Source organism: Besnoitia besnoiti, chromosome II (assembly GCF_002563875.1).
Source record: "Besnoitia besnoiti strain Bb-Ger1 chromosome II, whole genome shotgun sequence".
Taxonomy (NCBI): Eukaryota; Apicomplexa; class Conoidasida; order Eucoccidiorida; family Sarcocystidae; genus Besnoitia; species Besnoitia besnoiti.
Window position 1 is genome coordinate 403,375 of NC_042357.1, and position 66,611 is coordinate 469,985.

Consider the following 66,611-nt stretch of genomic DNA (forward strand, 5'->3'; position numbering starts at 1 on the left):
AAGTGTAACGCCACAGAGTCTGCGACTCTTGAGCCAACAGAAGGTAGCGTTTATACGCACACCGACTGCACTTACAGCAGCTAGACCTTGACCGAGGCCTGCGCCGCGAGCAATCTGAAAAGGCAGGGCAGCTCGGCAAAGAAACATACACGTTCAGCCTCTCGTCAGACAGCTGTAAAAGTAGGGCGTGACGATATGGTTGCAGATTTAACAAGGGCTCTGTCGGAGACACTGTACCAGTTTCTCGAGGCAGTCCCAAAAAGACTGCGTGGTGAACATCAATGTTGAGGATGCCCAGGAGCCTCCACCGCCACCTATGGATCCAGATACCGTTATGGGAGGAGAAGAACACGAAGGTGACAAAAGAGACGAGAGACCCCGGCGTCCGGAAAGCCAGCATGATCACGATGTGACAAACCATCAACATACGCAACAACGACAACACACCAAGACGACGGGTAGGATGCCCCACCTCGTCCTGCGGCTGTGAAGCCGCCGAGCGTTCTAGTGTGTTCGTTCGGAGGACGCGAGTGCTTCATCAGAGTGCTCTCTCACCGTCAAGTGCGGCGACGACATAGTGCTTCGGCATGAGAGGGAGTCAGAAGTTTTCAGCGACGGCGGCGGAATGCCGGGGCCCGCCATTCCCCTGGCTGGTCTTCTCAAGGCCGAGTTGACCTGGGCGTGAGGCGCACACCGCCGGGAGTGAGTACACGCTTATGGTGACGGAGAGTCCCGTTCAAGGTGTTGTATTTGCCAACAAATGTGTCGAGACAGAGGCAGACAAGCCTTCCAGCATGCATCCTTCATCAGAGGATCCGATCTCGAGAATAAAGAATGCGTGCTCAAGGTCATCGTGAAGCGGACTTCCGATCCTCCAGTATCATCCAGCATGGCAGCGTCGGTGCCTTCTCATCTTACGGCCGTCGCCACTCTTTTCTTGGTTCTCTACTGCTGGGTGTAATTCTCAACAGCGCATCGGAGGACTGTCTGCGGCCCATCAACAATATCGTCGTAGCTCGTCCTGAGTCTTTATTCTGTGTACAAGAATTCCCGACGTGCTCTCCATCTGATGACGTCATCGGCATGTCCGTTCCAGAGGAACCTACTTTTTGGCTCTTCCGCTGGCGACATCCTTCCCCGAGAGTGTGCCAGCTTCCCGCTATAACGCGCTCTGTCCAGCGCCTCTGTGAGATGGATTCGATCGGTCCTTCAAGACCACAGCCACGAAACAGATGTGTGGTGGGGAGGGGGAGTCCCGAGCGTCAAAAGAGAAGGATACGGTCTACTCACTGAGAGGCAGCTCGCCCGAGAGCAAAATGTGTTCCTCCTGCGATGTGAAGGAACTGGCTGACTTACGCAGCGGATTGGAAATCGCCAAAGTCACCAGCGGAGAGGAGGTCTGGATTCTCGTCCAACAGCCAAGGCGAGATTTTTATGATAATCGATAGTCTGTCGCTCAAAGCGTGTTCTTGAGTGGGCTGCAGTTCCCAAAACCCTGCAAAATTCCATGGCGAGCAAAATTTCCATGTTGGGATGGCCTAAGGTTTTATAGTGTGCTACATTATTGGCATCGTTATAGGCCTCAGGAATAGTATCGAGACTGTCCGTTCGGCATCTTCCCTGTTTTCGGACCTTTGCGGGATTGTCCTGCAGCACCAGGCCAACTGCAAACCGACGTATAGAATCGATACACAATGCAGTTACGAATAAACAGAGACATTATAGTTCCTAGAATACTGAAGATGACTCCGGTTATGAGGTACAGACAACCAAGTTCGTTATGATTGCAGTTCACCACCACCCCACTGGACTGCTCAAGACACCTAAAGTACCTGTTAAACCAACTAGTAGGAGCATGCTACCACATGGACGGTCAGGACGCAGTCACACATGTAGCTATGTCGCTTGTTAACCGTGAACACGCGTATTCGGTGAGTAGCTCGGCCGAGGGAGGAATGATGCAAAAAGACCCGGTTAAGCTAAATCCGCCGGCAGTCTCTGTTGTTACGCACACGGTAGCTACTATCTCAAAGACCACTCTTACTTCTAGATGCCTTGGAAGTATACGTCCTAACTACCGGGTCTTTTGCGCCTTGGATACAGGGGCGTGGTAAGGGTACTAGAAACTACCGTCTACACAGCCGCAGAGGGCACACTCAGGAGCTGAACTAACACAGGGAAATGGTGTTTCCCAACTGAACGGAATAGCAAGCACATTCGGATATTTGCTTGACGCAGTTTCTGATGCAGGGAAAATTATATAGCCGGACATGAAACGCTCGGGGTGAAAAAGAAATGTCTGTGAGACGGGATGTTCTGTTCCTCCAGTCTTCAGTTAGCATTTTTCGGAATACCCGTGTGATTGCTACGGCGCTCGCAGCGGCGTGTAGCTAAGCATGTCTTTACAAATCCTGCAGTTGCTAGCAGAAATTTGAAGACGGAGAAAGGTCGCTGGGCGGAAAAGACACTTTCGGAGTCCGACGCTCGGGGGCGCCATGTTTTTGTTCACTCTCAGACGGAAATGCATCTGAATCTGCGCCAGTGGTTCCGCCAATTCCTATGAACCGGAACAGTACGCGGCTCGCGCTCCCGTTTGAGCATCCCGCCAGTGACCTGCTCCCTTTGCAATGGGGACAGCGTAACACAGTCCGTCGATTTTTGAGTCAAGCAAACACTACCGGCTGTGACTCTCTGATCATTGGCAGCGATGTCTTTTTTGTGCGCATGGCCTCGGTGTGAATGCATTGTACCGAAATCCAACTATTCGCTGTTTCTTTCAAGCGTGGGAGTCACTGTTCGAACCCACCACCTTAATGCTGTCGACATCATAAAATGATGTCCCTGCCTCCGTCACTGCGTCGGGTTGCCCCGCGCCGTACAATTTTGGTTTCCGTCTTCCTCCTTTGTCTGACATCCGTTTCCGGCGATGCCGATTCCCCCGAGACCTCAACAGATACAAACATCCAATACAAGTGCGAGCCGTCAGAAGGAGGAGGAGAGCCAACAAGCGTACCTGTGAACCCTAACACGACAAAGGTCGTCTTTAGCTGTGGTGGCCATGCGGACGCAGTGCTGGCGCCTCAGAACACCAATGCCAATCACTTCTACGAAGATAATAACTCTACCGTCAAGCTCAAATCTCTTGCCAGTGTTTGTCAGGGCGCGAAAATAACTGAGTCCAAGACCGACAGCAAACCAACAGTCTATACACTGGAGTTACCTCTCGGAAAGCGCAACGGGACGTCAATCCATTATAAGTGCACTCGCAAGCAAACACATCCTGTGGAAAAGACGATATCCGGGGGCTCTCTACCACAGGATTCTGCCAAAATCCTAACGTGCGCGCTGAAGTTTGACGTTAAGGAGTCTCAGGCTTCGCCAGAGACACACGATACAACGGAAGGCAAGGATGAAGCGGACTCGACAGACGGTGAGTCACACACAACGCCGCCAGCAGGTGCTTATAAGACATGTGATCCTGACGGTACGGACGCAAGAGAACTGCTGCTAGCGATCAAGCCTGGTCAGCCCAGTGTGAGGTTCAGCTGTGGAAAGAATGATACCACTCTTAAGCCCAACGCTGGCGAACAGCGGTACTGCTTGGATGGAAAGTGTGAGAAGGAAGCAGAGCTGTCATCAGTATGTGAGGGTACAAGGCTAGAAAAAACTCAGGTTGGGGAAGAGACAGTGTTTACACTCTCGACAAGTTCATGGCCAACCAGCAATAAGGATCTCTACTTCATCTGTGCATCAAGAACAGAGCAGCCTCAGACAATCCAGAGGTTGGCAGAAGATCCCGAAAATGTTAAAAACTGCACTGTCAGAATTACTGTTGAGGCCGAGGTGAATCACGAGGCGTCTGGCGCACAGGGGGTACGTCATGCAGCTCTGTGGGGATTATTGCCAGTACTCGTCCGCTTCTTGTTTTAAACAGTGTGGCATCCATCAGCTCCTTGTGAGTCACACACGGTTCTTACAGACACACTGCCAATTCTTGGGAATTTCACTCAGTAAGTATCTATGTGGGAAATGTCGCTGCAGTGGTCGTTGCAATGCTCCATTTTTCTTTTCACGGCCCTCCTTCAATCATTGGAGCGTTGACTTCTTGTGCATCGCCGCGGGAAATGCGAACATTTGGGACGTGTTAATATCAGCATCCGCTGCTAGACGACATGCAGGACGAATTCCACTGTAGTGGCTGCTCTAGAAGCCTGTTTATGGATCTCCAGCAATTTGAAAGTGCAGACACAGGGAGGGGACACCGCAGGTGTGGTCGCTCGAGCTATGCGTCACAGCGACCTCGTGTTGCTATACACAGAGAGAGTGGCGTTGTCAGTGTTTGAGTTTAGCATAGATTGCGGTCGATGAAACGGTTTAGATGGCTTGCAGGCGTCGCAACCGTATGGTGAAGGTGGAGAGATGTCACCGTACAGACGAGCAAGGTACACCTGAAGCATATCTTTACACTCCGCATCGAGTAAATTCTGTAAATTGTAGTCTGCACCCACAGGCGGTCCAGTAGGTATAAAGCATACGGCGTAGAAGTGGGTGGTACTCTTTGCCTTTTGAATACTGCAAATCTCCTGGAAGCAGAGTTTGCTTGCATGTGGACTGCGCAACGGGGACTCTAATTCAGCGTGATGAGCGAGGCATCCCTGCACGACTCCCCTGACACAGAATCTGGTGCTAGTCGAACTCATCGAGCGCCGTTGCCGCAACAAAATTTGTAGCCCCTCCTTTTCTGCTCACTCTAGAGTTTAGGGTCTGAAGACGCTGCCAGACAGTAACGCGTACCTCCGGCCGTTCCGCTTACTCAGTGCCCCTATATGCATCTCCGTAGGTGATGATAGTTCTTCTCAGCAGGCTCGGCAGGAGTGTGTACACCAGTGCCCCCAGCGATTGGTGTACTCTGTGACGCCCACATATGGTGCGAATGACTGCCTTCCATAAATCTCAGAGGAGGACACCGCATACACCTCCTCCATCTGGGACGTCGACCTGCGCTACAGATTCAAACATACGATAGGAGCAACCATCTAATCAGCATCGCAGTGAGCTATGTTTCAGTGTCGTCTTCTAATGCATCCACAAGTATCCAGCAAAGGGACATCCTTCTGGGAACGCCGTTGGTGTTTCCAAGCACGGACTGCACTTGCGGGCGCGCGAGAGACGATGTACTACATGCCGTGTTCATTTATTGCTTGAAGATCTGGTCGTACGGAAATGCAGCGCTGGTGCATAATCCTGTGGGAATACGTAAAGTATCTTCTGCGCAGCGTCGTGAGAGCTGTAGGCTGCATAGGGTAGCATTTACCCATCTGCGTCTTAGTCTGCGCTCTCCAGGTGACCGCGCGCCGCCGCACCCTGACTGGGCAGAAGAGCGCAGCTGCGCAACGAAAAAAAAAAACGCTGTCTGTCTCCATCTGCCTCGCTGACATAATAATTCCCTGGGAACGTACGCGTCCCCGACGAAACACTTCCTCCACTTGAGAAAACCTGATCGGCCTGCATGTGCAAATTTCACTTTCTTTGCTGGATGTCCGTGTTGACTTTAGTTCCGTAGGCGTTACCGGCTCGCGGCATAGGAACTCGTTCAACTCGTTGCCGGCTGAGACTATACTCACACGATTAAGGCCGCATGCTGTGTCGTGCCAGATTGACTCCTTCCCGCCCTTGTATCAGAAAAATGGACGTGCACAAACGCGTTGCAAAAGCGTTTCGAGTCACTGTCGCCATACTTGTCGCGCTCGGCATACTTGGACGGTGCCCATGCTTTGCCCATAACGAGGGACACCCGGAAGCCGAGGGCTCCCAGGTAGTTCACGACTGCGACCCGGAGGTCTCCCCCCAGGAACAGCCGAAGGTGGTGACTCTGCCACCTAGCGTTGAGAGCCTGAAATTCAAGTGTGGGAAAAAACAAGAAGCGAAGCTGACGCCAAGCGAACCCAACACGTTCTTTCTGACAAAGCAGTGCCACTCCCCCCCAGTTTCCCTCAACGAAGTCTGCGGCGGCGCCACTCTATCTCCCTCCGAAGGCCAGAAGCCCACGATTTACACTCTCAACGTAAATTCGCAAGGACGCACGAAGAGGTCTCTGTTCTTCAAATGCTTGGCCGCCGCATCAGAAGACGAGCTGGCGGCGGTTGCGCAGGATCCTAGTCTCAGTGAGCCCATACCAAGCAAGCAGCCGCAAAGCTGCATTTTGCAAGTTGATGTTGAGACAGAAGACGCTCCTCAACCCGAGACGGAGCATGGTCCAAACGACACCACAACGGGCGACCATTCTGAGCAGGGCGGCGGCTCCGCGGAGAAGCCGGACTCAAGCGCCATCCAGACCTGCAACCCGAATGACAACGATGGATCACAAATAGAACTCACGCTGCCTCCGCAAGAGCCCAGTGTCATGTTCAGCTGTGGAAAGGAACACGGTGGGGCCTTGCAGCCGGAGGTCCTGGCTCAGTCTTTCTGTGTTGATGCAGCATGCGACACGCAACAAGCCCTGTCTGTGATGTCCGAGGGCGTGAAGTTGCATGAGGATGTAGTTGGGCAAGAGAGCATATACACGCTTACTGTTGGCCCCAAACCGACCGTCGACCACGACATTTTCTTCCTCTGCACCCTTCCGAAGACTTCAGAGAAACCGGCAAGTCTGAGAGATCCGGGCGTGACGGGGAATGTCAAGAAGTGCACTGTGAAGATAACTGTTCAGGGAGCAGAGACGTCCACGGCTGCGATCGTACTACGGGCTGTCGATGTGCTTCTGATAATAGGAGCGGGAGTCGCCTCTCGGATATAGTTATTTCCGGAACCGGGTTGAGAACCAAAGTCGAGTTTGTCGGTGGAGTGTGCTCTCGCTTCTCATCCATGCCCGTTTGTGGCGTCGTACCGGGCTTGCGGTACAAACCGATTTCGAAGAACTCTAGTTGTTGTTTCATGACCGCCGTTCACCCACTATGTCAATGCACTCCAAAGCATATGGATGCATATTGTTTGTGGATTTCTGTCGTCTGCCTGGGGTTTGCAAACGCATGTCGGCGTTTGTGCTACGGAGCGAGCCAACCGGTTTAGTGCAGCATAGCTGATCTGCCACTGGTGGTCAAGGCCCGGAAATCCAACAAATGGCGCTAGAATTTCCCTCAGGCTAGAAGGTCTAAACTTTGAGGCTTTTCCGCAGGCAGAAACATCAGTGCCCAAGTCAGGATGCCACAGACAATGACGGGTCCATGCACGCTCGACGGTCACCTGCGGTGTGCAGCCGTGTAAGCATCCGGGTAGCCAGCACTGCAAGAACCCAACAGCAAGGCCGACAGACGAGGCTGCATCCTACACGAGATACTTGACCAACTCTTTTAGTCGGGCTTCCCAGTCAGGGGAGCACAAGGTGATATACAGGTATTTGCAGACGGAATGCGCTTTCAAAGCGGGACAAAATGAGAGAAAAACGTACACCGTCTGTGTAGTGCGATGCCCACTTTCTTTCAAAGTGGGAAGCTGCTGCAGTAGCATCGATTCAATGCCACTTAGGATCTGAAACGGCGGGATAGCATCTCTTGAGTCACCCGCGTAGCACGCTGATGATGATAAAAAGCACCAGGCGGGGCTTCGACACAAGGGGATGTGCCATACTGAGGTGAGATTGCCGGAGAGAGACCTCTTGCCCAAAGAAGGAACACGTCAATCGCTGTCAGACTACGTACTTGATTTCAGCGTTTGTTCTCTCCTAACGCACTGAATACAACTTGATAGCGTTCAGGGCACAGGAGCGTTGCTGCAACGAGGAAGATACATTGATACTGTATCTACCACATCTTTTGTCGTGAAATAAAACAAACTCTACCAGCATTCTGCTGCTAGTCCCGACACTGTAGACTCTCAATCTCGTACTAGCCGGCAACATCCGTATAGTTTGCCCTGCTGTCCTCCGTGGCACGCAGGGACGTATCGCTCCCCCAATTGGGTTGCTGTTCCTCCGATGTGAGCGCTCCCGTTGCTCACTGGAGTGGGTCGCCCAGTGCATGGCGGCATAGGTTCTTCATGCAAAGCAATACACACAGCCGCCTGGTAAGCAGATTTTGCAGTCGCGGAGTTTTTTTCAATTTTTCTCAATGAATGCTCCGAGCAATAGCATTGGTGCTTGAATGGCCTGCTATTGACTCGGACTTGCATTCCGTCCCTGAGGTGGCAGTTTAACAACATGACAGCTTTTCCTCGCGCAATGCGGTATCTTGCACTTGCAAGTGCGGCTTGGGCGGCCTCATTCCTGATCTATGCGAGTTTATATTTATTGCTACCGCCTCTATAGGAGCTTCTGTGGCCTCAACGATCGACAAAGTCGTGCGTTCCGTGTGAGCCGGGAAAGCAGGAAACTGTTGTGGTCGACTCCACGATGTCCGCAGTAATATTCCCTTGTGGAGAGGACAGCAAAGCCGAGTTTTCCCCACATAACGAGGACTTCACAAAGTTCTACAGCACCCCCGCCTGCGACGATCACAAGGCCTGTCTTGAATTCGTTTACCACGGCGCGACACTGGAGGCGGCTGGCGGCAACGACAAGCCAAAAGTAACACTTTGAAGTTTCCTCCAGGCCTCAGACGGCTATAGCGCTATACTGCAAATGCACTCTCACCTCGCAAAGCCGTCCCCAACGCCTTGAAGCTGTGGGGTTTCCAGGGGACTCACCCCCGAAAACAACGACTTGCATCTTACGATTGATGTGAAGAAATCCTCGCAGCCAGGCTCAGGTGGCTCCGCGGACGGAGATTCAAACAGAAGCCTAACCACCAAACCTTACCAAAGATGTGCTCCTGAGGAAAACAATGGAGAGGAGGTGAACGTCACCAAATCAGTCCAGCGTGCAGTTCAGCTGCGGAAAAGCCAGGGGGGTTACTCTTCAGCCAAAGCCGGATGAAAAACTCTGCTGCGCGCACTGTCCGTGCGTGCTAGAAGAGAGAGACCCTTGCATCTGTATGCGACAGTGCAACGCCTAACGAGGACGCAGTTGATTCTTAGAAGGCATTTACCCTTGCTGTAAATCTGGTCAGCATATTTACTAAAGATGCATCGTCCCGGAAGCAATTCAACAGGCGGAGCCAAAGAGAAAACGCGACCAGTCAGCAGACATCAAGACACGCACAGTCAGAATAACAAGCAAGGCTGAGAACAGCCAGGCAGCATCTGCAGTGTTAGTCGCGGCAACTCCCCACTTTTTCGGAAGCTTTTTCTTGAGTCTAATGTTTCTAGTGTACAACGTCTGAGCATCGCTTCCTCAGCAGCTCACATAGATAAGGAGATAGGGATGTGTGACAGTATCGAGTGGACAGCACGCCACAGTCCGCGTCGGCGTCACCTGCAGCGCAGTGGCTACCGTAGGCGTATTCCCCGCCAAGGGGCTTGCCCTCCACGCAGAGTTTCATTCCCACCAGTGAATTGTGCTCTGACACACAAGCTTCTTCGACACCATAATGCCTTGTTTCTTGATTCATCATGGTCTGCTGATCCAGTTGGCCGCAGGTGGTTCCTTGCGCGTTCACCCTTGCGTGTGGAGCCATCGCCGGGCAAAATACACCTCTTACGTGACACCCTCTTTTGGATAATGGTGTCTGCCGAGCGAAACGTCTGCTTGGACCAAGTACGGAAAGTCTGACAGACTGCTTGCACTAATCTTGAAGTTATCGGTCGATATTGCCCGCGGACGGGATTGGTCCATGTCGTGTCAGGGTAATGTGACCACACCAGCAGAATGACAGCATGTTTTTTCAAATACACCTCGGCACTGATGAAATTCGGACTGTTCTCTACGTCTGTCGCGCGAACGAACCGTCGTTCCAGCGTCACTAGAGTAGCGGAGACGAGCAACATTCCAATCGGTGCGTTTCCCTCGTTGCATGTTTATCTTGTACTGTACGCCCTTCCGAATGCGCAAGCACAGGGAAGGAAAAACAAGCCAGAGATGGACTGGAATGTCTGAGTGGTACGAGATGCATTAGATGCAATGTGAATATCCCATGCCTGCCACAACAATGCTCATTTGAGGACGATGGTGAGGCTTCGGGGGGCGGGGGGGGTGAGGACGGGGGGGGAGGACGGGCAGCCGCTTCCGCGGCCTGTCTTTTCTGATAAGGGATTGATAAAGTTAACTCTACGAGAAGGAACCATCAATATGCTTTAGGAAATAGCAGGATCTCATCTCAAGGTCTTGCTTCTTGCCGCATTGCTTCGGAATTAGTAAAGATCGATAGACGGCGCCGCACCGGCTCTTGCGGGCTCCCCGGGGAGACGGTACGATTTCCAAACAACAGCCTTCCATGTTGTTGTACTGTTCATCTCCATTTTGAGGCAATGCCTGGCACAAAAGCAGCGCAGGCGCTAGTGTTTCTTGAGCTGTTTGACAGGGCGGAGAGTGCGCATCGGGAACTGGAATCGTGGCCCTCCTGGAATGGGCAGAGTCATCAGGGCGGCTCTTCGCCATGGGGCTAGCCGCGCCCGACACGTGACCTTGTGCCCCATGCACCGTCCCGTTTCAACGGATTACATCGAATATAGTGCCGTGGAATGCGGGTGGGTTTGTTAGTGAATCTCTCTCTCGCTTATCGTTGAGTTATGCCTGTGCCGATCATATGCGACTCTGTGAAGATTCCGTGTGCGATGCCTCGCTGCCCCCACTGCCTCAACCGGACATGCGGCGACCATGCTTGCATATATACTGGGTCGTTACGCAGTCCCAAATATTGCTGACTGTTCTTTGTATTCCTCCGAAAATTGGCTTGACACGACATTTGACTGTAGGTGCCTTTGCCGTTAGAGGCAGCCTGTATGGTGACTTCCACGATGACTGTTCCGAGGGAGAGGTCGCGTCGCCGTCTCCCTGCGTTCCCCGGGTGGTTGCATCATTGATACCGCAAATATAGTACACCACAGCTTTCTTCCGCCACGCCTTGGGACCTCCAGAGTGTACGTTTGCGGGCTGCCTGAACTGGATGACCTTCATAAATACGCGTGGGGCCACGGATCTCTGAGAGGCTTGTCTGACTGGAAGCAGGCGTCTACATAGCACCAGCCGATGGTGCCATCTGTGCGTTATTGCTTTCGTCGCATATAAATGATACGCTTGCACCTGAACGACCGATCGTGAGGGACAGTTGTATTCTCAGTTCAGTTCCAGCATCACCATCCTTTTCACACGTGGGTACACTCGGTACCAACGATTGGTCCCCAGACACTTTAGTAGGAAGTGAGTTGCAGATGGATCTGAGAGCACGGATGTGCCAAACGTAGCGGAAAGGACAAGCAAAGTGCTCCAAACATAGAGGGTGGTCCCACGCATAGTGCTAAATGTACTGACGAAATTTCACAATGTCACAATATCGACATTTCGCCTTCAGTAGATTTGTGGGGTGACAAAAAGCACCACTTGCTTCGTTTGGGGGACGCAAAACGTTTACGTCCATGACTTGGATGAATGTGACACAAGCACCGGCCTCAGGAGCCTCGCTGATGCCGAGTTGAAGGTAATCCGAATCAAGCGTAGGAAAGAGATGTTGGGCCACCGGACTGTCCCTGAGTATTCATTCACTGTGAATACAGCACTTCTCCACGATGTGGAGGTGTGTTACAAATGCGCCCCCTATCCTCTTGGGCCTGAGACACGCTTTCCGCCTTCCACATCTAGCACCATGGGGCAATGTTCTGAAAATCACGGTCCGGGGGTCGGTTCCTCCAGTATCTACTGCTTCGCGCGCGACAGTCCCTCCATTTTTCGGCTGCACCTTCGTTATGGGAATGCTTTTCTTTCAGCGGTAGAGCCATGCAGAAACGAATTGTTTGGTTTTTACCGACGGATAGGTGCCTAACAAATGTACACGGCCCTGTTCAAGGTCTCCGTTCTCGCAGGGCGATTCGTCTCTTGTTGACAAATGCGCACTTGGGGAACCCAAGATGGTGGCATGGGGTCGCTAGCGCTGTGAAATAATGGGAGGTCGGACCGGGACTCTCTGCGAACAGTGTGCGGGTGGAGGGAAATTGACTGCTTTCTGTCGCTGGTCTTCCAAAGGCTGACAACCAGCGGACACGGCTTTCCAAGCCCTATGGCCCGGCTTCGAACATAGACTTGGGCTGGGTGTTATCTTCGTCTATGCTTCCGCAGATGGTGCTGCTGCTTCACAAGCTGCTATGCAGTATGTCTGAATAACGTCGGAGATCGCCTGAACTTAGGTGAGAGCGATTCGCGTATGGCGCGTCCATCAAGAGTGGCCGCCGTCGTCGCGTGCTATCGTCGATACGCAGGCAAATTAAACTTGCGAAACCTGCCAGGGCAGGAGAGTACACCAACGAGTGTTACCTATGTAACGGTTCCAGGACTTTTCCGGGTGCGAATGACATGCTGTTGGCCTAGTGGGCCTAGCGAGCCAATGAATTCGGCAAGGTCGTCCACACAATACAGGCTCGAGAAAGGTGGTGGCGAAGCAGCGAAGGAAACCAGCGGTAAGTAAAACAGAAGATGGGAAGGTTCCACACAAAGAGAGCGCTTGAATCATTCGTGCGAAAGCATTGGTTTGATTGGCGTCTCTTGAGGCCGGAGTACTCCAGTGATTGCAGGGCGATCAGAAGCAGTCACAAGGAGCGGATGCAATATGCCGAGAAAAAAATTGAGTGGAAATGAGTGAACCAGAGTCTGTTCCGCCCCTGGGCGAAGCAGTCCCGTTGATTGTGCCCGCTGTGTGCCAATTAACTTCCATGACCGCAATCTCTTATGACAGTTGTGTGTGATATGTTGGGATGCGGATAGTTTCGCGTAGCATCGGGCTGTTACCGTGCTCATCGGATTCATTTATAGAACTATTCAAGAAGGATTCTCGAGGATGGGATCATCCTGACGGCATCTTACAAAAACAATACGTCGACGGTCACGGCTGACAGTCTACTTCAACTGTGACCTTTCTGCTGCCTGAAGGCTTGGGACAGCGTTACGACTTCTGCAGCCATCACGAAATGTGTTAATAGTGCAATATTAGGAAGCCCTCAGATGACGCGAGCGAGGTGCCTAACACCGATCTACAACATCCAGGGTCGCAGGACGCCCACGGCGGCGAGCCAGGGACCCCGGTTGTCCTGGTACACTCAGACGACCACTGCATCCACTGCTGTTTCTACGCCATTGGGCTTTCCAGTATGCTCCTGCAGCCAGCTCACCAAGAAAACGTTTATGGCGACGCCGTCGGCCGTTGTGGCACGACCGAAAATGTAGTGAGCCTCTGGGTCGCAAAACGGAAGGCGGCGCCTCTCTTCACACCTTAAGGACAGCTACTGCCTGCCTCTAATCTTTTGCTGTTAATACACTCACCTGCGGACAAGTCGGAGATTATACAGGCCTAGCCCCTTGGCACCCGAGTGTGTATCAGCTTGATATATTACACCTCTGCGATGAGAACAGGTGATAGTGAACGGCGGGCATGCATATCGAAGGCTGCTGTAGATGGGCCGTCAGGAACTGTGTCGTCCCCCAAGAGTCGACGTGTGCTTCATGCCTCGAGGACAGTTCCTGTCAGCTTGATATTCACATAGGCATACTTCTCGGCCTTTGCTGGCTGATAGTGGCCGCATATACTGTCTTCGCCGCGAGCCGACCACTACCGCAACACCTCGGGTGGAGTGAGGGAGCCGCGCGTAAACGAATTCACTCACATTTTGCTGAAAATGTGCCAGGCTCCTGGAGCCTAGGGTTAACCACAGCAGTCTTAGACTGTGTGCAAAACCCAGCAGGTCAAGGGAGGGTCCAAACCAGGTTTCCGCCGGTGTTGCGCAAGGATTAAGGTGCTATTTCGTTATTCACTGTGGCATGGTTACCATCAGCGCGTGGTTGCCATCTATTCGCCTAAAACAGGGCGTCGAAGTCACCTGCTGAGTCTGTTTTAAAACACGCGCGTCCGCGTCCGATGAGAAGGGGAATGAGCGAGTCAGAATGGATCCGCTCCACCCTTGGGGTACTGGCGCCGTCCGCGCAATCACCTTTCGGTAGTCCGCGTCTTGCTGCATAGGAACCCCTGCACATGGATTGAATAACCAAGAAGCAAGGATCTCGCTCCCGCCGCTCTAGACAACGTACTCAGGACAACGGGGGCACCTGGACCGCATGGTACTGCGGCCACAGACGCCTGCGGTTTTATCTCCGAGACACCACCAGCAGAGAGCAGCGCGGAGTTGAAACGGTGCGACTGCCGGCAGAAAGAGAGAGAGTTAGTGGCACAGCGATGAGGGGCAGCCCGCAATACTCAAGAGGAATGATGACGATCGGCGCAGGCTTACACCTGACAATCAGAGTAGCGGCCACATACCGCAGCGAAGGGGAGTAACCGGGTCACATGGCAACGCTGTGCAAAAGCAAAAATAGTAGTAAGAAAGGCAGGGGTCCTCCACATAGTAAGAAAGGCAGGGGTCCTCCACAGATGTTCGAGCCGATTTGGACAGCGGAACAGGTGCGAGGGCGTCTGTGAGGCAATCTATAACACTATAGCCAAAACTAAACCCTAAAACCGACCCGTGAGTCCATGACACCGGCCATTTCCTACTGCTATTGTAATTCAATAAACACAGATTGGCAGCTGGCATCGAAAGATGGAGACGGTGGGGGAGAAGGACAGCACTCCACTTGTCTTTGTCGTCCAGTCCCGCATGTAGGCCGTCCAGGCAGTCACGCTCGTCGTTCCCCTGTTCAGTAAGGTAGGCTTTTGCACACACAGGATTCGCGAGCGAATACGGAACGAAAAAGCCGCATGTAGATCCGTTTGTGATATGGCAGTAAGTTTATGCATCAGAAGCTCCCAGAGTGTTGCTCGGATAGATATCTAGTCCTTTTGTTGTGCGGTGGAAGATTGCCGTTTGGGATACGTGGCGCGCACCACGCCGACAAAGGGCGAGTTCTATTTGTAGTTCACGAGGGAGGTACTTCTAAGAGAAGTTATGATCTTTAGATCCGGCATCAGAGATGCTATTCAAAAACTGCAAACATATTCAGTGGCAGAAGGGGCCAACAGAGGTGTTGCAATTGCAATAAGAAGAAGAGGGTCGGCGGTCGTGCCGGGCTGAGAGGGGGATCGAGATCGACCCGTCCCCGCGGGTGTTCCCAGGCAGGTCGCGACCCAGCGAGAGACTCAACCCCCAGCCCCCCCCCCCCCCCCCCTTTTTTTCTTGTCTTCTTGCGCCCTCTTCGCCTTCCTACCCCCTCTTTGATGAAGTGCAACGGAATACCCGCCGGTGATACGGGGGGTACGCGTGCAGTCACCCACCTCCGTGCACACCTGCACGGATGCCGCGGATCGAGTTTCGATCGTTGCAGTCCTGGACTTCTCCCATCCCTGGAAGTTCGGGGGGACTTCATCCATATGTCGCCTCGGTTTCTTGCCGGTCACGCTTGCGTGCCCGGTCAACCCCGCTCTCTACGATTTGGTAATTACGCGGCGTCGGGCGTGATCGCTAATATTAGTTTATCTCGTGCACTCAGTGTGCGACTGTTTCCGTGCCAGTGATCTCGAAACCGCTTCCGTGACGCCCACGGTCCCCGTTTCTTTTAAGTGCGGGAAACGAATGGAGCTGCAACCGGCAGGAACAGAAAACGTGTTTGTGAGCGACCTGAGCTTCGAGACATGAGGGTAAGCCCGAAGCAGGTTTTCAATGCTGATCTGAAGGTGACGAATGCGACGACGTCCAAGCCACAAGAGCCATAGGAGTACGCGTTCACGCTCAATCATGCTCCACCCTACGGCACCGGACTTTGCTTCAAGCTGCTTCAGTTCCTTGCACAGCGCTGACGCGACGGCTCCGCCCACTACGCCTTCGCCAAGAAAGTGCTTATTATAACTTCGCATCGCGGTGACACTGGGGCCGGTGCCATCGGGCACTCCTTCACTGCTAGCCGGCCGTTGCGTTCTTACGTTTTTTTTTTCGCGGTCGGACTGCTGTCGGCGATGCAGTAGGATGGCTAACAGCCAGGGGCGGCGGGCGGTCAAGGACGTTAACCCACCTGTTTTATTACGAGAGGGTGTTCCAGGAGATTGCCACTGCTGTCGCGCCAGCATTGACGCGTTGTTTGTGCGTCGTCTTCGGCTCCAGTACAGACTGTCACAAGCGGTCTGCGCAAACGCCAATTTTCGTTCAAATCCGAGACCCACGGGCCTGGCATGCATAGAAGACAGGACGTCGTCTTGAGGGAGTTTAGGTGTTCCACGCGTGAAGGCATGCTGCAAAGCGGCTGGTGACTGTCCTGCGCGGCCGCGCCTGCTGGGACATATTGAAACTACCCACGGTAGCTTTTTTTCGCTATCTAAAAAATTCGTTCAGAGTGTCAGTTCACCCGGCGGTTCGAGAAACACCGGGGAGATGTACCATACAGCGTGTGATTGCGTTTACTGGCGTGGTCTGCAGTCTGATTCCTGGCAAGCTAGTTTCCGTTCAGTTCCAGCAGTTCTGCGAAAGTCATGCTTTTCTAAAGCGGGACTGCATCTTGCGCAGATCCAACGGACTAAGACAGCCGCAGATTAAGGAGTCACGAGCGGATGCCTCTTATTTTACATTGTTCACGAGGGTGTGATAGAACAAGCCAAAGAGGACAGGTTTCCCGTCTTCCCGCCGGCGCCCCGAGAGTTTGCTTCTGGCGTGATTTGCTGAGTTGCCATGCCTGTCCTATTCACCTCTGCCTCTGTCTCGCTGCGGAATGCCAGTGCCGGTATCCGCCGAATCCCTTCTCCCTTGTTTCGGTTGCGATCTACCACCGGGCCCAGAAGGCACCGTTGTAATCATGTATTTGCGAAGCTAATTATGGAAGTCCAGAGGCACGCTTACAGTAATGCTGCGCATTAACACTACGACTACGTCTTCGCCGCAACTATTTTCGATTTGTGCTCAGCTGGAAGTGCCTGGATTGCAGACATCGCTCTATTGTCGGACCACGTACTAAACAGACAGCCGCTGCAAACATGCATATCGAGTAGTTCGGGAACTACTGCAACTCTGTATGCGCCACAACGCAATCGACCTAAAGACACATTCTTGCTGCCGAGCACAGGAGAACCGTGCACATCATACCCGACTCAGAATAACGAGGGCGATGGCGACTCCCGCTCGCGGCGGTACTTAGTACGGACCTGCGTTCGTGAGCTTAGTCGAGTTACAGTAACCTGCATGTGCTCCGACTGAATCGTGATCGACTGAAAGCGAACTGAGTGATTCGCTGTGCTGACTCTTCCCGCGCGAGAGGGGCAACCTTGCAGACGGCGCCGAGTCTAGCAGGGTGGGGACAATTTAAGCGCTGGGAGGCGCAGCGTGTGTGCTGCTGGGGCGAACCACCTGGGCGCTTACAGGGATCCTAAGATTCCTGCGACGGAACGTTTTGCGGCGTCGAGCTACAAACGTGCATCTCCGTGAGGGGTTCTACATGTTTCCTGACTGTCCTGAACTGTCGTCCTCAACCATTCACGCAGATCCGTCTCGGATCTTACTCGGCAGCCTCCAGCAGCACAGCCCGCTTGAAACGAAGGTGCTAGTGAATGCAGTTCCCTGGATCAGCCGCATTAAAGCGTCGATGATTCTCGTAATATACTATTACCTAGCGGGGGAGGTGGACACCAATGACGTGCGTTTCTCCAGGAACTGGGAGACATGAAGCGCAGATCGCGCTGCTGGTATTGGATTTCTTGAAAAGCACACAGAAAAAGATTGGCATGTTGTAAGAAGGCCGTTCACAACAAATGAGTGCGGTGAATGCAATGGGGTGCACCGCGCCGGCAAAGTAGGACAGCCTCTGCTGTCTATTGCTGAAAGAGTCGGGACGGCGAGGGTGTGCAGTTGAGAGGCACTGCTCAGGCTGATGCACACGATGTGTATGCGCATACGGGGACGGCTGCAGGCTAGTGTGCCTCTGTGTTTCTCAATCTATTGGGAATCATACGCTGTCATTCACAGGGGCAGCAGCAGGCCTGAGTCCAAGCTATCGCCCCGGAAGGCAATGTGTGGCTTATCCTGATACCGTTACATAACCCAAGTGGCTGGGGACACAGCCTAGCCCCATGTGGTGGCAGTGCATATGTGTCTTGGCGATCGCATGCATTCAGATATCGCGCTTGTTTTTCTAGCCTGCAGTCCAAGGATATTTTTCGCTGTTCACACTTTCGGTCTTTTCCTACTTTGCACCCAACTTCCTCATCGTCCTGGCATATACGCGACTGTTTCCTGCCTTTTCTGATTTTGGTTGAATGTGACTGAGACGCGTTACTTGACGGAGCACGGACTTTTGCTGTTCACGGCGTTCGTTTCCTACGGAAAATGGCGGTCTGCGGAGTGCCATTCGTGGCAGTCTCTGCCCTCATTGCTGTCTTTATGCCGTTCGCGTCCGCTGAAGTGCAGTCATTTCCCATCAGTGGTGTTCAGCCTGTGCCTACCAGCAACATCTGCGATGCAGTCGAGCAGTCAGAAGCTGGAGGGAACAAGATGCTTCCGCTACAGATCTCTCCTTCTGCTTCCAGCATCTCGTTTACATGCAGCGCAAATAAGGACGCAGCTCTTACGCCAGCGGACGGGATGTTCTTCGACAAGGAGGACTGTCAGTCCCCGAACCAACTAGTCACAGTGTGGTCTGACGCCACACTAACTCCGGCCCCCTCTCAAGGGAAAAAGCAGGTGTACACACTGACTGTGCCTAAGACACAGCGGCAGGGAAAGACCGTCTACTACTGCTGTGACATCGCTGTCACAGGCGAAGATGGGGAAAAGGAGGTCATTCAGCGGGCAGAACAGTCCGTTGAGGAGAAAAATCGGTGCGTCGTCAAAATCACTGTCGATGAGATCCTGTCGAAACCCGAAGCCCCCTCCGAACATCAACAGGTGCCAGGCCAGCAGGGTGATGTGGCGCAGGAAAAAAAATGTGAAACTGGCACCGAAAATGCGACTGTATCAACGGATAAGCCTCTTTTATTCAAGTGCGGCCCGGGGATGGCGCTGCAGCCAGCCGGCCTGGAGAACGTGTTTGATGGCAGCGACGGCACATGCGCCACGAGCGTTAACCTGAAGCAGCTCGTTGACGCTGAGCTGAGCAAGGCGAACCAAGAAAACACGCGTAGCCCCCAAGAGAATGAAAGTTATACATTCTCCCTCAAGACGACGCCCAAGCACGATGCATCCCTGTGCTACAGGTGCGTCCTCCTCGACGAGTCCAGCCAGACTGGTGGCTCTCGGGCTTTTGTGAGAACGGTGCTGAGTGAGCAGAAGCAGTGCCTGCTGAAGATACTCATCCAAGGCACTTCGGGTCCCGCCGGCGCCGGCCCCCCGTCAAGAATGGAATCTTCATGGTTCGCCGCTACGCTGCTTCTCGCCACAATATGCTCTCTTCTGTAACTAGAATGAGACTTCTTGCGTTTTCGCCAGAGTTCAGTTTTTTGTCACATCGGAACTCGAGCTCTGGCCCTCATACATACTGTGGAAATCCGGTGCATCGGAAAATGCGGTGTCTGAGGGCGGCATGCTGCTGAAGCCGAGTCCGCCTCACGCGGCGATATCCGAGGAGTTGATCGAGGTCACCACCATGCGAATAAGGCAAGTGGGGGATACTCAAATCGTGAACGCTCCCCGGATGATCAGAGGGAACGTAGAGGCCCGGGTACAACACAGAAGGATCCCGTTTAATGAGCCATCCTGGTAGACTGTCCTAGCGCAGACCGATATATCGAGGGTGGGACTTCATTTCCTCGATTTCTGGCGTGACGTAGAAGCGAGAGGCTCCGCTTTCTCACGCTTCCTTTCCTCCAGTGTGTGCTCGGACCACTCTCATCGGCCTATTCGTCTTCACAATCGTTTGAGCTTTGCGGATAGAGGGACTAACGGTTACGTTCTTACTCTGTGACGTTTAGCCACTGCCCTTTATTACTGTATTTGTCTCGGCTGCAAACAAAGGCGCCGAATTCTATATAGTAGTCACGCTTGTCAAAAAACCGGCGAACGCCTGTGTGAGTACCTGGTTGGTGAACTACTTCCGACACTGTGTTGCTTACGTTATCCAGTCATTGTGTTTCGCATTTCCCTGCGCTGGATGCTGCACAGGGGTCGATGCTGCTTGCCTGACAACAGAATGCGTTCCGTTCCAAAGTAGATATTGGCAGAGTGCCGCTACTTAGGGTATTTCTTGGCCTGAGTTCAGTTTTCGGATGACTTAGGTGGCGTCGTGGAAACGGCAGGTAGCCGAATAGAGACCTGACCTGGAGATCCTTCCGTCCCGCTTGTCCATGTCCGGTACATAGTCGCGTGAATCAGAGCCTGAGCCGAGGGTACGTTACATAAGGGATGAATATTTCATGAACGGGGACCCAGTCTCGAATACGTCTACCAGTCCGCCGGCCGCTCACCTCGAGTACTGGAACTAGGATGGATCCTTTTCCTTCATGGCTAGCCAAAATATAGAGGAGAGGCACGGGTCAGAGCACCGGAAACTATGAGTGCTTGCTTGGAAAAATCGGCGCGGAGTAAAGCGCTTCAGCCTGTAGCGGTGCTTCTGCTGCTGGACCACTTTACACATATGCAGCAGGGATGTTGCTAGACGAGCAGATCAGGTTGGACCGCATGAGTGAAATGAATGTGCATGCCGATGCCATCCTGACGAAAATTACCAAAAACGAGTGTTGCCTCAACGGGAGACTCGCAATCGAACGGAATCTGGAACATGCAGAGACGGTGCACACTCTGGAAACGAGTGGTCCGTTGACACAATGTGGCAAAATTGACGGAGCAGTTAGCGACAGATGTACCACGATTGCATGAGAAAGATGGATCTCATATGGAGGGGAACAGTGACTGCTGCGTACAGGAATGAAGCGGACGGAACAGGCCGCGAATCCCCCGCCGGAGGCGGTGGTAACATAACCCGAGGGGGGAGGCAGTCAGGGCACGACTAGAGAGGTTTCGAATGCAACAAGCTACAACACAAGCGCGTTCGAGTGAAGCAGAGAGCCCATTAGAGATAAGTGCGACGAAATCCGCGAGTGGACTATTTATGAGGTACTAAACACTTTTCCAAGGGTTCGCTGAGACAGCGCACCCCGAGTTGAATTGGAGAAGAGGTGTTGACGGGAGGCGAGAAAGGAGACATGGTGCGCGAGCGGAAAAAATTGGAATTCAGTGTTTTCATATACAAGCAGGAGCAACGCACCTGATTTAGGAGGGTAGCTTTGCTGCACTAGCATGGAGCCTGTTGTTGTTTTCCTTTCTGGGGTCACCAGTCTTTTTTCCCGCGACAGAACAGGAGACCCTGGTCTCAAGGGGTAAGACCGGCTAGACGCCTGCAGCCTCGCGGTTTTCCTCTACCCCAGCGCTCCCCCACGGTACGGAGTTCCACATATGAGGTATGAGGCGCAAGGACCGAATTTACGGCTGAATCGAACGATAGAGAAAGGATCGTCTTCTGCTAATTTGCACGCTTGTGCAGCTCTCATGGGAAAATAAGCCGCAATTTCACTTCCATTCTTCCTGTATTCCATCACGGGGACTACCGGCGTCAATCCCGCAGCAGCCCAGACTCGGGGGAGCCGGAAATCCCCCGCTGCAACCCCACGGCTTCCGGGACCGAGGCTATGCTCTCGATCGTCGCTTCGCGCCTTGCTTTCTCTGAGGGGGGAGTTGGAATGAACGCACTGTGCCTGTCACATTATTTCTGTTTCATATTTGCTGACCGTGCTGCTCTGGCTTCAGTGGGATCGACGCTGTGCGGGTTCTGTTGCGCGTGCTCCGCTGTTCAATGGACGGTATCAGCTTCTACCCGCCAACTGGGGATCATCTGCCAAGAAGCCGTTGACTCAAGGCCTGATTTATGAAAAAATGGGGCTCATTCGGCCAGCCAAATTTACTGCATTAATTCTGCTTTCAGGGCTAACTTCTTCGTCCGCCGTCGGGGATGTATCTTCGAGCGTGGTTGAGTCGCGCCCCGTGCAGTTATGCGGCGACCAACATAATCCAGATAAGCTGACCCTGACGCTAGCGCCGGGAACTCCAACCATTTCATTCGGCTGTAGCGCCAAAGAGGCAATGCTGATGCCCTCAAAAACGAAGGTGTACACAAACAGTACTGATGACACCCAGAGCGACCTGTCTACTGTGTGCAGGAATGCTACTCTAAATGAGTCACCTGGGGTGCAGCAGGAACCGAAAACCTACACCCTCAGTGTCCCTGAAGACGCTCGGCAAGGTCAAGTGCTCTACTGGAAGTGTCAAATGTCTCAAGCGCCTCAACTGAGTGAACCCAAGCTGAAGACCGGCGAGCAATCTCATGCTTCTGCAGTCACGCCTAAGAAGGACTGCACTGTGCAAATTACGGTAACCGCTCCCAAACCCAAACCCGTGCCGTCTATTAAAGTGCATCAATGCGAGCCTCAACTGAAGGGTCAGCTGGTTACGGCGACTCTCCCGAAAAACACGGAGACGCTCTTGTTCAGCTGCGGTTCGGGAAATGCTGAGCTCCACCCGAACCCGTCACTCAACAAGTTCTATGAAGATGCACTGTGCATCGAGCTCGATTCATTGGCGGAAGACGTTTGCCGAGGTGCCACGCTAACGGTGGAGAAACAAGGCGGTCCGAAAACGTACAAGCTGACAGTCCCTGAACTGGGCCGTCAGAGAAAGGTGCTGTACTACAAATGTTTGGCTACGGAAGCTGTCTTGCCAAACAGGTTGGGTGGCAACTTGCCCCCTAAAAACCCCTCATCGTGCACTCTGCAAATCACTGTCGACGGCCCTGTGGATCCTGACAATGATGACGACGATCTGTCGCCTCACGACTCTGACGACGACCAAGATGACCAAATGGACGACCTATTTGAGACTTGTGAGATCGATGACGATGAAAATAAAATGGAACATATAACTCTGCCCTCCAAACGGAAGCGCGTCGGCTTCTCTTGTGGTACAGCAGGTGCGCCGACTCTGACGCCAGAGGCATCCGAGAACAAGTTCTGTGTGGATCCAAGCTGCAGTGAGCAGAAGCTGTTGTCGAGCTTATTTCCCGGCGCCACGTTTGTTGCCACTCCTTCCTCGGGAACAACTATCTACAGCCTTTCCTTCAAATCGAAGCCGCGTGCGGATCACGAGTTGTACTACGTGTGCACTGCCACGAAAGCCGTGCAAGATCGCGACGTTGCCGGTGCTGTCGAGGGAACACAGAAAAAGAGGAAGTGCACTGTCAAACTCACCATAAAGGGGCGGAACTCCTTTTTCTCAGCAGGTGTGCCGAAAGCGGTCACGTCAGGGCTTGTCGCCGCATTCATCAGTGGGCTCCTTTACATGCGGCTTTAAGAAAAATGAGCACGACCGATCCTCCGTAGAACAGCAGGCAGCACGAACGAACGGACTACCGCGCCGACGCAAAGTCGAACGGCAATTTTGCGAAGATGTTCTTGCTGTTGCGGCAAATTTTGCCATTGCGCGGGGCGGCTGGAATCCCGTTTGTGTTGCGTTCGATTTTGTGTAGGAGGGCGCTTGTGTGATTGGTGAGGGTGATCCATCCCCTAAGATGATTGGTTTGAGAATTCAAGAAACTGACCGTGTCATATGGAAGAGCTCACGCTGCTTCGAAGAAACGGTTGGATATCGTGGCTCTTTATGAGCGCGTGTGCGTAGAATTCCATATCGTGTGAATGTGGATCTAACACACCAAGGCGATGGCCTTCCGGCATCCGACCGGGATTTAATACAAGTCGAAGCACAACTTGAACTCAGGGCAGGTCAAGACACAAGGTCCGTCGGAAAGGCACTCGCGTATGACTGCCTCGCGCAGTACGGCTATCTGCCAGTCGCGATGGCGTGCATGGATTATTATGTTTCTGCCCTCAGATGTTGAACAAGTTTCTGCGCCCAACGGGTTTCTGTTGTGGCAGCTGTATTATTGGCCCTGGCCTCATTCAGATCTCTCAACGGTCCTCCACGGGAACATCACGGCAGCCAAGTTCGTCTAGAGACACTGCCTGACTCATGCAGCTCACGCGAGCCCACGAGCAAACGAGATATTCAGCTGACAGTCCTGCCACGTAAAATGAACGTCGTACTCGGATGCGACCAGACGGCACAGCCTCGTTCTAGTGCGCAACTGAATTCAGTGTTCTCAAGCAGAACAGTTTAGGGTTAAGCAGTTCAGTTCCTCTATTGGAGTCATAAAGCCTTGCCCTGCGATATCATACGCGGAGGCGCCACAAGATCACACTTCAGGTCGGCGCTCCACTCATACCTGCGACACTTTTCGTCACACGTAGGAATAACATAGCTCTTTCTAGAGAATTCTCGGTAGTTTGGCTGCTCCTAACTAAGAAAACGAGGGAAAGCTCCGGGATGCAACGGATATTGTCACAGAGCCCAGTTGAGCAGGCTCAGTTGAGTAGGCACCAGTGGTCAAAATGCGTGAGATGCTATCCTGCTTAGAGAGTTCCAAGGAGCAAGAATCGATTGCATTGTGAAGCTTCACGGCACAAACCGGTCTTTGAGTTGTCTATCGTCATTGCGCAGAAAGCAAGCATACGGAGTTCTGCGGCAGGAATACAGACGCAGCTTTCGCAGCGAAGCGGGGGCCATTTTTTCCTGAGTTGTTAGGATACAGTACACTGCAATAATGAATGTTCGTGCCAAACCTTGTGGTACATGCGCATTAGGAATCAAAAGAAGAAGGTGTTCAGTACTCAATGAAAAGTTCAAGCTGGTGTTGATGCATTTATTTATTAAGAGAAGTCCCCAGCAGGATGGTAGGTGATCCAGAGGGCTGCATTCTTCTTGAATGTGTCGAAGCGGCAGGTCGCAGCGGCCGCAGAACCGGCGCGCATGCAGCTCCATCTACGACAGGGAACGCACACACACGTAGTCAGGGTGGACTACTGTGTTAGGCGGTCACCCGTGAGCTGCCTTTTTACTCCGCTTGAATGTAATGTGGCATGTGTCGTGCATTATCCAAATGTAGAGGAAGCCTAATTTACTTGTGGACGCCACATTCTACCCGTGACTTGCGCATCCACGTACTAGGCCCACCGCTGCCGCCGTAGTTTACGACAGGAACTCGCAGGATCATTTCTATCGGTGATCTAATTCGGTAGAAGGATGTGTCAATGTCGTCGGCACAACAGTGTTGCTGGAGCCTTTGCCGCCGCTTTGTTGGTCCTGGCTACCGTCAGTCCGACATTGTCTTTTGGTGATAAAGTCGGACCTACGATTAATCACCCGGCTACGGACACGCCGTGCAAACCCAAGCAGAGAGTAGAGACCTGGTTGAGCCGGCCTTCACGACTAACAAATCCTCTGTCGCGTTCAATTGCGGCGCAGACGGCGATGGAAAGCTGACACCGAATGCCGTGGGTAACAGCTTCTTCTCAGATAATTTGTGCAAATTTTCTGCTTCCCTGAAGGAGGTCCACGCAGGGGCACAGCTCAGAGAGACGCCAAAAGATCCGCAAAGCCCCTCGGCATACACTCTAACCATTCCGAAATTCGAGAGGGAGCAGATTGTGCTGTACTACTTCTGCAAGTCTGCTCCCCCAACCCAGCCGATTCACATAGATAGCGATGTAGCAATCGAAAATCCAGAGGAATCAGCACAGATCGCCAACACGCAGTCGTGCACTATTCAGATCACCGTCTCGCAAACACCGGCAACTCCAGAGCCCGAACCGGACCTATCCCCAGAAAGCTCCGGAAGTGCCCAGACCACCGGCAGTGGTAGTGCGGACGTCAATTCGCCTATCGTCGTATGCGATCCCCCGCAGGCTGAACCCCCAATCTGGCTGAAGATGCAATCGCAGCCGAGAAGGCTAGCATTGAATCCAGCTGTGGTAAGCACAAGAACGCCACAATGACTCCACCGGCAAAGGACAAGAAGTTTTGCCTTGACCATCTCTGCGAGCATCCGACGTCGCCAGAGGCACTCTGGAAAGGCTCTTCTCTGGTAGCAAAAGTCGGGAAGGAAGGAAAAGATCTATACGCTTACAATATTCTCGGGGCGAATGAAGGACCAGGTTTTCCACTACTCTTGCTCGCTCCCGAAGTGCCTGAAAGCGGGGATGTTTCGTGACACAGAGGCTGATCGCAAGTGCATCGTAGAAGTCACTGTTAAGGCAGAGGCAGAAACAGGGTGGGGCGATCCATCAGGTGCGTCCCTGTCCTTTTTTTCTGCCGCTGCGTTTTTGTCCCTCCTATACCTGTGGTTCTAAAGTGGATCACTCTCGTCATGTTTCTTTTTTTTTCAGTCGTTGTTGTGGCGCCTAGCGTCTAGCGGTGTCTCCGTTGTACCATCGTGGGGGGGGGGGGGGGGGGGGGGGGGGGGAGCGCTTGCGTTCCAGATTATGTAGGCGTCTATTTAATGTGTGCGGAGCGAGTCAATCTCGTTGGCGGGATCCAGGAATTCCGTACAGAAGAACATAGGATTCTCTCGTTGCGTCCCTCAGGCTGGTTGTTATGTTTGTGGACTGCATGCATTCCTCACCTGCAGAGGGTGACGCTGCAGCGGCTGTGTATATCTGCTAGTGTTGCAAAGCCTCCGCTCTCTGTCAGCAACAATCCATTTGTTTGCAGGAGTGTTTGAGCGAGTCTGCTTTGGCCGGCGGCTCAGCCTCCAGGCCCGCTACCACGCTTGCCGCCAGCTGCCATGCGTCCAGATGACGGTATTTTTCTGCAGATTTGGAGAGACACGATTTATTTGGTGTGGGGAGGGGGGGGGGGGGTGGACCGCCAAAGGCTATAGAGATAAAATATACATTACTAGTAAATGCGATCGAGCTGAATTGCGTTTTACGACACCAGCTCAGACACGAGCGTCCGTCTCAGGCCACACGAGATTGCTACGCGAGGACACCGCGTTCCACAGTCATTGCTTACCCGCGACGGATCGAAGCTCTCGTCCACTTTGAGGAGTGTGTTAGTCGGACTCTGCATGGTAGCGGCTGCTGCGGTGACAGAAGACCGGATGCAGCACCGGAGCCTTAATGCAGACGCTGGTAGGGTTTGCTGTGTGGACAACAGTGGAGAAAGCTCGCGCCTCATGCGGCAACAGATTATAAACAAATGATGACAACAGTGGGTGTAGATGGTGACACCGCGGTGCGCAGAAGCGGGACTGCATTCATGCCGACAGTATCTCTGTTGCGGTAGTAGACAATAGGGGAGGGCGAGACGATATCAAGGATTGCTGAACGAGAAATCCCGCAAAACACGTTGGGGAACGAGGCTGGCCCTCGGGTCAGTACGGCAACACGAGCTTGATCTGGTGCTGCGGACTCCAGAGGTACAGCTTTCCGCCGGATAAAGCCTGCTGAAGCTGGAGCGGCGTCACAAAAGGCAGACACACCAGCAGGAGCGAAGGAGAGCGAGAGTTTAGAGACAGAACAAGAATGAATGGGGAAACGGCATGGGCGTCGACTGCAAAAGCAGCGATTCCTGTATTGCGGAAGCCTTGCTTCGCAGATGAGCGCTGCACTGTGGTTTCCAGTCGCATGCTTAACCATGACTGCGCTTAAGCTAACGAACAACTGGGATTCAGAAACTGATGGGCAAGAGCTCCACGACCGCTGCGGTATGATGTCGCACTCCAGCTCGGTGCTCCCTTCCCCAGGGCACTGTGTGTCACGGAGCCGAGGAACGGAGGTCACCTTGTGGGTTCGTCCGCCCCGTCATTTTCTCTACGTCGGCCGGGCGTGGTTGAATCGTCCTGCAATGAAAAGACCGTGGCGGCTGCAAACAGCGAGAGAGGGGGTTCCTAACGTCAATCATGTTGCCCTCCTTGGTGACGCCAAACTCCTACCGATGTCTGCATCTGTTTTCTCTCGATGTGCTCGGTACAGACACCTGGTTGCAACCTGACTGTTCGCAGTCCTGTTTCCTCACCTTACCGTGGAAGTCTATCCTCTAGTTCCCTTTACGCACAAGTTGGAGAACTTCCGGGCTCACAGATGGCTTATAAGGCTGTTTTGCGGGGCCCTTGTATTCATGCTTTTCTTGAGGTGCGATGCCAACCATGGTCAGAATAATCCCGTCACATCTGAGCCGGATGCCTCTGGTGACAGCTCCTGTGACGTCAAAAAGAAAAAAGACATCAGGTTGACGCTCGGGTGCGGACAAGACTCAGTCACGTTGGACTGCGGCGCGGAAGGGAACCCATCACTCTCTCCTGCCAAGTTTGAGTAGCAGTACTTTACCAACATCCATGCCCCATCCCGGCTGGCCTCAAAAGGATTTGTTCTGGAGCCGAGTTGACTATCGTAACACCGTCGCCACCTCAAGGAGCCACACTGTACCAGCGTACCATTTTTCAGAAAAACTGTACTGGAAAAGAAATGTTTTTCAAGTGTCATCAGCCAACGGCGGGTTCTTAGAGGCAAAAGCAGTCCGCGACAGGAGAAATGGAGAAATCTTCACCCACCTCCGAGGAGAGCTGCATTATCAAGTCATCGTTCAGCCTTCATCGGAGACAACTACCGACGCCGCTGCGACCCCTGGCACACATGGAGGGGATGGCGGACACAATCACCAGGGAGGGGACCAGAGCACCACGGATGTAACTCACGTCTGCGATCCCGAGAATAAATAGGGTGTACACGTCGTACTGCCAGTGGGTCAGGAAAGCGCCTTGTTCAGCTGTGGCTCCACCACAAGTCTGTCGCCATCGGTACACTCTACGAAATGTTTCGTGAACTCGAAATACAGAGAACAGGGAATGCTTTCAGACGTTTGCCCCAGTGTCGAGATAAAGGTGGTGACTCCCGAGGGGCCACCATCTGAGTACACGGTGACTGTGGCAGCGAGAACGTCCGTCGATCGGGACCTGTACTTCACGTGAGCTGCGCCTGACGTCTCGGGGGCGGTCCAGGGAGTCAACGCCATGGAGAAGAACCTGTGCAAACTCAGAGTAGCTGTCCAGGCTAAGGAAGACTAGCAAGCTTCTTTGGCAGCTGCTGCCTGGGACAGGTGACTCTTGGGTTGCTGGGCATGGTGGCGCGGATCACACCGGGACCTGCAGATATGATGTAGCACTCGTTGGCTATCTAGTGAGCGATGTGTTCAATCCTGGAAGGCGTTTCACAGCAGGTTTTGTGCCGAGGGCAGCGCACTCCGCGAGTTGCCAAATTTCCAGATATAGGTGCCGCGACCGGGCATAGGTCGTAGAGCGCAGAGCCTTCGTCGCAATGGTCGTGCGCGGCTTTTGCAAACCCAAACAGTGTGGCTCAACTTGCAGACTCTAGAGAAAGGTATGTGGGTGTCTTTCAAGGCTCGCTCACTTGTTCTTGGCGCAGGGCATGACACGAAGTACCAGATGCCTTCTGAGACCGGGCCGGGGACGGGTGGGGGGGGGGGCGGGGGGCGGGGGGGGGGGTGAGGGCGGCGGCAACCGGACAGCAGCTTCTCTAAACTCGTTTGCTAGAAGAACCCACGCGGCGTGCGTGCAGGCTTGACGCCGCGGGAAAGCCAGTGCGTTGATGCCCTGAGTAGTCTGATTCACGTCTCTCACACATTCTGCCAGAGCTGAACAGCACTCACGCAGCGCCCGACTGGGGGCCAGAAGTCACTTAAGACAGTCAATTTGCCTTTTAACCATTTATCGTTTGCCCGGTGTTAGTGACTTTACTAGCCCCTCGAGATATGGACAAGCCGAAACCACTAGACAAACCATAATGCGGCTGTGTTCGGAGTGCGCTTCTGATCGCATGGGTTCAAATTGATCTTTCCCTATAGTGTCTCGGCTGTCTAGTTCGTGCTGTATCCACCTTCACAGTAACGTCGCGAACCAGACAAATCCAGTGAGTACCCCTGAACGGAAAAAAACACATTTGAGTCGCTGCAGCGCAAGAGTTGACCAAAAACGGCGAGCATCGCGTGAAAAGGCAGACTCTCAATAATGTATCGAATATATCGTGCAGCTCAAAAGCAAGCTTTCTTCACTATAGCTTTGCCTCAGCTAACCGTTGCGGCACAGGAGGGACACCGTGTAGAGGTTCTGTTCGGTGATGAATCCCTTTGCTATCCGTACGCATCTCTGAGTTTAATGTTTTCCTTGGCAGGAAGTGCAGTGGTAGCGTGCACTACGCGTTAACCACATGGCGTGTCTCCTGGCCACATTGGCTCAATTGGGAGCAACAGAAGTAATCATGTACCGTGCTCGAGCCAGAATCCGCCTACTTCCAGCAATCCAAGCATTTCTGTGCGCTATGTTCAACTATGGTGTGTCAAGAGCGCTGTAGTCTTGTATGTTGAGTCGGAGGTAGCAGCTGGCAACGTGCGGCTGGCACGCGCCACCGCCAGCGCTGGGCAACAGGTGCGACTTGTGGAACATTCAACTCGGGACTGCGATGCGGGGGCGGTGAGTGCCCATGGAGTCTGCGACGCACCTTTCCGAATGCAGGGAAAACCGTAGCTCCTGCAGTGGGGAGGAAGAAGTTGATCCTCTCTGTTCTTTTGTACCAACTCCTCCGGTGTTACGCGCTGTCCAAAACAGGGTTGCCTCCTGTGGCACCGACTGCGATTGCTCTGCGTCAGAAAAGACACTTTCTACGTGTATTATGCATGTTTCTGAGCAATGGTGGCGATCTCATCAAAGCTCCGCCCCACCGGTGCCGCTGCTGTCTTATTGGCGGCCCTTGTGTCTGTCGGACTGCCCTCATCGTATGGAGAGAATCTGAGACCTGGTGTCGGTCCACAAAAACCAGTGACACCGTGCCCCCTCACCGAGGGCGGGAAGGTTGTTGACCTAAATCTCGAATCGACAGATGACGCTGTCTCATTCAGCTGTACCGCGGACAGTGGCGCCGTACCGACGCTTGAACCGGGGGGGCAAATGTTCTCCACGAATGACCAGTGTACGCAGCCTCAATCTCTGACACAGGTTCACGCTGAAGCCCGCCTGGCCACTGAGCCAAACAAACCGCAAGGACCCACAACGTACACCCTAGCCCTGCCGAGAGACGGAAGGCAGCAGAAAGACGTATACTATTGTTGCAAGCCTAGTCGCCTTTCCCAGCCTTTAACTAGGATTAATTCTGTTCCCGCCGGCAACCAGGAGCTAGGGGAGGAGGAAGCTGAACCGGAGCCGAAACAAAATACGTGCACTGTGCATGTCGTTGTCAAGCCATCGGCGTCTTCAGAACCTGAAGAAGAACTGCCTTCGGGAGACTCCGAAAATGGTCACGATGATGGAAGTACGGACGTCAGTTCGCGTGTCGTCTTATGCGATCCCCAGGAGGGTGAAAGTGGATCCCCCCGTCTGGTTGAAGCTCCACTAGCAGCCGAGAAGGATAGCATTGAATTCAGCTGTGGGAAACACGACAATACGACGCTGACGCCACTTGCTAAGGACAACAAGTTCTGCGTAGACCAACTCTGCGCGAATCAAGAGCCGCTAGAAGCATTGTGGAAAGGTGCATCCCTCGCAGGAAAGTCGCAAGGTGGAGGAACAGTATACACCCTGAAGGTACCATCGGATCGAACTGGAGACAAGCATCTCTACTACGAGTGTTCGGTGCCCACGAGCTTAAAAGCCAGAACTCTTCGTAACCCAGAAGAACGTGCCAAATGCATCTTAAAAATCAGCGTAATGGCTCACGCGGGAGCTGGTGCTCAGCCTGATGAGTCAGCGTCGACACGGAGCTTCATTTCATTTTCCGTAGTGGGCGGCATGCTTGTCATTCAGTACCGCTACATGTTGAGTCTCTCGCGTTGATGAGATCTCATGAGTGTCTCCTCTGCGCATGTACTTTTTGACGACCGGCTTTGAATGCCGTGAATGTCAGATCTTCTGTTGGGTTTCTGAGCCACTTTTCGTGTCTGAAGGCCGAGGACTGCAGTGTAAGAGGCGAATCGCTAGTGCGCTCAATCGAAGGGAAGCCACTCCACCAGCATACCGATTTAAACATATCATGGCCTCCGGAGTGTCTGGATCCGTCTTACGTCACGGATGTCGCGGCCGAGGTTACAGAACGGGACAGGCGATTGTTACGCGAAGTGTAGACTAACTGTCACTCCTGTGTTGATCTGAGAGGTGCGGCGGGGGATTCCGTTGATGCAGAACAGAGCCTTCAAGTTCGAAGCCGCGTTGTCTAGTAGCACTCTCTGAAACGCAAAGGGCATTGTGTCGCTCACTTTCTCAAAGGTGCCGACGAGATTTTCGCAGGAAGCGTGACCTTCAAGGGCAGCGACTTGCTCTCCGCAGCCGCTAAACAACGCTTGTCGGTGACTCTAGTGCTAAACGATTATGGTATTTCTCAGCCGACCATGGCTGTGGAGGATGCGTTCGCGCGACGATGTCAGGCAGAAGAGCACCTGACTCGGCAGAATGGTGACCAATATAGAGGGCAGGGCTGCGTTGGGCAGACGAATGTCTCTTCAGTCAGCTACAACTTGCACCTAGTGAAAGGTGGCACAGTAACAATCAAAGAACTCAAAACGTGCAATGCCTGGATGCGCACGGGTCGTAGAGAGCCGGCCTGATGGGTCAGGGAGCACGATGCGAGTATATGGATCTGGAGGCCAAGACCATACTGCTTCCTTCCGGACTTTACTTTGCTCCGCACAAAATGAAGAGGCTCTTTCAAAGCAGCATTCAAAATAACAGAAGCGAAGGACGGTGAGAGAGCGAAGAGAAAGAACGTCCATGGACGGCACCACACCTTCCCGGTTGGACCCTTACGCAGCAATGGTCTCATGTTCATACGTCTTGCTCCGCAGATTCGCACCCACAGCTGTTTTTGGTCGTGTGTTTCCTCAAGGCTGTCCATACCTCTGCGAAATTGGGGAGCCCAGAACCTCTCGAGAAGGCCTTCAAAAAGAGCTCCATAGACCAGTGTTCGGCTAGTAGCTCGGCGCTCCACCAGTGCGCAGCGGGTCACAAAGGGGGGACACCGGAGGTCACCTAAACAGTCCAAACAACATGTGAGCACGAATCCAGACAGCACTCGACAGTCCGTACACCATCCTTGACTCTCTCAGCATGTCTGTTTACCGCATACCTCAATTTCATCCTGAGTTCCATTCACAGGAGCGTGTTACCAAGGCGCGCTGGAGCCGCGGCTCCGCTCCGCGCCTCCAACGGGACGGGCAATCGCCCATCCGCCGCGCGAGGAAATCTCATGCCGCAAGAAAGGGACGGTGGCAACGGCAAACGAGGAGAGGGGGTTCCCGACGCCGAACATTTTGACCTTCCTGGTGCCCACATTTTTCTCTAGATTCGGTATCTTCGTCCACTGTACGCGCACGTTACAGGCACCTGTTTGCTCCCTGTTCCCTCAAACTGTTTCCGCCCCTTATGGTGGATTGCGTGTAAGAGTAGCCCTTGGTTTCACGTACCCCAAAATGGAAAAATCGTGCGTTCAGAGACGCATTACTTGACCTGTGTGCGGGGTGCTTTTGGTGCTGCTTTTGATGAGGTCCGCTGTTTGCTATGGGCAGGGGAATCCTGTCGCATCGGCGCCTGTGCCATCTGTTGATAGCTCCTGTGACGTCGCAAAAAAGAAGGAGGAAATCAATTTGACGATCGGGCGCGGACAAAGCTCAGTGACATTTGACTGTGGCGCCGAAGGAAATGCAACGCTTTCCCCAGAGTCTACGCTCAAGCAGTACTATGAAACAGAGGACTGCACAAGAGCACAGCAGCTGAACGTTCTATTTTCGGGAGCCGACCTGACGACTACGGGTGAAGGAGGAAAGCAGTACCTGCTCACTATCCCGGAGGAAAAGCGCCCAGGAAAACAATTGTTCTTCAAGTGTACTATCCCAAAGAGAGTGATTTCTAGACAGATTCAGTCACTGCCAGAAGAAAAAAAGGTGCCAAGCCCCGCCGAGGAAGAGAAATGCATAGTTAAAGTTACAGTTCAACCGGCGCCTGAGAGTTCCATCGAGACCCCCCCGACCCAGGATCCACCTGCAAATGACGGGCACAGTAACACCTGTGATCCGATGGAAAGTCAGGATATCCATGTGGTTCTGCGGACAGCAGAGGAAAGCACCACGTTCTGCTGCGGCGCCTCCGCACAACTCTACCCCTCTGTCGAGCCCACGGAAGTCTTCGTGAACTCCGCATGCACGCAACAAAAGCTTCTTACGCAGGCTTGCCCTGGAGCAGTACTCACCAAATCAAAGGGGCAGGGAGCAGCATCTTATACGCTGACTGTAAATTCCAAGCCCGCAAGCGATCAGGAACTGTATTTCAGGTGCATCGCAGAGGAAACGAATAAACCAAATGGCCTCCGCAGCTCTATGGATGCTGGCACGAACAATGTTTGCAAAATCAGAGTTACGGTTCAGGCTGAGAAGAAGTCCGAGGATCAGCAGGAGTCCTCCGCCGCCTCCGTCGGTGTGGGACCTTTTCTGTTCGTGGCACAGGTGACACTGGGTCTCCTGAGCGTGTGAACTTGAATCATAGCGGCGGCGGGCTGCCGTGCAGAACTAGGGGCCTGACTTTGACTGTTGCTGAGTCTGTGCATCTCGGTCAACGGCAGCGCATGCGCTGGTGAGAATGGCTGTAGAGATGTCTATTTCTGTGAATCACTGACAATTCCGTCCCAGGTGCGTTCGTCGCGAGAGCCAAAGCTGCCCGTCAACTACCCCCCGCACTGACGCAGCAGTAGGCACTCTTCCTCGAAGTGGGTGTGCGGTCGCGTTTACAGGTCTCAGGTCGCCGAAGTATTGGAATATATATATGTATATATATGTCAGTTGTAGTGTAGGAACGGATGAGTGACACTGCCGGACGATGTTCCACCGGACCGCGATCAATGAACTTAAACGATGCTTGGTTACAGCGTTGGTGAGGTTGATGACTCGAAAGATGGAGTTCTATCTTGTCTGTCATTGGCGATCATTGGCACCGGCTATTGAACCTTCTTCACGCACGCACTCCGCTAACCACTTCTCATCTTCTGAGCTGTATCGATGCTCCCCCCTGATGCGCTGCCCCTTCAAATCACCAATTTTCTTGCGGGCATAGAAGCAATCCACAAACCACCTCGATACCGATGCCTCTGCACATTTGCAGGGACTGAAGGGTGGTGCATGCGTAGTGGGTTCATACACAAGAGCCAGTGCCCCGGTGTGAACTCCCACGTCTCAAAGTAACCGCTTTAGTTGAATTCACAAATCAGCATTCTACGCAGCGCTACCGTGATGCCCCGCGCGCACTGCTGTGTGTGGAAGGCACAAGACGCTTGCATGAGTTTCTTTGAATGCGTAAGCTGGAGGTCGAATACTGAAACAAAAAGATTAACACTTTCCGAGATTGTCATGCTTTTGGGGTGTAACGCGCGCCCTCTCCTAACAGACACAGCATCCGCGTGTCAAGCCCTGCACGCCGGATTCTGGATGAAGCTGTTTAGTTGCCTACCTACGTCGGCTGCCGGAGATGGCAGCAGACACCCGCAGCCTTGCTTCCAGCACGCAATTGTTTGTTTGCTTTTCAGATCTCCAGATGCGCAGCACATTGTGGCGGCTGTAAGGCTTCTTTGAACCACAACTGGAAGACATCGCGCAAAACAAGCCTGAGCAGATGCTGTAGCTGTGCCATATCCCCTGCGTTACTGGAAATCCACCAGTGTCAAAAAACAATATCTGAGACAGCCGCAGCCCTGCCTCTACCATGCCGCGCCTGCACGGCGAATGGCCGCAGAACTAGGACCACGTAGGTCACCTGTGGGATTCTCCACACAGACGAAGGCAGCAGAAAAACCGGAATCCGTTCAACAGTGTTTTGAACACATTGCTACTTCATACCCAAGCCACTTCCTTTGCCACTAGACATCGTTCCGAGACCGCGCATGCCGCCAATATACGCGTCGCCCTCGCCTAACCGCAGGCTTGGGGAGCGCTGGAGCTCCCCCCGCGGTCGACGCACACATCACGAACAAAGACATGCATCTGTGGGTCCCTAGGGGCACGCGAAAATTCTTCGGGCCAAATTCCGTACAATAAGTTTGCTTGTTATGCAGCCCCGTGCGGAAATCGGATGCTTCGTGCAGTGTCAGCCTTGGTGGCCTTCACTGTCTGTGTTCGTTGTGGCTCGCGCTACTAGGCCTCCACTGTGCCGTAAACGAACAGCGGCGGCGAAGTGTCGCTAAAGTAGATTGCACTTTGAAAATGGCTAGATTTCAAGCAGCCGCACTTTTCACGGTCTCTTCTCTCGCACTGGTACTGTTCGGCCTGCTTGTGTCGGCAGCGCCGGGCCCACCATCACCGAGTTTGGCGGCCAATGAGGAGATACAGATATGCGAGAGGAAACTGAGTTCCGGCGGTCTCCAGTTGACACTCAAGAACGGGGTTCAAAGGATTGCTTTCAAATGCAGCGACTCGGTGGCAACGCTGAAGCCGTCCACAACGCAGGTGTATACTAAAAACGATGGCTCGGGGACACTCCTCTTGAACGAAGCGTGTCATGGCGCTGCGCTCGTGGACTCAAAGGGTGACGAACCGAAGACGTACACGCTGGAGGTACCTCTCGCAGGGCGTAAGGAACAAGTTCTCTACTGGAACTGTCAAGTACCGGTGTCACCCGCGAGTGTGGCAAAGGAGCAGCTTCAACAACAGCAGCAGCAACAAGAGGAGTCTTCTATGAAGGACTGCACAGTACAAATTATGGTCAAACAATCGGAGCCTGGCAATGCAGAGTCTGTGCAGAAACCCGACACTTCACTTCCGCCCCCTGGTGTACCTGGCGGTGCACCAACATCCGAGAAAGTGTACCAGTGCGAGCCGAAACCAGAGGGGGCTGTGGTGCCTGTACTTCTCCCGAGCACTGAGCAGACCGTTTTCTTCAACTGTGGACCTACCGACACCCGGTTGACACCAGATCCGCAATACAAACAGTTCTACGAAGACGAGCAGTGTACCGATCCGGAGTTATTGTCCAAGGTCTGTCCGGGAACCACTCTCGTTCCCAAGGAGGGAGAAACCAACCCTACAACGTACAAGCTCACGGTCCCAGTCAGGGGCCGTCATAAAAGAATCATGTATTTCAAATGTACTGCTCGCGGCGTTATCCTGCAACTCAGGTCAACGGGAAAAATGCCAGACCAGAACCCCTCATCATGCACTCTGCAAATCACTGTCGACGGCCCTGTGGATCCTGACAATGATGACGACGATCTGTCGCCTCACGACTCTGACGACGACCAAGATGACCAAATGGACGACCTATTTGAGACTTGTGAGATCGATGACGATGAAAATAAAATGGAACATATAACTCTGCCCTCCAAACGGAAGCGCGTCAGCTTCTCATGTGGTACAGCAGGTGCGCCGACTCTGACGCCAGAGGCATCCGAGAACAAGTTCTGTGTGGATCCAAGCTGCAGTGAGCAGAAGCTTTTGTCGAGCTTGTTTCCCGGCGCCACGTTTGTTGCCACTCCTTCCTCGGGAACAACTATCTACAGCCTTTCCTTCAAATCGAAGCTGCGTGCGGATCACGAGTTGTACTACGTGTGCACTGCCACGAAAGCCGTGCAAGATCGCGACGATGCCGGTGCTGTCGAGGGAACACAGAAAAAAAAGAAGTGCACTATCAAACTCACCATCAAGGGGCAGAACCCGTTGTTGTCTGCCAGCGCGCAGAAGGTGACCCCACCGTATTTTGTTTGTACATTCATTGTTGCGCTGATTCACATGTTTTCGTAAAGAAGATCCGGGCGTCGTTGCATCGGCGCTGAATCGATGAATTTGAGGCGTTGCGCGCAGGCGCACTGGGTTCCAGGTTCCAGTTGCGCGCTAGTTTTTGTGCAAACAATTTCTGCTATCTCGCATGGCTTATGGGATACAGTTTCTGCTGCGTACGCATTCGTCGTCGGGCTCAATTTTGGTGATGCTTCGCGATGACTATCCCTTGAAGGGGTTCGTATGTGTGTGTTGTTGGGCGTTGTTCTATCACTGAAGGCAGACTTTAAAAGGAAACTGTGTGGCGTGAATTCGTGTGTTCAGTCTCTAGTGGGGTGCCTCACGCATTTGCAGGTCCAGCCTCTCGTAGTCTTGGTGTGCTAAAAGGGCATCAATTACAGAACTGAGTGGAGGTGAGAAAGGACGGGATCAACCATTGGAATAGTGGGGACGGGGGCGGATCACAGCTTCGCAACGCGTCACCATCGTGAACGCTGCTGTTACGCTTGACGCAGGATATAGGTTCTTTGTCGGCTGCCGGACCCACTGAAACTGGCTGAGCGTGGGAGCGGCCGGCTAAGGGGCCCAATAGAGTGCACTATCTTTCGCGATCGCGTGAAAACGAGGATCGTGGCGCAGACTGGAGAAAACTGTCAGAATGCTGATACGTGCAAGCTGTAATACGAATCCAGCAGGTTTGTCAGTGTAAGCTGGAATTGGACTGTCTCTAAACGAAGACAGGGAGGGTCCTTGTGTATCATCAGGAACTGAATTGGGACAAGCAGACGGCGCAATTCAACGGAAGAACTGGCACGGATACATGGCGACAGTAGCACATGAGACGGGGAACGCACTCCATATACTAGGACCGAACGTTCAAACGCAATAGGCAGCCTTGTCTCCGTCCGAAGACAGTGCAAACACTAAACTGGTAGAAGTCTGACACCGCCCGCTATGTGTCACAACCACAAATGCATGCCACGTGAAGGAAGCTGAATCTATCGCGACAGTGGAAAACGCACATAAAAGTATCACGTGCATTGTAAAGGATCCCCATTGTAACTGGTTTGCAGGAAGCACCTCATGAGGTTTTCGGCAATGCACTGGAAGCGCGTAAATGGTAGTTGGACTGCGCTAGACATCGGTCTGGAATGCCGGTGCCTTTCTGCACAGAGGATAGGCAGATGCGTTCCTCAGCATGGTGCGGTTTTGTGGACGGCTACGCGGGATGCCTCCAATCCACGTTCGCGATTAGAGGTGGCATACACACAGTGGTAAGCTAGCAGAAAGAAGCATTGCCGGAAGTGAAGAGATGCTACGGCTTTAGAGGACGGCCTTGCCTGAGGATGACACAGCGGTGCTTAATCTCTCCTGTCGAAGCGTAGTGCATGCGCCCTGTTTTATTTTCGCGCGGATGCCTCCACGTGCCCAATTACCAACGTGCTGAGCAGCGGCAAGCCTGAGCCTCCGCCTCTGGTTGTGGACACTGACGCCTCGCCAAGTATATCCCGATCAGAGTTGGATAGATGAAGCAGTAAACGTCTTTCGTGCTCGCAATGCCGCGCGCCGCCTAGTGCCTTCCGTGGCTCCTGCAAAAACCACAAGACACAGCTCCTGTTCTGGTAGTGTCCTCCTGGCCACATTTTTCTACCGTGCTGCTCTGTACTTGACCGATTGCAGCTGTCGTCATAATCGAGAGTAAGCTGCGGATCACCCCATCAGTCTTCCACATAATTTATCTCCTATGTTAAAAATCTTTGTTTACGAAGAAATATCCTACATTTTAAATAACGATTATTATGATTTTTACATTTATTAGAGTATGAATTTATATATGTTAAAAAAAATTCAATCTTACTCTACCATTCTTTCCAGTTTGAATATATAAAGGGTGCTTCTGGTTTGATTGAATTATCGCACCCAGATAACTCCATACCAGTGAACCGGTTTGTAACTCCGCTTCCTATCGTACCTAAATGGTACTTTTAGCTGTGGAGCATTGCTTGTCGAAAACAATGAGTCATTTCCGCCCGCCGAACCGAGTCAGTGGCGCCGCTGGTGCCTGTGTGGTCGTCCTCATAGTCGTCTGCCCGATAACCAGTTTCGCTGATACCCCGGGACTCGGTGCCACTAAGCCGGCTAAGGGGAAACCGTGCCCGCCCAGAGAGCAAGGAGATGTTATTCACCTGACTCTCGAGGCAGCTGATGCATCTGTGTGGTTCGACTGCGGCACCGACACCGAGGCAAAGCTGGAACCGGATCCGGATGGTGATATCTTCTACACCGATGGCACGTGCGAAACGTTTCATCACCTTAAAGAGGTGCACAAAGATGCTCACCTCCAAAAGACATCAGAAAGCCCCGAAAGCTCCACACTATACACGCTAACCATGCCTCAGGAGGACAGGAAGCCAAAGGAGTTGTACTATTGTTGCAAGTTTACTCCTCCACCCCGAGAGATTCTCCCCAAGTGCCAAAGTGCCGGAAGAAGAGCGGGCCGAATCCGCACAAACTGCGAAACTGCATACATGCACTGTTCATATCTCCGTTGTCACGGCCTTGGTATATCCAGAGCCTGAACACGAACTGCCCCCTGCAGGCTCCACAAGTGGCAACGGCACCGGCGGCAACAGTAACGACGACAATTCGCATGTGGTAGTCTGCGATCCCCAGACGGCTGAACCGGGTTCCAAGCGTCTCGTTGAAACTCCAGTCCCAGCCGAGAAGACTAGCGTTGAATTCACTTGCGGGAAGCACGAGAACGCCACGCTGACTCCATCGGCAAAGGATAAGAAGTTCTGCCTCGATGCAACCTGCAAGAGTCAAATGCTCCTTTCGAACGTGTGGAATGGCGCATCCCTCGAAGAAAAAGCAGAAAACACATATACACTAACTGTACCAGCAGAGCGGACACATGCCCAGGAGCTCTACTACTCCTGTTCTCTACAGGAAGACAAGGAAGCTACAGGGCTTGATGAGACTGACCAAGGTCCGGCGTGCATATTGAAAATCTCCGTCACGACTGGCTCTGCAGGTGAAGACGAGACTTCAGATCCATCGGCGAGCGTGTCTCATGCATTCTTCGTGGCTGGTGCCACGCTGGCACTGCCGCTCTTGTCCATGTAGAGCAGAAGATTTCGTAAGCACTCAGCACCGGTGTTCTGCGCATCCCTCGTCTACGATGTCCTTCTTGGTTTGCTGCTCGGTCTGTATGGAAAAGGTGCATACGGTACTGTCCAGCGCGCAAGGTTGAGCGCAGAGTATGAGCGGGCAGTTTTTGTGCGTGTAAAGCTAGTGACGGTGGTAGGTAGAAACGGATACTTTTCATCTAGGGATAAAACATTTTCGAAATCCAGCGGAGAGGCAATGAAAAGACAGGGCGTCGGCCCCTTCCCGCTTCTTCACGCCCGCTGAGCGAGCAGAATGCTCCCCTCCCTTCGTCACTGCCGTGTTTGTATCCTCCTCAAAGCTTGCTCCTTACGTTGTCAGAAGTACTAGGTAGGGACTGTTCGTGGGTGTACAGGCATGTTGCCGTCTTGGTGTGGGACCGTCTGGGTTTTTTTAGTTCATTTCTTGTCCATGAGTCAGCATCGTTCTCTACTTTAAAGCTGCGACGCTACTCTGCGGTGGCCGCGAAAGTACTGTTAAGCATATACTGCGAGGACGCCGCACTCCTGAATATCACCAAGGGGGGATGTGCCACGCTTCTCTGTATTCAACCACATATTGCTGGTTTAGCGCAGGCCCCACTTTGCAGAATTGGGTCACGACGGTCTCTCCAGTTGTGCGTTTGGTCACACGCCATATTAGCGAAGCGGAATGGGATGGCCTCAACTCGACGAGAAAATCCTGCTTCAGTCTCTCTTCCGCTCCGAGCGCCGCGCCAAGCCCAGACAAGGACCGCCACAGGACTGTCAACTTGAAGTTTATCTAAAGGAGTAGCGACAAAGACGAATGAGGTCGAGACATATATGAAACCACAACAGGGAGCTTCTAGCGCGTCCCTCCATCCGAACACGGCTTTCAGTCATGTCGGCGCGCCGCGCGGGAGCCGCGTTCCCGCTCCACAGCGGGGACGAAGAGACCTGCATGATAGGCGCTCCGGTTGCCAGGAAACCGTAGGGCCGACTAGCAAACGCAGGGCTTGCCCTTCACATGCAGGATGCTTTTTCCTTTCACCCACGTGTTTGCTGAGCTCTCTGCCTTCATCTTCATGACGCTTGCCACCAACCGCCATTTTCCGTGCTGTGTATGACTCTAGAGAAACCCGCATAGCGGTAGCGGAGACCCGCGGGGTAATGCCTGATTTGCCGAAAATGGCTCTCAGCCTCGCAGCTAGAGTCACCATGTTTTTTGCCGTGCCATTTCTGCTGCTTCTGCCGTCACCGTCTTCAGAGGCAGGCCAGCTGTCTACGGACGAAGCGATAGTTAGGGCGGCAGATGTCTGTACCGACGAGAAAAATCGCGAACAAGGGCTCCAGTTGACACTCGAGCCCGGCGCACCCGGCATCGCATTCAAATGCAGCACGGGCGCCGCAGAATTAAAGCCATCCATGACAGAGGTGTACACTGACGGCAACAGCCCACAAACCAAGCCCCTGAACAACGTGTGTCACGACGCTGTATTAACTGTTTCCGCGGGAAACGACGCAAAAGCCTACATCCTAAAAGTCCCTGAAGGTGAAAGGAAGGGACAGGTCCTGCACTGGACATGTCACGTACCTGATGCAAACCTTAATGCCAAAGAGCTCTCTGCATCACCTGAAGTCTCGGTTATGAAGGAGTGCAAGGTTCGAATTACAGTCAAAGCCCCCGACACCCTGAACACCGAACCTCATCAGCAGCCCGGCAGCGCACCTCAACAGCCAGGAACCACTGGCGACCCGCAATCTGCTGAAACAGTTCACCATTGCATGCCTGAGGCAGGCGGAAGAGTGGTTCCCGTGACGCTTCTGCGCACAGAATCCACAGTTTTGTTCAGTTGTGCCTCGCCGGAGCAGACCACATTGAGTCCGGAGCCGTCGCTCAATCAGTTCTACGAAGCAAGCGACTGCACCGATCCGGAGCCTTTGGAAAAAGTGTGCAGGGGGGCCACACTCTGTGTGGCGCAAGAAAACAATCCGACGACGTACAGGCTCACAGTCCCCAAACAGGGTCGTCACAAGAAAACCCTATACTACCGCTGTACTGCTCCGAGCGCGGCCGTCTCGCGCATCCGGGCGGCGGGCCCTGCGCAGTCTCAGAAACCCAAGTCTTGCACGCTCAAGATTACGGTAGATGCGGCAGACTCGCCGAACACTGATGACGAACAAAACGACGGTCTGAGTGACGATATTGTCCAAACCTGCGAGATCGACGACGATGAAAACAAGCGGATCGATTTAACCCTCCCCCAAAATGTCAAACGTCTTGCATTCTCTTGTGGCTCGAGCGGTGCTCCGGCGCTAAAACCAGACGCATCCGACAACGCGTTCTGCATGGATCCCGGCTGCACTGCGGAAAAGCCTTTGTCGAACTTGTTTGAAGGAGCGAGGCTTTTTCCTTCGACATTGACAGATTCCACAGTCTATACGCTTTCCGTCAGCTCAAGACCGCCCACAGACCATGATATTTACTACATCTGCACTGCAACAACGATGGTGCAAGGTCATAATAGGACCAGCTCTACCGACGTGACAAACAAAAGGAAGTGCACCGTCAGAATCACTGTCAAAGGCAACGAGAATCCCGTTTTATCGGATGGTGCTCTGAAGGCGGCCGCATCCTCTGTTCTTGTGACGGTCATTGGCGGGGTCGTATACATGTGGATCTAGAGACGAAGCTCGTGCAGCGTCTCTCTGTAGAATGGCAGGTACCCTCATGGCTGAGTTCTCGCGCAGGGCTGTTTCGATTCCTGTTCCGTTGCGTTCAATGTCGTGCGTGAGCAGCAGTTCTGTTGCGGCACAGAACCGATCGCATCCGTTTTCTGCTGCTTTCAATTCTGTTATGGTGCGCGAGGGCAACCATTGTAGTTGACTGACAGGGTAGAGGACCTTGCGTGACACTGGAAGGTGAACCGTACAAATCCTTACTCTCTTTGAATACATGTATGATTCGGACTGCTGGAGCCCAGTATGCCTGGCACCCACCGGTAATGGGCGTATCTCTCGGTTCTGTCAGCTAGTTGGCCGTGCTGAAGAGCAAAAACGAGATGACGTGCGAAAAGATGGATCCTCGCACACTCGAGTGAATCAGGACGCACGGCCTGTGTGACGTGAATGCGGAGATTTTTTTATGGGCAAGGTACGCGCAGCCGTGGCTACAAATCGGGCGTGTGCTGAAACGGCAGCCTTGCCGCAGAGCTGAGAAAACATGGGCGGTACACAACGGAAACAGTGATTGATGGATGTGGAATCAGGAAAATAAGGCGGCATACCATCTTGCACAAAAATGTGGCTTCACTGGGAAGACGCAAAATCAAGCACGCAGAACCGTGTGGGAATCGAATAGAGTGCAGAACCTCGGGACGCGAATTCTTAATACTGCCTCCATTCCGAGTCACAGAACGTAGAGGGGGGGAAAGATGGCCACCGAAGACGGAGAACGGGTTGCAGAGACGCATCCACGGGTGAAGACCACGATCACAAAGCTTCAGGGCACAGTCTTGCTCAGTCTCGAAAAGATCAAGGTACAATGGAGGTCAGCATCTCCTAACGGCTCTACGGGGCGGCTGCGCCGGAGTGAGAAAGAGCCAAATAAGAGGCGAGGAAGAACAAAAAGAACGTGATGAGAAGCAGAGCATAATTCAATATGAGTGAGGAGAAAGCGTCTTCTTTGCACCGGGAGAGTACTGCGTGGACGTAAACGCTGCAGGCACCGTGTTTGGATCCCTCGCGGCAGGAGGTGACCTGAAGTGAGATGGCAGGAAAGTCTACGGGCTGTGGAGGCCGACACAAAAGGCAAAAATGCCAAATCCGTTATTGATGAAGACCCGCGCTGGCTGTCATCTATAGACGCAACAGGCTGTCGAATTCTTTTCTGCGCAAGCACTTCGTACACGCATCCATGGCAGCAGTACACATTTGGACTGTGTTGTGCGACTGCGAATTTCGCCAGCCTCTGTGCATGCGATGCCTGGAATGAGATTCGACTTATTTAAATTTTTTCCATTTTTTCCCAGGAAAAATCGACCACCTAAATTTAAAAAATAAATAATTTGATATAAAAAGTATTTATTATCAACATTTGCTTGGATTTGCAATGAAAATTGAAAATATTCTAGAACTTTTTAAAATACAAAGCACGTGCCCGGTTCGTGCCGGACGTGGTCGCCGGGTCGCGCGAATGACTGCCTCCCGGTTCCTCAGATCTGAGAGTCAGAAGCCGCGATGCTTCCAATTCTTCTGTTCATGACGAGCTGCTTTTCTCGTTCTAATCCGCGTCTTGTAGTTTTTCGCGGCTTTCTGCTGCTGCGAGCCTGTCAACTGTTTCCTACTATCTTGACTTCCTCGTCGCCAGTCTTCCTTCGGAGGGTCTCTCGTGCATGCGACACCATTCACGTCCCCTAAGGCTGGCCGAAACGGGCGGTTGCTCAAAACCCGCCAATCGGGAAGCCACTCGAAAATGGCGCTAAACTGCGTTCGTGTGAGCGCTTATGGGATTGTTCTTGCTGCTTTACTGCCTCTGGTTTTATTTGGGCGTGCAGCAGCCCACGACCTGGAAGCCGCAGGTGACGACACGGTACAGTCACCCGAGGTAACAAAATGCGATCCAACCGTCGAGGGGAACCATAAGAAACTGATTATGGGACCTGGTGTGACGACCCTGCATTTCAACTGCGGTGAAGACGCAAGAGCAGCTCTTTCCCCAGAGCATGCAAAGAAAAACCATTTCTATGATACGAGCAACTGCGCCGAGCCTGCCAAGCCTCTTACCGAGGTGGCTCCCAAGGCGAGCCTAAAAGCACCCGACAACAGCAAAGAGGCGTACACCCTCAGTATCCCGTCTGAAGGACGCAGCGCCAAGACGCTGTTCTACAAATGCTCCCTGACTCAAGATGCCCTGCCTGACGGTTCGGTCCTCAAATCTGGCAACAGCCTTCAAGGGAAGGTACAGACATGCACGCTCGAAATTGATGTACAAGACGAGCAGCGGCCGCCTGCAGGAAACATTCAGAATCCAAGACCGGAAGTGCCTGAGAACGAGCACGTCGGAGAATTAGGACAAGTCCCAGAAGCAGAGCAGGTTGAAGTGTGTAACCCCGAAAATGCAGCAGAAAATGCAGGGCTCAACCTAACTGTGGAACCACATAACACCACTGTGACATTCAGTTGCGGCAGCAAGGCAACGGCGGAGCTCTTGCCAAAGATTTGGTCACATAACGTCTACACTGACGAAAAATGCACAGAGGCGAGACCGCTGAGTGAAGTTTGCAAGGGTGCCACACTGCAGATACGAGACGGCGAAGTGACAAACACCTACTCTGTCGCTTTCGCCTCGAAACCGGACAAGGAGCAGGTCCTGTATTATGCCTGCACGATGTTGCCAGAACAAGAGGTCGCCGATACAGGGTTCCAGCAGAGAAAGAGATGCGTGGTGAAAATAACTGTTAAACCCGCAGAGAGTCTTCCTGCTCCTGCACCGGAGGCCTGGCCGGCAACATCTTCTACGTTTTTCTGTGGCACTCTACTTTGCGTTCTCTACACGTGGGTGTCGGCTCTTTAGGCAGGTCTGTTTCCGATCAGACGATTGCGCAGAGCCTGTCCGAACGGAACAAGTGCCTGCAGAGCCCTAAAACCGTTTTGTCCCAACACATTTCCTTTCTTTGCTACCAACCGGCCGGTATAGATGCCATACGTGTGTATTATGCTGCAGCGCGGGCCGATGGGTACGATCTCCACGGACCATGTGAGCGGCTCCCGGGTATCCTTGCGGAGAACCAAATTGCTCCTGCGAGTTTCAAAGAGTGCCGAGCAGTCCAGGCCAAACTCACACACTCAAACCAAAGAGGCAGATAATCCGCTGGTGAAACGTGTTTGGGTATTGCTAATTTGAGCGTGGATCCGCCAGCGGCGCTTTCGGAGCTATAGTGCTAAGCCAGATGCTGTTGCATGGCCCTGGTGCACACATAGAGGTGTTCTGAGGTGCACACGCAACAATGGTTGAGTTACCTCACGGGCTTTCTTGCAGTGCGTAGCTCGCACTGCCCACGGAGCCTGAGCAGGAGTGACAGCACAACAGACACGGTTACGACAAATGTAAGCTGGACGTTTTGTTTAGGAGAAAAGGATAGCGCAGACCGCTTCTGTTCCTTAACAGAGACTGCTTGGTGTCGGGCCTAACCGGGGTTAGGGCCGGAAAACCTTGGAGAACCGAGAGGTATGAAGCGAGAGACTGCAGGATGAACGCAGCCGACGTGAGGTTCTTGAGTTAGCAGCCAAGACAGATGCCACGCGACTGCAGAGCCAAGCAAGTACCGACGAATGAAGCCGGCCAGTTCAGTGCGGGCAAAGCGCATGGCGACCAGGAAAAGTGCAGAGTTCGGAACATGGAAGAGGCGTTGTAAGTGGTGAAAGTAATACACCATTATACGCCACAATGAATGTACCTAACTTCATTCATAAATGTGAATCAGCTCTGAGAGGCCTGCTGAGTCCGAGGGCAGGTTTCACCTGCGACAGAGCCGACCGGTACGCTCACAGCCGGAAGCCGAAGCCAGAGTGTCCGCTGCCACCCCCGGTCCCCGTGCGGTTCGAGCAGAACAGTTAGTCTGGTTAAGTGGAGGGCCGTTTGCCATACAGTCACCGAGAAAAGGAGGCTTAAGCCACGCTCAGGCAAGCTGTAAGCCACGGCAAGGCCATAAACTCATTCAGAGACTAATAGCCCTCTCTCCTCGCACCGGTGTTCCCAATCACGTGTTTCAGGCAGGTCACTCTCGGGACACTTTTATCTGGCTTAACCCGAGTGCTGCGGAAACAGTTGAGAGTGGGTGTGCCGGCAGTTATTTTCTCTCAACATTTCACTGACGGTTGTAGGGACGTGGGCTGTGGACCCAAAAGAGGTAGACCGCTGCTAGAGCAAATTCACATTTGGGGGAACGCAGCATCAACACCGGACGCGTTTTCGTGCATGCTAGGCCTCGGGACCAGCGGTACGCCCCAAGCTACGATGCTGCAGAGGCCTGAAATACCGTCGCGCGCACTGTAAAATAATGTGTCGCTTATTCAGGGTTGTAGTTTACTTTACTTGTGTTTCGTTCATTTCAGTATACTGAGACTCTGTGCATCCTTGGTCGGCGCAATTCCTCAGCAAGTCTTGTCAACTGTCTAACTGGCACCAGAGGGCTCCCTCCTGTCTAGAAATGTGACTGATGCGTCTCGAAGATGCCAGGCTTTGCGGTATCCTTAAGGGTCTCTGTGCGCATTCTTCCTGTTTTGGCAACGATTGCCGCTGTTCCCCTTCGAGTATCCTCCACTGAGCGACTCTCTGGATCAAGGTCCGGCACCATGTGATGACACCTGCTGATCCCGCACAAACCCAGTGGGTTTGTGCGGGACCACGTCGGGGACCGAATCGGTTTCGTTTTCTTGGTGCGTGAGGAAACAATGCGGAATTGAAGCCATCCAAGAGAGAGTTCTTCGACAGAGAGAAGTGCGGAGCTACGGATACCATCTTCACGCGATGCTATCTCTGTTGGTATACTGCATTATGCCATAAAACCTTCCCTATTGTTTTATTCGCATCCCATGTACTTTCGCTGGCATATATCTCTCCTATCGGTTAGCCAGTCATTCAACTAGGTGACGTTTGTCGTCCGACTTGCATAATTGCTTTGACAGTTATCATTCTCCCCTAAAATGCGTTATCTTGTCTCCCAATTCTTTTGAGAGCGCGCTGAACTCGCATTCTTCTACGCTCAGCTGGTGCTGTCCATGGATGAACGCTCCACTGTCGAGCCTAACCACATTCCTGTGTGGCGCAGGCAGTTTAGACCAGGACCTCCCGTGCTGCAGAAAATATGGGAAAGCAGTGAACAAGGACTGTAAGAAAGCACGGCGCGTGCTATGCTTTTTGAAATTGCCGAGAACAAGTCATTTTGCCATGAAGAGATCTCATATGCCGTCCAGGCCCAAGTGACATTGGCATGCGTTGCCGGCCTTGCAGCCCGCTTGACACGCGACAAGGTACGAGACACGCCTCTCCCGGCGTGCGCCATGCACAGGACGCTCGAAGCGGCCAAACCCGCAGAAATAACCTAACAAACCCTGGCTGGGGAGACTCCACCCGATTTGCAACACTCGAATCTGTAATGATACCGACCACGGGTCAGTCCCTCAGTCAGGTTGGTTAGACAAGCAGGGGTACGCTCCCATATTGCATTCCAATACAGATCACCAGCCACATGCGCCGCCCGAAAAACAGAGATTCAATCGCATGTGCACGATTGTGCTCTCTGATTTCGTTCACAAACATGCGCCAAACTGAGCAACCCCAATGCAGGAAAAAAATCTCCTCCTGTGTACGACCACGACAGTTGTTGAGCCGGTATTCCTTTGCTGTGCTTTCTGCTTGCTTGGGGGGGAATCCGACTGTGTTTCATTGATACAATTCCCGGTCCGTCCCCTCTAAGATGGCCGTTGCTTTACCTTGCAATAGTTTGCCCGTAAACTCTCTCGTTAAAGGGTGGTTCAGAAGATGAGTTCACCCTATGCCGTGGCAGCTTTGGTTTTAATCTGCCGCTCCCTTGAAAGGCATCTCGATTCTGACTCTTCCGATACCACAGGAATCATGCCATTCGGGCATCATCCTCAGCTCCTCATGGAATCCTCGCGACACCGCAGTTTCGACGCCGCGTAGCCGGTGGTGAATTTTCGGTGAAATTACAGTGAGTTCCCGCAGAAGTGAAAACCTGCACCGATTCTTTCTGTGTGGATCTACGATTTGTCGTAGTGTTGTCCTTGGCAACCATCAAGCGAATGACTAGGGTGACGCCTACTGTCACACTCGACGTCAACCTCAAAACCTTGACCACGCCCGCGCTCCCGTCTTCTTGGTACATTATATCTAAATTCTTCATTCTCTGCCGACATCTCGCCTTCGTGAAAAATGGCTTCGTGGCGCGCACGTTCGGGGATGCGGGTGATCGGTTGTATAGTTTGGACTGCGCTGATCCTTCTTGACGTCGGCTCAGCTAAGGCTTTGAAAACTCAAGCCACTGAATCATCCTCTACTGGGAATGTAAAACAGTGCGAACCAAAGCCTGAGCCAAATACTATGGAAACCGTCACAATGGAGCCTCAGGTCACGGAAATCAAGTTTCAATGCGGGACAAACGGTGCTCCAGTTCTCGAGCCCCAGCACACCAAGGCCAACTCCTTTTATGAGACGCAAGAGTGCTCAGGAACAATGTTGCAGCTTGATACGGTCCGCAGTGGCGCGGGCTTATCCGCTTCGAGCGACGGCGGTACTTCTCCAACGTACACGCTCACTATTCCTTCGGACAACCGCACTGCAAAGAAACTGTATTACAAGTGCTCTCTCACCGACCAGGTCCGTCCCGAAGTGGTGACATTTGAGGAAGAGGAGAAAAAGCCTCTAGTAAAGACAAAATCATGTGTGTTAGAGATTAATGTGAAGACGTCCACTTCCACCTCACCCCCGCCAGAGCCGATTTTTCCTGGCAATGGACAGACTGGCAACTCAGGGAACGACACCTCCGTCGATCTTGTCCCGTCCTGCGACCCAGAGAAAAGCGACAAAAGCTATATTTTTCTCACCGTAGAACCGGAAACGCCCAGCGTCACCTTCGCGTGTGGCGCCAAGAACAAGACGAAGCTTTCGCCCACACCCGGCTCGAACAGCGTTTTCATCGACGATTCATGCTCAGAACAGAAGCTGCTGTCCGGAGTGTGCAGTGGAGCTACACTCAAGGAACATGAATCTGGGGAGTCGACTCGATACACGATCGAGTTCTCTTCGAAACCGGAACAAGACCGGGACCTGTACTACCAGTGTCGTGTTCGACAGGAAACTCGCCAAAATCAGGGGGAGACAGAGCTAGAAACCCCAAATGGCAAGACATGCAGGGTTAAAATCACCGTCAAAGCGAAAGAAGGTTCAACACCATCGACGGCGTACCGGGGGTCAGTCTCATCCTGTTTCATGGGCAGCGCCCTGTTGGGATTTTTTTACGCCTAGCATTAGCCGATGTGCCTCTCCCTCGGCATGCCGGGGCGCAGAAAGTGTTGCGGCACTTCAAGAAAACTTTGAATGCAAAAACACTTTTTGCCTACTAGTGTGAAACAGCATAACATTCCGGATGTGCGGATCAACATGTGGACAAGCAAGCTAATGACATACAGCAGGGACGAGCAGGAGACGAAGGCATCGGTCATTCGTGACACATTAGTCTCACCTCACTCCAAGAGTCGAGGGTGATTACTGTCACTCCATACCAGAACCGGTTCGTAACTGGGATTCAGACGTGCCTGAATGGTACGTTTTATCATAATATGCAGCGTTAAAAGTAATCCAGTCAAAACCTGTGCCATGCCCCCAAAAATCCGATGCGCATATTCCGTACAGGCTAACACTAAGAAGGCGACAGACAAATTGAATGCCATGCTATTCGTAGAACCTGCATACACGTGTTGAGTTCTCAAATATACGCTGGATACATGTTACTTCAAGTGCGAAATCAGTACCTGAGGACTACACGAGCGAATTAAATGTAAATAAGGCATACTCGAGAACTTGTTTTTCAAGATTCAACCCACCGAAGAAAAAAACTCCTTCAGGGTCCCAACTGTCTGACTCCCTCTGCTTCGTCAGCATACAGCTCCTCTTCTTCTGCGCCGCTTTGAAAACGGAGTCTCCGCCGCAGGGCACCGGACGACAGGTGGCGGGCAGGTGACGTCGAGAACAAGAGATGAAAAAGTGAAAGATGGGCGTACCTGTGGCATTCAGCATATCGTGGCTGATTGAACCAAACTCTCTTCGCTGCGCATCTAACGCATCCGGCGCGCGGGAAAGAAGCATACACCATCCTCGAGGGGGCACTCCGCGCGTTTCGGGAACGCGGTGCTCGGACACTGTACAGCAACCCAAGCCACCATATATTTCGAATTCACCTGTATCTTTCCCAGTATCTCTTTTAGTCGGAGACGTTGCGAAGCGTCCCTCGCGTAATCCGCACTGCTGTATGTTAATCGACATTCGAGCCCATAGTAACAGTGGAATGACAGGATTCGCTGTGGCAACCAAGCATCGGCTGCCCTCCCAGACGGTGTGACTACAATCTTCGATTCCCTCCGTGTGGCGCGCGGGCCTGATGCGGTCCCTGTGCTGCGAGGGCCCGTTCACGCGTGGCGGACTACACCAGTAGCAGAAGCGTCCTCGAATTGAGCCCCGGCACCGACACCACCCGAACGTGGAACTGCTCCAAAGAGGCAGTGCTGCGCTTCCGCTAGAGGTGACTCAGGGGACATCGGCCTCCTTTTACTGCGAAGAAGGCACTCAAGTTACGTCTGCGTCTGTGGAGTGTTTCGCTGGACGTGGCTGCCCAGAGCAGGATACTCCGACCGAACTATGTACCCGTGCGCAACGCGACCCCGAGAAAAAGGGGCTGAGGACAAAATAAACCCTGGAAGCCGGTGCAGGCATGCCCAAGATCCCTCTCTTGTGCTACAAACACACGGTCCCCGAAGTCACCCTTCCGAGGTTACCGGAGGTTTCTGACGAAATGCGGCCCCAGCACAAATCTTGTAACGCCAAGGTCACCGTGCAGAAGATCACAATGAAACCTTAGAATGAACCTTCCGATCATGAGCAGCAACGGCGGGAGCAAGAGGAAAAGGACAGCAACATAACGAGAGCAGCCGCAACCGACAGAAAGACCCTCCCTCCCGCAGGGCCAGCAACCCGGCACAAATGGTGTAACTGGCTGCGAAACTGGAACACAGGAGGCGTCAGCCTCAGTGAATTCCGCTCTCACGTTCAAGTGTGGCCCCGAGTTGGATCTTGAGCCGGTCGATCTCACGGATGTGTTCAACGACTGCGGCGGGAAGTGCGAGACACACCGGCTGAACTAACTGAGCTCCTCAATGCCACACTGGTTCCTAAGGAGACGACAGGGCGGGACAAGCACAAAGCGAACGAGTATTTGTTGACAGTCAGGGAAACTCCGAGGCGCGATGCACATTTGTGCTACAAGTGCGTTTCCCCCAATCCAGAAGGAGAGAAGAAGTCCGCCAGAAAGCAAGAGCTGAGAGGTGTGACAGGAGGGAAGCAGTGCCTCCGTACAGTTGTTGTGAAGGGGATATTCGGGCCCGGAGCATCGGGAGCGGCTTCGCTCTACCAGTCATTTGCTTGTGGCCAGTGTCCGACTCGCTATGGGTCAAGATACCGCTGTCTGGCAAGAGGTGAAACCACCCGGTATGGAGCCATGCTTGGCCTCCCAGTCGAGAGTAAATGCAGAAAGACGTAGCTGATCCGCGACTCGTACTATTTACTTCGGTATGTTGCTGTACCTCCACCAAGCAGCAGCTCTACAGCGAATTTGAGTACCTCATAACCTCCGAACCCGTTCGTCGCACAGGCTCGCAACGCCAATAGCATCGGTAGAGAAGCAGCATTCGCGCGCCGAAGTCTTTTTTGCCGCAGTTTCCCCTTCCGCAGTTTGGCAGGCCTTGTCCCCCTCGATCGTGTCAGTGACACTGTCGAAGACGCGAGTAAGGAGCGTCGATTCCACAGATAATGATAGGCCAGCGCAACACTCACAATGCGTCACGCGGGTAGGGTTCAGCGACACGACAACTCTCAACTCTCAGGGCCGGCGACTTGCTAGCAACCGCAGGCGATGACTCAAGCCTGGACGAGGGTGCACAAAAACCGCGGGGTGGGGTGCGCAGGCGGAGACTTGAACGGCGCAGATTATCTGGAAAAGAAAAGTCCATCAGCCGCTGGAAGCTCTGGTGTTCCCTCGAAATGACGTTGTGAGAAACGTTTCAAGCAGATACCATGTGGGTTTTCACCCAAAACGTAACCAGGACAGCACAGCGCACACTGCGCTGGACGCGGGGGGGGGGGGGGGGGGACGGGGACGGCTGCAAGCTAGCCGTCCTGAATACGGTATTGAAAGGGAGCCGCGACCTCAGTGAGACGCCATGTGCACATTGCGGAACGACGGCGAACAGTGATGTGTAGTCGGCGCTTCCCCCCAGTCCCACGGATGGCTCTTCTGCAGATGGCTTGGGCATTCGACTCCTCCACAGCACACGCACGTCTCTTATCGATTCGGCGCTTCGCGTGTGCGCGAAACCGGCATGTGTGGCGGTGCAAGCATCGGAGTGGCTCGCGACTTCTGCGGCGGACCCGCGTGGCCACCATTTTCGTCATTGTGGCGACCCGACTTTCGCAATTTGTTGAGTGACGCATCTTAGCTCTATTTCACTGTCAGCGCGAGCTGTGTTGCACCACCACCCTGTTGATTACCGTTACACGCCCTCCGAGAATGAGCGCCCACCCCTCTCGAGGGAAGGCCTTCGGGCTCTTCGTCGTGGTTTCAGCTGCTCTTGTTCTATCCGGCGCCGTTTTACTCATGTGCACGGGGCTCCGCCACCCAGAGAAGTGGCGCTCGGTGGCGGGGAACATTTGCAGCACTGCGCCCGAGTTGGGCCAAGTTGCGCTACAGCTCACCGTCGAGCCCGGTGAGCGTGATACGTGGTTCAGCTGTGGCGCGAACCCACCCGCGGTGCTTCAGCCGTCGCAGCAAGGCATGGTGTTCGAAGGCACCTCTTGCCAAACGACGAGAAGCTTGTCAAGTGTTTCCGCTGGAGCGAAACTGCATACAAAAGTTGACGGCGGGCAAACGTGGTACAGGCTCGACATCCCTTCAAACGAAAGAAAGAACCAAGTTCTCTGCTATACTTGTAAACAGGCAGTTCCTCATAAGCCAAAAAACAAAGAAGATGGAACCCTTCAGATCGAGGAGCCTGTCACTGGTCGCACGTGTACAGTGCGCATCACGCTCAAAGCGACCACGAACCGCCAGCTGCAGTATAAAGCGGAGGAAGAGGAAGGTCAGGGAGAGGCTGCTACCTCGAGGAATCAACAAACTGGCGAGGAGGCGGCATCGAACGATGACCTGAATGTTACAGTTTGTTCCCATGGGACTGTACCGGCGAGTGTCGCTCAAGGCGCCCCTCTAGCGTTTCAGTGCGCAGCTGGGATGCTTCTGGAACCGAAGGGGGGGCAAGAGGCCTTCGACGGAGACTGTAACAACCACGCCCCCCTCACGAGCTTCGTCGATGCTTCATTGGAGACACAATCACTGACGACACAGAATGACGCGCAGACCACGTACAAGCTCAGAGTGACTAACAGCCCGGTCACCCCTGTGTCCATCTGTTACAAATGCGTCTACCGCGTCGACGCCGCAGAATATGTGAGCGAGCAGTGCCACCTCAAAATTTCTGTAATCCCAACAGCGCATGCCGGTGCCCCGGCTAGAGGCATGACGTTAGTATCTATAGGTCTGCTTGGGTTGATCTGGCTCAGTTCTATGTAAGTTTGAAGGTTGCGAAAGCTTCGTCCTCGCCGCGTGACTGAGTCAACGCTATAGGTGTGATGTGTTTGCACGTGAAGACTAGGCACAGACAGACTGAGAAAAAGATGCCACGCACTCCATGGAGGTGCGTGAGAATTTAATACCGGCATCAAGGATATGAAGATGGACTGCTTAGAATTATGAATGATACTATTACGAGTAATGTTGGAGAGCCCCACGGCTTCTACATGTAGCACGGGGCCTGCATCAGTGGAGGCGCTACATGACATCTTGATCACCACTTCAACTGCTTATTAACGGCTTCATGGGACCCGCTGTTAGTCCGATGTGTCTTGCAGAGTATCCATCGCGAGTTAATTCTGCGTCCAGAGACATATAAAATGAATATACACAGTGTAGCACGCCGTAAAGAGAACCACTGTTTTGCGCGCAGCCCCCCTCCCGCCTGTCGCAAAGTGAATCGAATGTCTCCTCTCTGCTGTGGCTCTGTTGTAGTGATGGTTGCTAACATGCATGTGTATTGCATCTGAACTTTGGAGCCAACTGCTGCGATCTTGGACTTTCGCCAGATGGGTGCCGATTTTAGGGACACGAGGTATGATGCAGATAGAGCCCTTTCATGTCGGTGAGAATGAACTCACGCGCCATGCACTAGGAATCCTGTATCTGCAACCAAATACGTCGTCGCCGAGTGTGCACACGGGCACAGCGCAGAATGGAGTTTGTACCAACGTCCGCTGACAATTGTGCACTGCGAAAGCAAGACAGAGTTATCAAGAGTGTCTCGAAGGTGTGAAAATGTAGTTGTAAATACCCGCACGTTGGGTGTTTCGCCGCCAATGCGCACTATCCAATGCAGAGTGCCACATGAAAATGAGCGCTACCCGTGGACACTCTGTGGTCCTTCAGCCTGCCGAACTCACCGGGGGACTCTGATGATCAGTCTCTCCTGTTTTGTCTGTTAGTTTTGCCGCTTCCGTAACCCCCCCCCTTAAGGTATGGCATAAGAGCGTAGCCTAGATGAGTTAGTCTAAAACCCAGCGGAGAAAGGCGTTTTTGAAAGCCCTTCCCCAGTTTCTGCGCGGAAAAAGAGACTCAGCCAAACCTACACTTCCTCCATCTGCCTCGCCTACTGTCAGAAGCGACCGTCTTCTTGCAGTCGTTTGACCACCACCTGAGATTCAAGCGATGCAATGAATTTTCGTAACAGTTGTTCAACCGGATGAACCCTAAACCGTACCGGACTCTTCTCCCCTCTTCCGAGCGGTCTCCGAAACCCAACAATTTGTGAAATGCAGCACAACAAAAGGGACATCGTGTTTTTGTGTCTGCCTCAGACACAGAGCTCACATTTGCGTCTGTGAGAAGCTGATGAAACAACGTAACGGTGCCGTGGAGTTCCGCTCCTTGCGGGCGCGCTCCCATTTTGGAGTGACCAAACAACGCCGTAGACGCGTTAGCTACCCAGGGAAACCGACCGAAGGAGGTGCATGCGCACACTTACACAAACGAAGCTCTACACATTGGCGCGAATTCTCCCCACTGTCCCCATGCACAAACTAGTATTGTCGGGACATGTCTCACCCCAGTCGAAGAAAGTTATGTGCATGAATGAGCACAATGGGAACGGAGGGAGACATCGAGCAATGTACAAGGCGTGCCTGCGTACGAGCGGTAAAACATAATGGATAGTTGATCTCTGCACCAGTGGTGCGTTAGCGTGAAAATCCGTTGCATGACCCCTGCACATGACCGCCACATCAAACCACTGCTGGGGTTGTTACCGGCAGGTTGGGGACCAGCATCCCCAGCCGCAGGTGAGACGCCGCCCCAAACCCTCCCACCAGACCGGTGCGACCGGCGCTTTCACCCACGGATCCCTAGTTGCACTTTTGCCACCTGCAGATCACTCTGCGCTCTCAGCCTTTCGTGGCTTTGTGTAGTTTGTTTTCAAACTGCTGCCAGGTGTGTGCTGCAGAGGTCGGTGGCCGTGGTTGGTGTTCGGTGTCGCTTGGACCGTGCGTCCGCCGTTGTGTGCTGTGGTTGCGCCTTGAGAATTTACAATGTGCAGAGATAAGAGGTTTCACAACCTGTGCCTTTTTTCTGTGCGGACCCAAAGAAAGTGCTGCGGATTCACTTTCAGCTCTCGGACGAGCGGTGTCTTACGTCTCTTGCTTTTGTGTGGGGTTCTAGTCTCCACCTCAGTAGTGCTGGTCGTTTTGGAGCCGAAGGCGAAGGCCTCCCGCTTTGCGAAGGCGGCTCTCGAAGATCCGGTTGTTGCTGCAAGTGTGGGCGTGTGTGCCGATGCTCAAGGTTGTGCACGAGAACTACTAGATCTGAAAGTAAAGGCGGGCCGAAGTGTGTCTTTAATTGCAATGAATCGAAGGACGCGGTGCTTCTGCCGTCGATGGCAGGCGTGTTCAGTATTACAGTCCTAAAAGGAGTTCCGCTTACTAGCGGGTGCCGGAACATCCCTCAAAGCGACAGATGATTCACCGTAGCCAGGGACCACGTAAACGCCTTCATTCTCTCCCTCTGGGTGCACTGTCCCAGAAGTACTATCTATGCGAGACAAAGAGACATGTCATCGACAATGATGTGACGTCTCAGGATTTCCCACACCAGTGTTTTGTGGCCATCACTGTCGAAGGACGCCCTAAGGAAGGAACTGGAAGCACGACGATCATCTGCGAATCAGGGACTAAGGATGTGGTCGTCGCCGTTGGTTCGTCGCTTTCTTTCAGGTGTGGCAACGAAATGCTATTGCGTCCGGAGCAGCCTCACGTATGTAAAGATAGTGATGGCCTCTAAGGCAGACGTTGTCCTCAAAGGCCTCCTCGACGTTGAGCTGAGTAGCAAGAAAGCAGAAATACAGGAAGGCGAGGCATCCTTCAAATACACACTAACCCTGCACAAACTGCCTGAACACGACGTTGCTTGGTGCTACAGATGTGTCAAATCGGCTTCTGATCAGGGACCAAAAACGCAAGCCTCCATTAGAACCGCATTGAAAGTCGGTCAAGAATGCCTGCTCAAGGTGGCGGTGAAAGGCACACGTGGTCCTGCGACATTGGCCGCTGCGCCGATACGTATCCCCGCTCACGCCTCGCCGCAAATTTCCTTCTACATTCTCTATGTCCAAAGCTACAGTGCCCTGTGCTTTACGCACGTCTTGGCCGCCTGTGACGTGGGTCTTACGATGTTTCCTCTACGAGTGATATGACATCCAGAAGGCACGGACCACAAGTCTTATTTGTTGCTGCTGTATATTATTTCTTCATGCAGATACCGACTTGGGGGGTGTAGGTCATACATTTTTTACCAGGAAAATGAAACTATCCTCGTATACAGAACGCAGGACTGTGGTTGCGAGGAAATGCAGAAGGGACGGGAAGACATGGCGTCGGATGTAGTGGCGGATGAAAGAGAAGCCTTTCTGGTGGTGTCGAAAGATGCGAGGGAGGAAGACCATGTTCCAAAGATACCTCGGCTGGAGTATGAGGGCCGGTTTTGGGGGGGGGCTGGACGAAGGCACAGAGAGTGCCGCTAACGGAGCATTTTAAAAGGTCGAACAGGTGCTGCACCACTCAGACGATGGCTGCGCCGATGGACCCTTGGTTGGTGTATATTCCGTGCCGGCGTGCCCGTTTTGAACTTCATTCTTGCATTTTCTGCGACCGGCAGCGCTCCTCATTAGGAAGCGGATGATCGCAACGCCGTACCCACCTTTCTGTAATGTAGCCCCTTTATGGCGTGTTGCCAATAAGGTCATGAGACAACTATCGATACCATATCTTACCACGCCTCGATGACTTGTTCGTGGTCGTGCGTCGGTTCACCCGTCGCCGTGGAAAATTGACCCTCTGTCAGAACGACGCTCTTCATCTGCGCTCATCCTAGTCTATTTATTGATTGGAAAGTAATTATAGGTCGAGAAAGGCACACAAGTGTTAAGGCAGCCGTAATGAGGTTCATAGGGGGGAAAGGAGCTATAGTTTTCGGAAGGCGGGCAGCAAAGTTCGGCCTCTAGGTAGAGCGATTGAGGCCGCAAGCCGTTAAAGAATAGGAGACACCAAGCGCGGCGAGAATGCAGTTTGCACATGTCGGTTTTGTGCACAGTACCTCAGAAGGGCCTCTGCCACTGTCCAAACGCACTCCAGGGTGTCGACCCGTGACGGCGATATCGGACACTAGCGGTGATACTACTTCTGTGTTAGTACTGCGGTACAATGGCAGGCCGTTTCACACGAGCGGCCTTGCTGCTGTGTACTTCGGCTGAAGTCGCTGACGTGCGCATACATGCTTATCGGCATGTTCGTCTTCCGGCAAGCCGCAGACTATCCGCCAGCGCAGTTGCACAGAGGAGCTCGTGATCCACCAATACAGCTCAAGGCATCACGCAGGATCTGGTATAGCGGAAAGGTTGTGAGTGGTGTTGGTCCACCGCAAGGTAAGCCATACCATTCAAGGGAGTTACCACTATTGAACAGACTGGGGAGGTGTACGACTCGATGTAAGACACTAATTTTGAGCCGCGGTTACGGACGGGCATCGAGTCGCGGTGTGTATTCTTCATCCCGGATGCACGACGGCAGTTTTGCTACCAGCAAAGCTGATTTTAAACGAGACACAACTCTGGGAACATTATGTCGTTGAGTCTAAGCCACAAACGTGATGAAGAGGACGGAAGTAATGATGCTCCTTGGAGACAATATTCCTTTGGCGAGCACACTTGTCTGTGGGTGCGGCACATACCACACTTGGCCAGTCCCCGCCGATTGAATGGGCGGAACTCAATCGCTCGCCGAACACATTTCTCTGGCGTAGCCCCAAAGCAGATGTCATCCCTTCTCACAACAGAGCATCGCAAAAGATGGCGTCTTCAGCTGCGGGGTGGGGCTCCGGAATTTTTAACCTTGGCCGTGCAGAATTTGCAGGAGCGAGCAGTTGACGATAATGCGCTCACTTGTTCGCAGTGCGTCCCAGCGCCACCCAGGGGTAGCTTCGCACCCCTCCGCGTTAGCATGGGAGCTGGAGAAGGCGCGGCACCATCGAGAAGACATGCATTGTATGTCAAGGCAGAAGGTCAATCTGATTGCTAGAGTCCATCAACGTGACGACGGGGATCCTGGTGGTGGGGATCTTCGTTCGCACGGGGATACATGGGATACATACCACCGCACAGGATAAGGCCTTCCCTGGAGCGTTATTGCGCGCGCGTTCCTGAGCAGATCCACAATGCCTGATGTGATGGCAACCGTGAGGTGTGAATGCTCCGAAACTGTTTTGCATGGGTTTAAGCTTCCGTATTCCATATGCGATGCGTGTCTCAGGATGGGGGGACGCAAGGCCCCCGTAGGATCTCCGCGTAACCGAGGACTTTGTTTCACGGACACCGCTCCCCGTTGTAACTGCAAGATGCGCCGTCAACGTCGTGAGCGTTGAATAGTCAAGCATCGATGGAATCAGTGGATCGACGCTCTCATGTTGTCTTGGAATTGGGAGAAAAAGCAATCACATGCACGCAAGCGGCTTCTTCCGCCTTATCTGCTTACCGACGGTGTCTCGGCGAAAAAGTCAAGCATGGCGACCGGTTAGACCGTTGCCGTTCCGCGCGTTGGGCGATATTGGGGCGCTGCGAGTTTCCGGTCACCCAATATCGCCAGATTTAGAGTGGCTGCGTTGACCAGTGGTTTCTGCCTCAACTGATGGGGCGCTTGCGTGCCGGCGGCGCCGTGCCGAAAGTTTCCCGCCCTCCTGTTGCATCTCTCGCGCGGGTATATCGCTCTCTTCGCTGGTCCTTTTCCCGTGGGTAGGGCTGCATATAATGGTCATGCGCTCCCTCCATATTTCCACCAAACCGCAGGTGTTTTTGCCTGTTTTGTAGCCCGCTTTTCGCCCGCTCCCCTCACGGAGTGCGTCTTTCGGGAGCCTCGCTCTCGGATACCGCCCCCAGATTCCAGAGGGGAGTTTCAGTCTAGCAACCATTCCTCAAGTAAATCCTTGGTTGATTTTCATCCTCGGATCGACAGATCCACGCGCAAAACATGCCAGTGCGAAGATAGGAGCAACTACTCGCGAATCGAACATCGACTTGTGTGCTTCACCTGCCGATGTCGTCGCGGCACCAGCGGTTTCATGCCGTGTGTTGATGACATTGTCGCTCACCGCTGCGTATCACGGACCGTTTTCAGGAGCGAGTGTCAGGGATCAAGCGATTAAACGTATCCTAGTATAGAAAGAGCAACACTTGCAATTCACCTATGACAGGACATATTTATGTTTTAGACCTTTGTACAACCTTGTGTGCAACCGGCAGTTGCTCTTGGAAACAGTACTTCCCGTATAAACGCCTTCGTGTGGTCTGCTTGAACAATGGGCTCTGAGCACAATGCCCAAGCTATGAAAACACTTCATCGATGAGTGGAAGCCTTCGTGGATGCTTCCCATGAACCTCTGTGGACCAGGGGCAATGGCCTGCTGGACGCATTGGAGCAAATGTTCGGTCTTGTAGTGCAGTGACCAGTAGCTGCAACCCATCGAATTTCACCCGTGCTTTGTGGCAGCAGCTGGATATATGCAACATGCAAAATCTAGTTTGTGATTCGAGGCTAGCTGAAGCCACACACAGGAAATTCGGCGGTTTTCAGAAATGCCGCGTCTGTCACCGCCGTACGGTACAACGTCAGGCGGATGTAAATATAAAAGGTTGGTAATCATGAGTAAAGAACGTGAATGCATATGCACCACTCTTGGCGAATGGGGATCCCATCCGTCCATTGTCATCACTGTGTGTTGCAGCCACCTCACTTTCCCGGAACTTGCAGTATCCCCGCGCTACAAGGGTTGAGCCTGTTTCCAAGGCGCGCTTGCGTGCAGGGTTGCGATAGAGAGCATTACAACATATAGCCTTAATGCTGCGGCATACAGAAAATACCTCATCGGCTTAGGGTATAGGAGTTTACGGCAAGCAACACCTACTGGCGACGGCATCATCGTAGCGGCGAAACATCTTTCTACTCTGTCCGCCGTCATACCAGCTAGGTTGAGCGAAGACGAAGGAGACCCTGTGGTGAGAAACACCCCGCAGTATTCTTCTCCAAAGCGAAAAAAAATAGAACTCGTGCATTTAATTCATACTCTTTCATCCTCCTGGACACAGGGCACGATGGCAGGAGTTTACCGCTTATCAGCTGGCCCAAAGCAGTCGTCATATTCGTCTCCAGCAGCCGGCGCAGCCTCTGGAAAGCCAGTGTGCTTGGAGCCCTCGGAGGCACTAACATAGTATGCGCAGTTTTGTTCCGGCGGTGTTTCAGCGTCTGGCAATGAAATGCAGATGTTGACCCAAACACCCCAGCAGACGCGATGGGATTACGTCGAGATCGTAGAGGTAGAATTTGTCAATGCTCGCAATAATAGCCGCGTATTCAGTTCAGTCTGCATTCCCGGCTTTCCCCAGAACCACGATATGGTCGACTACACGCCGACGAAGGGCGCTCCTGTTCAGTTGATCCTGAATTTCTGTCTTTCACCAGAACCACCATATGGTCGACTACACGCCGACGAAGCGTGCGCCCGTTCAGTTCATCCTGAATTCCCGTCTTCCAATGCGAGGCCAACTACCGGTCAAAGTGTAGCTCTCCCTCGGTCACTTTCGGACGAAGGCCAAGAAATAGACTTGACAGCATGTATGCTGAAGCCTCCGAACGAATGCAACCGGGGAAATCTTTATTCGCATGCAAACGCAACAGGCCACCTCAGAACAGGATAGCGTTCGAGCTCGCAAAACCTGCACAGACAGGGAAAAAGGAATGTGTGTGGTCCTGGCCGTCGTTCCGTAAACCCTGCCCCCACCGGGATCGCTAGCCCGGCAACCTCTGCTCTGGCGCCTCATGAGCTAACGCCGGTAGCTGAGCGCTCGGACTTTGGAGAGAAGTCACCTCCCTGCAGGGCGGTCGAACTCCCCGCAGTGCTTAAATCCCAAAGAGTGGCTGCAGGAAAGTCTTTCACATGTAGGTGCGGACCGGGATTGGAGCTGCAACATTCACCAGTACCGGAGGGCTCTGACGATCAAGACGGAAAATACACGGCGACAGAAGAGGTAAACAGCGTAGTTGCCGCAGCCTTCGTCCGGTATTAAGCTACAGATGTGGTTTAAAGAGATACCAAAATCTACAGGCGAACTGTGAACGCGCTACCTACTACATAAACTCCACTATGCTAGAAATGCCTTATTTTGGCGCAGAAGCCGGCACCGGGCCTTCATCCTGAAGAGAAGACGAAGCGGACATCAATGGGGAGATTGCCAAAGGTAACCGTGAAGGATGCCTTGAGGGATCAAAAGTTGCTCAGTTGACAGTGCATTGTTTTCTGTGTTGTGATCATAGATGGCACGGTGTGGCTACGACTCAAAGAATTGCGTTGCTCGCCTCTGCCATTGTATGCCACCTGTAGCCGACTATGCAAATATGAGCGCGGACCATGCGATGATCGCCCATGCCGCAGATGCAGCTGCTACAAAAGCTGAACCTGCGGAAGAACTCTGAGCAGAATGAACGTGCTAGACCAATCTAGTAACGCGGTGCTCAGCGAAAGACAATCTTCAAGGCCGCGTTTTGGTCGTTCCCTTTCAAAAAGCCTCTACCGTAGCTCAAGCCCCCTGATTCTGCACGGGGAAATAAGCGTAGAGCGCGTACCAAAAAAATGCTTAGGGTTTAGGGTTTAGGGAAAACGCTGACCCAGCATGCCTCTGCGCCCCAAAAAAACGCGCCTCCACGTCAGCACACACCGTGGAGGGCTACAACACCCTCGATCGAGATCCCGGTGTCTAAGGGGTTTTCAGCATGGGACGAACACAGTTCTGTGGAAAACAGGGCTAGAGAGCGCCTGAATGCAGCACAGGTATTTCAGGGCTTAGGCCTCAGGTGGTCATCAACTGGTATTACCTGCGCTCCGTCCGCCGTAGTGTTGCTTGCCGTCGCAGACGGTTCTGCCCCATCACGACTGCGCTAGACCTCGCGATGGGTCTTCCGCTTTCGCTCGCCCCGATCCTGCTGCAGACCGTGCAGAGAAGAAAGACATGCAGTGCGACACCGCCCAAACACATGGGTGGTCTCCCACCATTGGTCCTTTTTCTAACACGTTTTTCTCTTCTTCTTCTGCGTCTTCCTCCGGGATGGTTTCGGGCTTTTCATTGCATTGCCTTGTTCAATCCTGTGGCTTTGACCGTTTCGGGAGCGCCTCGCTTAGTGTTACTGGATTTCTTCAGCATGAGACTAGTCCCCCCTTGCGCAAATTTATTCTCGTGTCGCCAGTGCTGTGGCACTGGTACTAATTCTGTTGCACCGGAACGTCTCTTTTGGTGCCAGAGCGCCAGTGGGAAAGCTTCTACTCTCGTTTAGAGATGCGACACGGACGTGCAGGCGAATCCCCGGTCATTAAGGCTAGATGGCCCTGAAAGAAAAGTAGTGTTTCATTGCAGCTTCACTCGCCATGCAGGACTTATGCTGGCGTCTTTGCATGTGCAGGTTTACGTAAACGAGGCTTATATAAAGCCAGCATCGCTTGCAGACACCTGTCCGGGGGCGACTCTGAAACCATCGCCTACCCCGCTTCAAAACGGGACCCGCTGCACACGTACACGCTTACGGTCCCGATTGACTGCAGAGACAGCGAACTGTAGTTTCGCCATGTATTTCCCACAAATGTCAGCGGGGCTGAAGAGGTGTTGCATACTCCTCCAGGCAAACAAAAGGCGGGTCCTGCAAAATACGAGTCACGGTTCCAGAGATCAGAGGCTCTTCCCGCCACGTGAAGGCTCGGATGCAATAAGCACGGTCAGATGATAAGCAGTCTGAGCACCACAAGGAACCTCAGGAGGAGTCTCGAGAGCATCATTCTGCGGGAGTGATTGAATGTCCAGGTGTAGTAAAGGCGGCAACTCTGTCGCAGTAGGTGCCGCTGGCGTTCAGCTGTGAGGCAGGATTCGCGCGTCACACTGAATCCGCACAGGATTTGGAGGACAGCAACGGGCTATGCGACAGAGAGGCTCTTCGTCAGAGCCTCGTAAATGCTGACATGGATGAAATGCAACTGTCGAGTCCCGCAGGCACAACAGATCAAGTGTTTAAGTTTACACTCCATGAGGCCCCCGTCCACGAGCTGTGCTACAGATGCGTAAAAGAAGCCACAAGAATTCAAAGTGACCGCAAGCATTCCACTAGAGGAGTGGCCAGGGCGGACCGCCAGTGCTTCTGAAGATCTCCGTGAGTGGCACGTCGGGGCCCGCTACGTCGGCAGCGTCACCAACGGTGATTTCCTCTTTTATGCTGAACGCCCCCGCCTCACGAGATGCTAGCAAGTGTTTCCTTTAGCTTTATCAAACACTGGATGCAACCAGAGAGGGACGTACTGATGTGTGCCGCGTTACTCTCCTTTTGTAAAGCTTGTCATGGTCTTCCTAGATAGCGTTTTTGCACCTGCCGAGCTTGTAATAAAATATGCCATCGACGTACAACGCTGGAAACCTAACGGTAGGTCTTCTTGCCTGTTACGTACATGGCGGGGACAAAGGAGTCCATGCAAGAGACATGCCTCTGCTCATAATCAGGAGATGCAGATGGGGATAGTCACGCCGCCGGGCAACCGAACCCCTGCGGAGGCGGTGTAGGCTTTGCGGTGAAAACAGCGGACCATGTCGGGGTGGTAGATCATGCGGCGGGAAAGTGTGATTCATGCCGGATGCTCAAGACCACGAGGCAGATCTCGCCTTACTCATGGGCATTTCGTGTCAACTGGGTTCATGCATTCTCCCTCAGTCCGTAGATACCGGTTTGCAAAGTATCCCGTTGCACCCGCACAGCCAGCGGCTACACTCGATGCGACTCTGTAGGGCGGGTGGTCAGTCTAATCGTGAATGGCACCGAGGTACCGGAAAGTCAATTCTGTATCTACGTATCTAAACTTTTCTGCGCCACAGCTCCTGGTCGCTTTATCCCCTCGAGACTATTGTCTGTCAGTGCATCATTTCGTGGCTCGACCTCCCGGTGTCTTGTAAAGATCAAAGTCAAAGATTCGCCGCCTGTGAAAAAAATCCCACAAAGACCAGCACGAGAAAACAACTTGGAGCTTCAGCCCAAGGACTTGACGCAGGTTTTTTGACGACAGTGACGGCAGGTGCTCCGACATGGCTACCCTGACTAAGCATATTGATGCACATTACTCATTGACATGAATTCCAAGGCTCCAGATAAGGCAAAGTCCATGGAGTGTAAACTGACTGTCAACGCCTCTCCCGACAACGACGTGGGCCTGTGCCTCAAGTGCGTCACCCCCGCGAAATGACCTGAGGATGCTGGCGCTGCATTCCTCAGAACTGAGGCAGAGAAAGGAAAGCAGTGATTGCTCAAAGTAACTGTGAAGCGTACATCGACTTCAGCTGGGTTCCTGT

The 66,611-nt window shown here is 53.1% G+C and overlaps 10 protein-coding genes across 10 annotated transcripts; 9 read left to right on the forward strand and 1 right to left on the reverse strand.

Annotated features, from left to right (window-relative positions):
* Positions 1–5,686: 5,686 nt before the first annotated feature.
* BESB_033950 (uncharacterized protein) lies at positions 5,687–6,796 on the forward strand (the record flags this gene model as incomplete). The annotated part of the gene is made up of 1 exon (XM_029361981.1): positions 5,687–6,796. One exon carries the CDS (start codon positions 5,687–5,689, stop codon positions 6,794–6,796), a length of 1,110 nt encoding a protein of 369 aa, XP_029220946.1.
* Positions 6,797–18,312: 11,516 nt separating this feature from the next.
* On the forward strand, positions 18,313–19,380 carry BESB_033960 (uncharacterized protein; the record flags this gene model as incomplete). The annotated part of the gene is made up of 1 exon (XM_029361982.1): positions 18,313–19,380. One exon carries the CDS (start codon positions 18,313–18,315, stop codon positions 19,378–19,380), a length of 1,068 nt encoding a protein of 355 aa, XP_029220947.1.
* A 2,469-nt stretch (positions 19,381–21,849) lies between these two features.
* BESB_033970 (uncharacterized protein) lies at positions 21,850–23,319 on the forward strand (the record flags this gene model as incomplete). The annotated part of the gene is made up of 1 exon (XM_029361983.1): positions 21,850–23,319. The coding sequence occupies one exon, from the start codon at positions 21,850–21,852 to the stop codon at positions 23,317–23,319; it is 1,470 nt and encodes a 489-aa protein (XP_029220948.1).
* Positions 23,320–27,235: 3,916 nt separating this feature from the next.
* Positions 27,236–27,490, reverse strand: BESB_033980 (uncharacterized protein; the record flags this gene model as incomplete). Its single annotated transcript, XM_029361984.1, has 1 exon — positions 27,236–27,490. The coding sequence occupies one exon, from the start codon at positions 27,488–27,490 to the stop codon at positions 27,236–27,238; it is 255 nt and encodes an 84-aa protein (XP_029220949.1).
* A 5,912-nt stretch (positions 27,491–33,402) lies between these two features.
* Positions 33,403–34,389, forward strand: BESB_033990 (uncharacterized protein; the record flags this gene model as incomplete). Its single annotated transcript, XM_029361985.1, has 1 exon — positions 33,403–34,389. One exon carries the CDS (start codon positions 33,403–33,405, stop codon positions 34,387–34,389), a length of 987 nt encoding a protein of 328 aa, XP_029220950.1.
* A 1,719-nt stretch (positions 34,390–36,108) lies between these two features.
* BESB_034000 (uncharacterized protein) lies at positions 36,109–37,641 on the forward strand (the record flags this gene model as incomplete). Its single annotated transcript, XM_029361986.1, has 1 exon — positions 36,109–37,641. The coding sequence occupies one exon, from the start codon at positions 36,109–36,111 to the stop codon at positions 37,639–37,641; it is 1,533 nt and encodes a 510-aa protein (XP_029220951.1).
* A 4,292-nt stretch (positions 37,642–41,933) lies between these two features.
* Positions 41,934–43,430, forward strand: BESB_034010 (uncharacterized protein; the record flags this gene model as incomplete). The annotated part of the gene is made up of 1 exon (XM_029361987.1): positions 41,934–43,430. One exon carries the CDS (start codon positions 41,934–41,936, stop codon positions 43,428–43,430), a length of 1,497 nt encoding a protein of 498 aa, XP_029220952.1.
* Positions 43,431–45,219: 1,789 nt separating this feature from the next.
* On the forward strand, positions 45,220–46,320 carry BESB_034020 (uncharacterized protein; the record flags this gene model as incomplete). The annotated part of the gene is made up of 1 exon (XM_029361988.1): positions 45,220–46,320. One exon carries the CDS (start codon positions 45,220–45,222, stop codon positions 46,318–46,320), a length of 1,101 nt encoding a protein of 366 aa, XP_029220953.1.
* Positions 46,321–49,701: 3,381 nt separating this feature from the next.
* On the forward strand, positions 49,702–50,793 carry BESB_034030 (uncharacterized protein; the record flags this gene model as incomplete). Its single annotated transcript, XM_029361989.1, has 1 exon — positions 49,702–50,793. The coding sequence occupies one exon, from the start codon at positions 49,702–49,704 to the stop codon at positions 50,791–50,793; it is 1,092 nt and encodes a 363-aa protein (XP_029220954.1).
* Positions 50,794–54,106: 3,313 nt separating this feature from the next.
* BESB_034040 (uncharacterized protein) lies at positions 54,107–55,162 on the forward strand (the record flags this gene model as incomplete). The annotated part of the gene is made up of 1 exon (XM_029361990.1): positions 54,107–55,162. The coding sequence occupies one exon, from the start codon at positions 54,107–54,109 to the stop codon at positions 55,160–55,162; it is 1,056 nt and encodes a 351-aa protein (XP_029220955.1).
* Positions 55,163–66,611: the final 11,449 nt, after the last annotated feature.